Below are 64,461 nucleotides of genomic sequence, written 5' to 3' on the forward strand. Positions count from 1 at the left end.
CCAACAATATCAATCATAGTTGAGGGCAAAGAAATATTTCAGGCATACAGAGATGTTAAAATTCTACCTCCTCTTCGTTATGACTTTGAAATTTAATATAAAAATGTGTTCCAGAAAAAGGGGATATGAAAATGAAAAATAAAAAAAGGGGATCCCAAACAGGAGAATAGGATAAGCATTTATATGGAAGCTCTGGGCACATGAAAAAGAACCAATTCAGACTGGAGCAATGGAATTGAGGCCACTGTGAAGGAGGTCTTTTGAGAAAAATAAATAAATAAATAAATCTGTATCTGTTGAGATAGTTTACATTTTAAGTTTCTGAAAAGATAATCCCAACTGTCTTCGTCATTAAAAAGAATTTATTGTTTTTTGTAATTGAGCTCCAGTTTCAAAGCATTGTGATCTGAGAATATGCAGGGAATAATCTCAGTTTTTTGGTATCAGTTGAGTCCTGATTTGTGACCCAGTATGTGGTCTATTTCGGAGAAGGTTCCGTGTGCACTTGAGAAGAAGCCAGCATTACCCTGATCCCCAAACCAGGCAAGGACCCTACCAAAAAGGAGAATTTCAGACCAATATCACTGATGAATATGGATGCTAAGATTCTCAACAAGTTCCTAGCCAACAGGATCCAACAGCACATTAAAAAGATTATCCACCATGATCAGGTGGGTTTCATCCCTGGGCTACAAGGATGGTTCAACATTCGCAAATCAATCAATGTGATACAACAAATTAATATGAGAAGAGAGAAGAACCACATGGTCCTCTCAATTGATGCAGAAAAAGCATTTGACAAAATCCAGCATCCGTTCCTGATTAAAAGGCTTCAAAGTATAGGGATAGAGGGAACATTCCTGAACCTCATCAAATCTATCTATGAAAGACCCACAGCAAATATCATCCTCAATGGGAAAAAGCTTGCAGCCTTCCCATTGAGATCAGGAACAAGACAAGGATGTCCACTTTCACCACTCTTGTTCAACATAGTATTAGAAGTCCTAGCAACAGTAATCAGACAACAGAGAGAAATAAAAGGTATCCAAATTGGTAATGAAGAAGTCAAACTCTCTCTCTTTTCAGATGACATGATTCTTTATATGGAAAACCCAAAAGACTCCACCCCCAAACTACTAGAACTCATACAGCAATTCAGCAACATGGCAGGATACGAAGTCAATGTGCAGAAATCAGTGGCTTTCTTATACACTAACAATGAAAATACAGAAAGGGAAATTAGAGAATCGATTCCATTTACTATAGCACCAAGAACCATAAGATACCTGGGAATAAACCTAACTAAAGAGGTAAAGGATATGTACTTGAGGAACTACAGAACACTCATGAAAGAAATTGAAGAAGACACAAATAGATGGAAGACCATTCCATGCTCTTGGATCAGAAGAATAAACATTGTTAAAATGTCTCTACTGCCTAGAGCAATCTATACTTTTAATGCCATTCCGATCAAAATTCCACCGGCATTCTTCAAAGAGCTGGAGCAAATAATCCTAAAATTTGTATGGAATCAGAAGAGACCCCGAATCGCTAAGGAAATGTTGAAAAACAAAAATAAAGGTGGTGGCATCACCTTACCTGATTTCAAGCTTTACTACAAAGCTGTGATCACCAATACAGCATGGTACTGGCATAAAAACAGACATATAGACCAGTGGAACAGAGTAGAGAGCCCAGATATGGACCCTCAACTCTATGGTCAATTAATTTTTGAAAAAACAGGAAAAAATATACAGTGGAAAAAAGTCTCTTCAATAAATGGTTCTGGGAAAACTGGAAAGCTGTATGTAGAAGAATGAAACTCAACTATTCTCTTACACCGTACACAAAGATAAACTCAAAATGGATAAAAGACCTCAACGTGAGACAGGAATCCATCAGAATCCTGGAGGAGAACATAGGCAGTAATCTCTTTGATATCAGCCACAGCAACTTCTTTCAAGATATGTCTCCAAAGGCAAAGGAAACAAAAGTGAAAATAAACTTCTGGGACTTCATCAAAATCAAAAGCTTCTGCACAGCAAAGGAAACAGTCAAAAAAACAAAGAGGCAACCCACGGAATGGGAGAAGATATTTGCAAATGACATTACAGACAAAAGGTTGATATCCAGGATCTGTAATGAACTCCTCAAACTCAACACACACGAAACAGGCAAACACATCAAAAAATGGGCAGAAGATATGAACAGACACTTCTCCAATCAAGACATACAAATGGCTATCAGACACATGAAAAGATGTTCATCATCATTAGCCCTCAGGGAGATTCAAATTAAAACCACATTGAGATATCACCTTACACCAGTTAGAATGGCCAAAATTAACAAAACAGGAAACAACATGTGTTGGAGAGGATGTGGAGAAAGGGAAACCCTTTCCACTGTTGGTGCAAATGCAAGTTGGTGCAGCCTCTTTGGAGAACAGTGTGGAGATTCCTCAAGAAATTAAAAATAGAGCTTCCCTATGACCCCGCAATTGCACTCCTGGGTATTTACCCCAAAGACACAGATGTCATGAAAAGAAGGGCCATCTGTACCCCAATGTTTATAGCAGCAATGGCCACAATCGCCAAACTATGGAAAGAACCAAGATGCCCTTCAACGATGAATGGATAAGGAAGATGTGGTCCATATACACTATGGAGTATTATGCCTCCATCAGAAAGGATGAATACCCAACTTTTGTAGCAACATGGACGGGACTGGAAGAGATTATGCTGAGTGAAATAAGTCAAGCAGAGAGAGTCAATTATCATATGGTTTCACTTATTTGTGGAGCATAACCAATAGCATGGAGGACAAGGGGCATTAGAGAGGAGTAGGGAATTTGGGTAAATTGGAAGGGGAGGTGAACCATGAGAGACTATGGACTCTGAAAAATAATCTGAGGCATTTGAAGTGGCGGGGGGGTGGGAGGTTGTGGTACCAGGTGGTGGGTATTATAGAGGGCACGGCTTGCATGGAGCACTGGGTGTGGTGAAAAAATAATGAATAATGGTTTTCTGAAAATAAATAAGTTGAAAAATGTGAAAAAAATAATTTATTGTTTTTTACAACAATAAAGATTCTGGTCTGATTTTATATAACAGTTATTTGAAGAAATAAACTGTGTCAGTGGGGACCAAGTTTGTTTTAAAATTTGCTGTTGAGAATCTGTGTCTCATCTTGATCTTAAAATTAGCTGCCTTTATGGATCCTAGATATCTCTTAGCATCTCTCAAGATTTGATGTGTCCTACCTCACACTCAAGAAGGAAGAAATGTACCATAAAGCAAATGTCTTAAAATTGATTTTGATTATGTGTAAAGACCTTATTGGATCCAAGAGAATATTTCATTGTATATGTACAGGCAAACAAAAGCTATAAATTTTCAGGAAATAGCTTGAATGTTTGTAGAGAATGATGGAGAAGATTGGCATGGTCAAATGAAAGAAAGATATTACTTCTCATGCTTTGTAGTCAGTGTTTTATTTCATAAGCTTAAGTGTTATTTTAGGAAGTTCCCAGAAACTTCAGTTGAGTGATAAAGGGATATAATTTTTTCAATCCAAAAAGATCACATTCTAATATAATCTACATGATATATGCAAGATTGATTCTAATATTTGAAAAGAAAAATTTTTAAAAGATTTTATTTATTTATTTGAGAAAGAGAAAGAAAGCCTGAGCCGATTGGGGGGAGGGGTAGAGAGGGAGGGAGAAGAAGACTTCAGGCTCAGCAGGGAACCTGATTGCTTGATCCCAGGACCCTGGGATCAGGACCTCAGCTTAAGGCAGATGCTTAACAGACTGAGCCACCCAGGTGCTCCTGAAAAGAAAATATTTAATGTTATTAGAAATTTCAGAAGAAAAATGGCTACAGAGTTGTTAGTGATTGGTGATTCCTAAACTTGCTCTGCCTGAATAATATCTATGCAGCTATTCTTGTGAGCTGAAATTGAAGAAGAAGAAGAAGAAGAAGAAGAAGAAGAAGAAGAAGAAGAAGAAGAAAGTTATGATTGACCACATACTATGTATGTATACAACACTGATCTAAATGCCTCAGAGAAATTAAATTTGTATCAAATGTACCCAGTGAAAAAGACATTATTTTGATCCCCATTTTATAGTTAAGGAAACAGGCACAGAAATGATACATAAGTCATCCAAAGTCAAGCAGCTAATGTGGCAGAGCCAGAACTTGAATCAGCACTCTGGTCCCAGGATTGAAATTTTGACAATAATCAATAGGACTTCTGAAATTTGTGCAGGTGAAATTGTGGTTGTGATAGGGAATTCATGCCCAGAAAATAGTGTGGAAAAATGATCATGGATCTCTGTCCTTAGTGCTACTTGGGGAAACTCAAAGCAGCTTTATGAGAGGAGGATGGAAAAAACTTAGTGAAAAGAAATAGTAAAATGAAAAAAAAGACTTCTATACTAGTTCCAATATTTGAATTTAAATTACCTAGTTCTAAAAAAAAAAACCTAGTTCTATTAAAAAATAAACTAAAAAATGGACAAATAAATAAATAAGCCAGTTTCTTCTCTATGTAGGTTAGTAAGCCCTCGAATTGGACCACAGAGCCACATTCACACGGAGAGACAGTCTGTTTTCACAGGTGTCAAGTATAGATGACAAAAACCATGTGCTTTATCCCTACTTTTCAACTTTTGCTTCCATATCCTTCAGTTTGCTTTTATGTTCCTTGGGATTTTTGGTCTGGGGAATAGAATCTGGAGGTCTGTGCGCAGTCTCCAAGGACTCAATCCCAGAGCTTCACAAAAAGCTGGGATTAAAATGGGTTGTTTTCTTAGAAATATCCCTTAGGTGCTAGGAGCCTAACTTAAAGACACTCCCCATGAAGTCCTCAGAGAGAGGTATAAGGCCCTCCCTGCTCGATGCTGTGGGGAAGTCTCGATTCCTATGGAAGGAAAATGTGAATTAGCGGCTAGTGTCTGGTAAACAGGTATGGTGGGAAATGCAGAGATCCATGGGTAGAGCAGCCTGAGAGCTGGACCAAGCAGCCAACTGAACCAGGCAGGAAAAAAACCAAAATTGTATCTTTAAATGGGGATGAGGTTATCTTTAAATGGGGATGATATTATGTTTAAAAGTCTCTGAAGGATGCAATGCCCTTAATATCATCCTGTCAGTTGCATTGGGTGAAATCAATTTCCATGTCAGTAGGAAGGGATGAGGCTAGTGGAGAGCTGTTGTTGTGAGTGGGCTCCTAGTGTTGTGCCATATTAAACAACAGGGACTCTCCAACTTGGCTTTGGCCATTACCCTTCTAGGCAATGGTTTCTTACTTGGCCAGGGTGTTGAAGTTTTTACAGACAAAGACAAGTCTGTGTACTTTGAAGCACTGTTCTTTCTTCATTGGACTGAACTCAGAAATGATAGGGTTTTTTTTTTTTTTTTTACCTTGATATGCTTTCTACATTGAATAAATATAAAGATGATAAAGTGAAGCTATTACAAGGACAAAAATGAATATGTTTTTTTAAAAAAATTATTTATTTATTAAGAGTGAGAGAGCATGTGTCTGTGGGGGAGGGGCACTGGCAGAGGGAGAGAGAGAACTTCAAGCAGACTCCATGCTGAGCTTGGAGCCCAATGAGGGATTCAATCTCTTGATGCTGAGGTCATGGCCTGAGCTGAAATCAAGAGTTGGACACTTAACTGAGCCACCCAGGTGCTTCTATCTTAGCTTTATTTTTTATTACAACTGCTGAACCATACATTCCAGGGCAAGTTCCTTTACCTCATTCTGAGCAGTTTGATGCATTCTGTAGTATTTTGAAGGCATTACTTAAGTGTCTTTCTCTGTACTGTGGGCAGAACAGCCTGAGAGCTGTACCAAGTGGCCAACTGCACCAGGCAGGAAAAAGCCAAAATTGTATCTTTAAATGGGGTTGAGATTATCTTTAAATGGGGATGAAATTATCTTTAAATGAGGATTATATTATGTTTAAAAGTCTCTGGAAGATACAATGCCCTTAATATCATCCTGTCAGTTGCATTAGATGAAATTAATTTCCATGTCAGTAGGAAGGAATGAGGCCAGTGGAGAGCTGCTGTTGTGAGTGGGCTCCTAGTTTTGCTCCATATTAAACAACAGGGACTCTCCAGCTTGACCTTGTGCATCACCCTTCTAGGCAATAGTTTCTTACTTGACCAGAGTGTTTATGTTTTTGCAGAGAAAGAAGAGTTTGTGCACTTTGAAGCACTGTTCTTTCTTCATTGGACTGAACTCACAAGTGAAGGTTTATTTATTTTTTTTACCTTGATATGTTTTCTATATTGAAAAAATAAAAACAATAAAGTAAAAGTATGACAAAGACAAAAATGAATATCTCTGCTTTTTAATAATTTTATTTATTTATTGAGAGTGAGAGGGCATGCGTGAACAGGAGAGGGGCAGAGGCAGAAGGAGAGAGAGAGACCTCAAGCAGACTCCATGCTGAGCGTGGAGCCCACTGCAGGACTCATTCTCTTGATGCTGAGGTCATGACCTGAGCTGAAATCAGCTTAACCGAGCCACCCAGGTGCTCCTATCTCTGCTTTATTTTTGATTACAACTGCTGAACCATACATTCCAGGGCAAGTTCCTTTACCTCATTCTGAGCGGTTTGATGCATTCTGTAATATTTTGAAAGCATTACTTAAGTGTCTTTCTCCATACCCTTTAGATCATTGCAGAACTAGATTCTTCTCTATTAAGACATGATTGTCCCAGAAAACTGCAAAAAATATCTTTTTTAGTACCAAAATCATTTGAGGCTTTTTACCCAACTCATTTCTCTTCCCAGGGTCTTGGACTGGTAAGGGAAGTGTTGGCTTTGAGTGTTGGCTCCGTAGCAGTGGTAAAGTGAACACCGATAAGATAACAGGTGCTCTGAGAATACTGGGTATGTTGTGAGAGTGAACAGGTGTGACATGGCATTAAAAAACCCTCCTTTTCCATTTCCCACCTGATACTCCATGCTGCCTGTAAATCCTAATAGTTTCTGTTTCTACTCCTGGCCAGGCATCCCAAGGGGTCGCCCTTATTATCTGATCTGGTGTGTATAAGAGGCTGCTGGGCCAAGGTCAGAGTCTTTACAGATCAGTCAGAAGAATTCAGATTTTAATTGTATGAATACCTAGACTCCTGGATCTAGAATTTGTTTTCTTTATGAATTTTTAAAGGTTCTTTCTTTCTTTCTTTCTTTCTTTCTTTCTTTCTTTCTTTCTTTCTTTCTTTCTTTCTTTCTTTCTTTTTTCATGTCTCTGTCTATTTCTACTTAAAAGACATTTTTGACTGCCTCTGTAGTATAATAACTTGACCTCATCTGTAGTCTTGGTGTTGCCAATGTCACTCATCAGAGTGATATTTCTCAGAGTGGAATCACATCCTTTCTCCTTCAAAGTGGATGATAAGCTCTAATTATTAGAAATCTTCACTGAGCTTGCTGCAAGCCTCCATATTTGGGATTAGAACTCAATCTTCAGGCAGGGTGGAAACTCTGAATATGACCTCGACCTGCCTTATCAAATGGCTGTGAGGTATCTCATATATGTCCTTCATTGGCACACTTACTATGCATTAAGCTTGACATCAACTCTATCCTGAAACACTGAGCCAGCAAGTGACATGACATCCCCTTCAGACTTTGATCTTTCTTCTGATATCTTCAACTTGATCTCTCTCATTTTTACCCTAGATGAGGAGAGTTTCACCTCCTTTGACCAGTGACAGCATGACATACCAGAACAGGAGTATTTTTCACCCAACAACATTCTTCCTCGTTGGAATCCCGGGTCTGGAAGGGGCCCATGCTTGGATCTCCCTGCCTTTCTGCTCAGTTTACCTTGTGGCTTTACTGGGCAATGCCACAATTTTGCTGGTCATCAAGACAGAGCAGAGCCTTCAGAGGGAGCCCATGTTCTACTTCCTGGCCCTCCTTTCAACTATCGATTTGGCCCTTTCCACAACCTCTGTGCCCCGCATGCTGGGTATCTTCTGGTTTGATGCTCATGAGATTAACTTTGGGGCTTGTGTGGCCCAGATGTTTTTGATCCATACTTTTACTGGCATGGAAGCTGAGATCTTGCTGGCCATGGCCTTTGACCGCTATGTGGCCATCTGTGCTCCACTCCACTATACGACCATCTTGACATCCCGGGTGCTTGTGGGCATCAGCATGTGCATTGTGGTTCGTCCAGTTGTGCTTACACTTCCCATGGTGTATCTCATTTACCGCCTGCCCTACTGTCAAGCTCGTGTAATACCTCATTCCTACTGTGAGCACATGGGCATCGCAAAATTGTCCTGTGGAAACATCCGTATCAATGCCATCTATGGGCTCTTCGTGGTTTCCTTCTTTGTCTTGAACCTGATCCTTATTTGCATCTCCTATGTCTACATTCTGCGAGCTGTCTTCCGCCTCCCATCACAGGATGCTCGGCTAAAAGCACTCAGCACGTGTGGCTCTCACGTTGGGGTCATCTGTGTTTTCTATATCCCCTCAGTGTTCTCCTTCCTCACTCACCGATTTGGACACAACATACCACGCTACATTCACATTCTTGTTGCCAACCTCTATTTGGTTATCCCACCTTCACTCAACCCCATCATTTATGGTGTAAGGACCAAACAGATTCGAGAGCGAGTACTCCATGTCTTTATCAAAAAATAAGACTCATGACATGTTCTTTCACTAAGGATTTTGATGCATCTAGAAAAACATGTGTGTTCTTGCTTTAAAAACATCTCCTAGTTCTAATATGTCGCTTCCAGGTTGAGATACAGTTTGATTTATTCCTAGCTGCTGACTAATGGATTCTAAGACTTGTGGAAATGTCACTGGAGCTCAAGTTCAAAGGCTAATGGAGTGTCTTGGATGGAGATGTGTGGCCTCTGTCCGCATGTCTTCATGCAGAGTCCTTCATAGGAGAAAGATTCTCTTTTTCTGGGTAAAGAACATATTATACTGTTATTTATTTATTTATTTATTTATTTGCATTCTGTAATTAGAGAAATGTGGCACTGGAAGTTTGACCCTGTATCCTACTTCATGGGTTGTTTGGTTTGTCCATTCATTCATGCATTCCTTCACTTTATTATTCCTTTCATTTTCATTCATTTTGTGTTTGTTGTATGTCTTGGATAATTCTAATTGTTAAGAATATATCCATGAACCAAATAACACAAAATTTCTGGCTTGTGGAGCTTGAATTGTGTTATGTTCTTTAAAAAGAGCAAACTTCATAGGTTCAAAAAAAATTCTTTGCCAATCTGTGGCTTGGAAGTGGAATGATCTGCCAAACATGTAAGATTCAGGAGAATGATAGCCAAAATAAACATGCAATTTTGAAAGTATTTCTTTTTTGTTATTTTTTAGGTTTATTTAGTTATTTGAGAGAGAGAGTGGGGAGGAAGGGCAGATGGAGAGAGAGTGAATCACAGATTACCCACACTGTGCACAGAGCCCGATACAGGACTCAGTCTCAGGAGCCTAGGATCATGACCTCTGATGAAATCAAGCATTGACACTTAACCAACTGAGCCAACTAAGTGCCCCTCGAAACTATTTCTTACATATCAACAGTACCACATCACTGACTGTCTCCCTCTAGTTAGGTCCATAAATACAAGTGTAGTTTTATATTTCAATCATGTATTGTATTTTCTCTATTTATGTGATGCATGCTGGTCTTTGCCTATCTTTTTATTCACTTTTTTCCTCTCAAACTGCATTTGACTATGAAATACTCCCTTCCAAAATGCAAGGGCTCTCATTCTAGGCCCATGATCTATCTCTCATTCCCCCACTGACTTTGATGTATAAGTTTTCAAACCAATCTATGAATAGTCACCTTTTTTTGATCCTACTGATGGCTTTCAGTTAATTCAATAGTAATATTTCCCAAAGATCAAGCAATGACCTGTTGCATCATCAAACTTGGCATATTGCTTTACATTAATTTTTTTTTCTTTTTCAGATTATTTATGAAAAAAACTGAAGTAAATGTATAATGCAGACCTTTGTACCTACAACTCATGAATTAACGACCTTCAAACATTGAACTCATCTCAAATATGTTGCTCAATAAAAATATACACAGAATAAAGGTGGAAATTACTTTCAACACTGCTCCAATACAAATTTTGTCCTATTTTTCCAGAGACAAAATGTATCATTTGTTTATCTGACACACAGTACAGAAATTTTAAATTTTATAACCATTGCAATTGTTTTTAGAGATTTTTATTTATTTATTTGACAGACAGAGAGATCACAAGTAGGCAGAGAGGCAGGCAGAGAAAGAGAGAGACTGCAGGAAGCAGGCTCCCTGCTGAACAGAGAGCCTGATATGGGGCTCTATCCCAGGACCCTGAGATCAGGACCTGAGCCAAAGGCAGAGGCTTAACCCAGTCACCCCAGTCACAATGTTTTAATTAGGTCATTTGTTATTTATTTATATGGCTTAAAATATTTCATGTTTTATTTTTTAACATTTGGTTTTATTTATGCAGTCATCTCTTAATTAGTAGATATTCACATTATTATTATTTTTTAATTAGAAAGTATCCTGCATTTCCTTGCATTTATTTCTTGGTGAATTTTAAGAAGTTTATGCATGTTTTTATAATTTGCAGTAAAATTATTGAGTAGCAGAATTGTCAATAAGAACATATTTCTGATTTCTTCATCATTGTTTTTGATCACTTCTTAAAAATTTCACATGTATTACATGGAGCACTGGGTGCAGTGCATAAACAAGAAATTTTGAAACACACAAAAAATAAAATTAAAAAAAAATTCATATATTTCAATACTTTCCTTTTTTCTAACTTTCTTGCTTCCTTAATTTAACTTTGTTCCCTAGCATTAGTCAAATATTAGTTTTCTAATTATAGTAATTTGTAGCTACCCTACTCTGAACAAAACAAAAATTCTAGCCCTCTTTTGCTTTGTCCTGTTCTTGTACATCTGTATCTCTCATTTTGGAATTACCTGGAACTGTGATTGAAGGCTTATAAAACCTTCTTTAATGGCCATTTTATTTGATCATATATATTTTTAATTATTCCTTTCTGCAATAAATCTTTATGAATATTTTCTTGCTCTGGGATTCACAGTGTTTGTGAAGAATATCTATTTTTTCCACTGCCACAACCCCACCTCGTTGGTGTTATTTAATTGCATTTTCATGGCTAAATATGTCCTCATCTGCTCTCATATTTGAAAAATAAATTAAAAATTAATAGAATTTTGGAACCAAGTTCTAGTCCACAATCTTTCTGAATTCATTGTTCAACTTTTTGTTTTCCTGCAACTAAAGTTGTTAGTGGAAAATATGCCAGTTATTTTTCTACTCTTTTGAAAGATTTTTTCTTTTCTTTCTTTTTTTTTTTTTGGAATCATCTTTATTTCAGTGTTCTGAAATTTCATTATGAGACTAGATTTAAAAATTTTTTTAAAAAGGCATGTTCAGCATTCAACCAGCCCTTCTTTTCTTACATGATATATACCAGATATCTATTACTTCTAGATATTTTTCTATCTATTACTTTTCAAACTTTATTTCTTTAAATAGTTCCTTCCTCACTTACCACCATATTCTTTTGTAAATATGTAAAAATAAGGTTGGGACACCTTATCTTTATTCCATGTATTTTAACTTTTCTTTCCTTCCATTATTTATTTATTTTATTATAATCCTAAAAATATATCTGTCTGTTCTTAAAACCTCCAATTTTTATTTTCAGCAGTTTCCATCCTATTCTTTAGTCCCCTAATGTAAATATTTCAACACTTAAATTTTCTGTTTGATCCTTTTCTTAAAATTCAAATTCAATTATCCAACGCATAGCACATCATTAGTTTCCGATGTAGTGTTCAACCATTCATCAGTTGCATATAACACCCAAGCTCATCACATCCTGTGCCCTCCTTAGTGCCCATCACCCAGTTACCTCATTCCCCCATCTACCTCCCCATCAGCAACCTTTAATTTGTTTCCCATAGTTCAGAGTCTCTCGTGGCTCGTCTCCCTCTCTGAAGACTTCCCATTCAGTTTTCTCTCCCCAACCTTACAGTCCTGTATTGTTTGTTATACTCCACATATGAGATCCTTTTAATAAAAAAAATCCCTTTCTTCATGATTGAAATTCTCTCTCTCTCTCCTGTCTTTAAGGCTGCTAACTACATGTATTTTAAAACTCTGATGGGTTGGGGCGCCTGGGTGGCTCAGTGGGTTAAGCCTCTGCCTTTGGCTCAGGTCATGGTCTCAGGGTCCTGGAATCGAGCCCCGCATCGGGCTCTGTGCTCAGCGGGGAGCCTGCCTCCCTCCACCCCCCTTTCTGCCTGCCTCTCTGCCTACTTGTGTTCTCTCTCTGTCTCTCTCTCTGTCAAATATAAATAAAATATTAAAAAAAAAAACTCTGAAGGGTTTACTTTTAGTTTGATTTTATACAGTTTCTTATTATATTGTTAGTTCTTTTTTATTTTGTTAATAATCTTTGGACATTTGGTGACTATTTACTGTGAGTTTTTCTTTGCCATTGTGATTTCTTGGTAGGCTCTTCAAACAGCCTGGCTAAGCAATGTTTTCAGGTTGGGTTTCTTAGAAAGCACATTCTGAGATGGAGATTTGCCTGGAGGCAGAATAATGTCCCTTTAAAGAGGCCCTCATCTTAATCTTCAGAATTTGTGAATATGTTCAGTTTCATGGCAAAGAAGAACTAAATTTGCACATGGGATTAAGGTTGATCATGATAGGGAGAGTGTCTTGAACTATTGAAGCAGAGCCAATGTGGTCATGAGTCCTTGGAAGTGGAAGATAATAGAAACAGAAAACAGAGCCAGAGAAAGATGTGATGACTCAATTGTGTAATTATTTACACATTCATTTTTTTTACAAGTTTTTATGTAAATTCCAGTGGACACACAGTGTGATATCAGCTTCAGCAGTGGGAATCAGTGATTCAACACTTCCATACATCACCCGTGTTCATCACAAGTGCCCTAACTCCAATCACCCATTTAATTCATCCTTCCCCAACTCTGCTCCAGCAACCCTCAGTTTGTTTTCTATAGTTAATAGTCTGCTTTATGGTTCACCTATTTCTTTTTTTCCCCCTGCTCTGTTCATCTGTTATGTTTCTTAAATTCCACAAATGAGTGAAATCATATGATGTTTTTCTTTTTCAGACTGACATATTTCGCTTAGCATTCTACACTCTAGCTTCATCCAGGTCATTGTGAATGGCAAAAATCCCATTCTTTTTGATGGCTGAGTAATATTCCATTGCATTCATATACCACTATTCCTTTATCCATTTATCAGCTGATGGGCATTTGGGTTCTTTCCATAACTTGGCTATGGTTGATAAAATTTCTATGAACACTGGGGTGCCTTTACATGTTTGAAGCAAAGTCAGAGCTATATCATATGTGTAGGACTTAAAACTTCATTCCTGGCTCTGAAAATGGAGAAGAGAGCCATGAGTTAAGGAATGTAGGTAGCCTATAGAAGCTGTAAAAAGGTAAAACAAACAAACAAACAAAAAAACGTTCTCCTCTAGTGTCTCCAGAAACAGATGCAGATCTACTGAAAACTCGATTTTAGCTCAGTGAGATACGCATCAGCTTTCTAACAAACTCATCTGCAAGATAATAAATTTACATTGATTTAAGGCACTATATTCCTGGTAATTTATCACAGTGGCATTAGAAAACGAATAATGGTTTTGTTCTCAAGATCAGCACTGGGGAGAGGTGAATGAAGAAAGAGGGAGAAAATGATTTGTAATGAAATATGAACAAAAGTGTCAGCCAGACGTTTACACAGGAGTGCTGGAGGAGGAGTGTCCCTTCATTGTTGTCCTCATTGTGGTGAATCCAGTAAGCTCTATACTCCTTCATCAACCAGGCATTATGGGGGTTCTCTGGGAGAGGGATTTGACCTCAGCTGAGGAAGGTCCATTAGACCATAGAAACAAAGAGGGCCATATTCTCAGTAGTTAGATGATTGAGAAATTCAGATCTGAAAAATATGTAGATGACACATTGTATCATCCAGGGTAGGAGTTTTGTGTGGCAGAGACACTACTATGAAACTCCACCTAATTCTTTAGGAATTTGCCTTTTGGTGCTTTTTGCCTCTGGCTTTTCTGAAAACCTCAAGACAGAAACCTTCACATTCCTTCCCTGTCTTTGAAATCTAACTACCCCTTGTGTTTGCAAGTTTATGCTAGACTGCTCACTCTTGTCCTTTAATGACTGCTTCTATTGATTTTGAAGATACATATATCTTTAATTAATTATAGTAACATTAATTTAATTAATGTTAATATACATATATCACCTCATTTTAACTTATATATCATTTAGTTTTAACATCAGTTTTAATATATCTGAAGCTTTCTGGGGGAATGACAATAGTTACATAGACTGCCATCTTGACAGCAGAAACATTTTTTAAAAGCTTGGGAAACCAACTTTTTTTAAGATATCGCATTTGATAATAGGTCTGATCTGAGTGGAGTAATTTTTTCAGTTAGTATTCATTTATGATAGTTTTTGTTGTCAGATTGTTGTATGGTCTCATTACTTAAACACTTCAAAATCCATAAATTAGAATGAGAAGCAATAATATTGTCTGTATTCCAACCCCCCCACACATATTATGACATTGTTATGCTGTTTCAAAATATGTTGTTTCGTATCTTTGACTTGTTCATTGAAATTATATCATATATTATTTTATATAGTTCATGTATACCTATAAATGAAAGTGTATACATTATGTGTAGATGCCTAATATACTTTGATCTTAGTAAAAATGTAATATCTTTGAGTGAATAAAATCTTCTGTGCATTTAAGTGCTTATTTTTTTGCAATAATTCAAAGTAGTATAATAACAATTTTTGTGCACAAAGCTCATTTGATATTTGAAGTAGATAACATGATTATTCGACATTTCCAATGATCCTCCTTTCTTCATTAAAAAGCTTTGGACATTTAAAAGCTTTGGACATTTTCCATCAGCTGGTAGTAATACTTTAGCATTTCTTATTGTGCCAATTGGCTGGCAAAGGAGTTCGTTAGTTTTTATTTATCTCAAAATGTCTTTATAGGTAACTGAAGATGAAAAATAGAATTTGAGTAGACATTTGTAGTTGAATTTAGTAATCAAATATTTCCTATAATGAAAATCTTAGGCCCACGTATGTTCCCTGGTGAACTCTATCCTATGTGTAAAGAGTAATTAATATCTCATAATAGTACAAACTCTTTGAAATCGTATGAGTGGGAAATCCAGTATTTGAACTGAATCAGATCAACTCTAGGATAGGATATATTCACCACTTCTCTCTGTGGCTTCTGTGACATAGATATAAACTATTAAGGAGGAAGATTGAGAAGATCAATCATGGACAAAGGATAGTGGGACCAAAAACTCACAGATATCATTCCATAGTCAAACATTCAATGAACCTAGGTCACATGGTCAGGACAGTGCAGGGAGATAGCGAGTACTCATGTTGAAAATGGGATCTCCTATACCAGGCTATTATTTTTGAAATTAGAACATGGATTAAGTACACTTTGATCTAAGAAACAACAATCTCAAACTAAACATAGAATTACGCTGCAAAATATTACTTAGAGGGAGAGAGGATGTATCTATCTTTATATCATATAGTAATGATAATATTTGTGTGTTTTTGCCCCACATTTGTAGCTTTCTCTCTATAAATTCCTATTCATTCCACTTTTTCATAGGCTTCTGTTTATCTAAATCATAGTCTAGGAGTTTTTCCCACAATCTCAGAGGATTCAATCCCAGGGCACAATTTATACTAGAAAACTGAGTTCTAATTTTATAAGCAGCTAAAACCTCAGTATAAAATGACTCTCCTTGGACTGTATTTTTTTTTTTTAAGCACACAGAGCTGTGCTACTTGAGATTTTCCTTGTTGTCTCTATTCCTGTGGAGGAATGGATCATCAAAATCAAAAATGAAATTTATTTTGATTTCAGTATGTACTGCAGTCAAATGAAAGAGAGATGGTCACAGGTAGCTGAGAAGAGCTACTGGCTTGTTGTGATATGATATTCTATGCATCATGTGGTCCAATTTTTGAATCTAATTGGGGAAGAAACTATATATATATTTTTTTTTCCCAAAAACTTTTTCTCATAGTAGTTTTTTTTTTTACTGTTTTAAGTTTAACCTTGTAACTTTTCAAATTTTAAATGGAGATTGGTGTTTTCAAAAATTTCAATATTTTCTAGATATTGAAAATATCTAGAAGATCCAAGGCATTATGATTATATAATATATAATAAAGTATCATTTCTGTTTCTCCTATGGGTTATAGGGAATGAATGAGATGGACCTCCAAAACACAGTGGAAATCTGAGGTGAGCAGTGCCATGTTACTGAGAGTTTATTTTCAGAGAGAAACCAAAGGCAGACATCTGGGTTTTAGAAGGCCTGTTCCTGGGTAGCATCCACTACTGGACAGCGCCTGTTACATGGAGTTCCAGTTCTCGGGAAAAAAACAAAACAAAACAAAACAAAAAAACACATAAATAAGGGAGGATTTGCAAAATACAGCTCTTCTCTCCCCTCCACGAAAACACATAGTCTAATCTTAGAATGCATATAATATTTATTTTTACCTTATTATGCTTCCCAGAGAAATATGAATCTATATAACACATAAAAACTGGAGCCTGTGCTATTATTTCTGACCTCAAACCACTCTGTCTCGAGGTGGAGACCTAGACAATGTCCATTTATTTCATTATTTGAGCTTATGAGTGACTAGGTGCTTCATCATTTTGAAGGCATTGCAAAAGCCACCTTCTCTGTGCCCTTTAAACAACTACAGAGAGCAGTTCTGTACAGATTGTTTTCCAGACAGTTTTGTGCTGCTCAAAATGCCTTCTTCAGGTTCCTGCACCTTGAAGTCTTCTAGGCAGTCTTTTACCCACATTCCTAGTTCATCAGGCAGAAGAAGTGAACGCAGTACATGCTCATTCTGTAGCAGTTGTAAACTTGGCAGGTTTTCCCAGATGAACTGATATGGCATGGAGAATAAATAAAGAAGCTTTCAAATACTGCTAGAAATCACCATTCCCTTAACACTCTGTAAGGCAATAGCTATGCAAGGGTTGGTCTTGGGAACATAGAGACATGAACAAAAACAGACATACAATTTATCACTATCTTTCTTTCTGGGATGTTTCAAGTATAGAGGTGTATGACCTAGTGTGTACTTTTGATGGTGGCAATGTACTTCTAATATTCTGCTTATCTTTGATAGAATGTTTGGCCAGATTGTGGCATTTTCTCTATGTCAATAAGTGATGAATGAATCATTAGATAATTTCTGCATTTCCTAATTAAGGAAGTGTCTTGTACATCTGTGCCTGTCATGTTGCTTCTAGCTGATCTGTCGCCTCTTGGATTATGTCTGCATTTCCATGTGGACATCCGTGATTTTTTGCATATCTTTTTTCAGACAGGAGCTTTACAAAAGGTACAGAGCATACAAGATTATTCCATATTTGATAGCACTTTTTGTGTCTTATAATTTTGCCATTGGCTTGCTGATAGGCCGTGTAGGTTAAAAGAAAGAGGATTGAATTCTTTGATAGTGGCCCATTCAAAATGAGTATTCCTTGGCTTATAAAAACAAAATACATTAACAAAACCTTTCAAATAGCAACCTCTTTCATTTCCACTATATATCGGATCATTAAGCTAGTCATTTTCATGACCACCTTCAAACTTTTCCCCCTCTTTCTAGGAATGACCTCTCCTTCTCTGTCATTTGGAAGGATGTTTTATCCCAACAGGAGCACTTTTCATCCAACCACATTCTTCCTCACTGGAATCCCGGGTCTGGAAGGGGCTCATGCCTGGATCTCCCTGCCTTTCTGCTCAGTTTACCTTTTGGCTTTACTGGGCAATGCCACAATTCTGCTGGTCATCAAGACAGAGCAGAGCCTGCGGAAGGAGCCCATGTTCTACTTCCTGGCCCTCCTTTCAACTATCGATTTGGTCCTTTCTACAACCTCTGTGCCCCGCATTCTGGGTATCTTCTGGTTTGATGCTCATGAGATTAGCTTTGGGGCTTGTGTGACCCAGATGTTTTTGATCCATGCCTTCACTGGCATGGAGGCTGAGGTCCTGGTGGCCATGGCCTTTGACCGCTATGTGGCCATCTGTGCTCCACTCCACTATAGAACCATCTTGACAACCCAAGTGTTGGTGGGTATCAGTGTATGCATTGTGTTTCGTCCAATTCTATTTACACTTCCCATGGTGTATCTCATCTACCGTCTGCCATTTTGTCAGACTCATGTAATAGCTCATTCCTACTGTGAGCACATGGGCATTGCAAAACTGTCCTGTGGAAACATCCGTATAAATATAATTTATGGGCTCTTTGTGGTCTCTCTCTTTCTGCTGAACCTGGTCCTTATTTGCATCTCCTATGTCTACATTCTGCGAGCTGTCTTCCGCCTCCCATCACAGGATGCTCGGCTAAAAGCACTCAGCACGTGTGGCTCTCACGTTGGGGTCATCTGTGTTTTCTATATCCCCTCAGTGTTCTCCTTCCTCACTCACCGATTTGGACACAACATACCACGCTATATTCACATTCTTGTTGCCAACCTCTACTTGGTTATCCCACCTTCACTCAACCCCATCATTTATGGTGTAAGGACCAAACAGATTCGAGAGCGAGTGCTCTTTTTCTTTGCTAAAAAGTAGGTACTCTTACATTTGTTTACCAAGAGTTTCGATCAGCAAGGAAAATGTGGTTCTTTTCAGAGATTTTTCTCTGCCTTAATTTATTGCTGCCATATTATATTTCAGAGCATTTGATCTTGGCCATTGTTGATTCTATGGTTTGAATAATCTTCAAAATATTTCAATTCAAGGACTAATTCCTTGGAAGGAAGAACTGTTTGTATTACTTCACTCTGTGTGAGAGTGAACAGTCCAAGAATTGACCCTTCCCATCATTAATTTGCACTGCTTTTTTTTCTCCCCCCATTTTTAAATCTTACTTTTCTCTCCATTCAACAGAATAAGACAAGGAAACATACAACAAATATCTTTATTGTCACAACATGGAATTAAAAATTATTCTTGCTGTGGCTTATTTATCTTGAATGTTAATCAAATATATGAGACATTTAATTTGAAATGACTTGTGAGTCTTATCCCACCTAGTTCCAGTTTTGTCTCATCCTCAGAGATGGGAATGACCACTGCATCCTTTTCATCTTTCTTAGAATCTAAATTGATATTTTTAAATTTAATAATTTCTATGTGGTTTGGGATTAAAATTTTTCATTTCATGTAAATGCAGTGTGAACCATTTCACAGAAAGTTGTTTCACTATTAAATTTAGAGATCAATGTTGATACATAGGGGATATAATGTTCCTTTTTAAATATACTAGAGTCTTTAATATGCGTTTTTATCTTTTCATATTTGAATATATATATTTTATGTATTTTTAATTCAGAATCAATATCATGACATCTTTAAGAATCATTTTTGTTTATATTTGAAAAAATTTTGAAGGTTCTATACTTAAAAGAAGTAGGATCATCAGATAGTAGGTTTCTTTTTTTTTTCCAATTTATTTATTTTCAGAAAAACATTATTCATTATTTTTTCACCACACCCAGTGCTCCATGCAAGCCGTGCCCTCTATAATACCCACCACCTGGTACCCCTACCTCCCACCCCCCCCGCCACTTCAAACCCCTCAGACTGTTTTTCAGAGTCCATAGTCTCTCATGGTTCACCTCCCCTTCCAATTTACCCAAATTCCCTACTCCTCTCTAATAGTAGGTTTCTGATTGAATAGGTCATGCTCTTCTTTATTTTTATGGTGTTTATTTACTGATTTCCTTGCCTCCTCTTCAAGTTTCTGCCTAGCTTCTTAAAAGTCTCATAGCAAGAATTTTTTATTACACTTGACAGAGTAATACTTTCTTATAAGTCCCTCATCTTTAATACCTCATTTTCATATGGTAGATTAAATTTTTAAATGAAATAAATACTGATTATATTACCTGTAACACATGAATTTATCACTTTCAAACTTATGGCTTCTGCATAGATTTAATATATATATCAATATCCCAACACCTGTTGTGAATGGGGTGTGTGTATGTTAAGTTTTACTTTTAATTCCAATCTAACTACAATTTATTTTGAGGTGAGATGTAAGAAAATGAAATGCCTTTCTGTTTCTTTTCTAACCTGTTTATTAACATAAATGACTTAATAACTTATTACTTCAAAATTGATTTTTACTTATTCTTTCTTCATATTTCAATTTTTACAAGGGTCTGCTCTTCATTTATATAGTTGGTTTATCTGTTCTTGAACCGGTATTACAAGGTTTTTCATCACTACAAAATTTTAATATATTTTAATAACTTTTAAAGCTGATTATCCTCCTACACTTTTCTCACTCTCCCTTTGTTCTTCAAACTAATTTGTAGAAAAATAAAATAACAGGCTGAGATTTTTTGTACATAAAAATACCCTGATGGAATTTTGAGTTCATTTACTATTTGGTTCATTTACTATCAATTAATTAAACAATGTGTCTTTAATTCCTTAAAGTATTAACTGTGAATTAATTGTGCTCCTCATTTGGTCAAGCACAGATGATAAAGTGTGCCTTGGTGAGTGACTGCACTGTGACCTTGCTAGCACTCTGTTTCCCACAATTCTCTTCTTTATAAGTTTCCAGTTTAGAGTTGGTCACATCAGAAATGCATATGCTCTGGGAGCAAATGTGAAACAGCAACCACTGTTTTCTGTAGTTCAATATTTGCCGTCAGAGACAGAGAGACACAGTGATACTAGAGAATTCTCATTTCTCCCCATGTCCTTCAGCAACACACAGCTCCCCACAGCTACTGATCTGTTTATTAACAGTGATCACAAATGCACCACCAGATATTTTACTGCAAACACAGAAGCAGTAACCAGGAATAACAAACCATCTTCTTAAATTTCTACACTCACTCCCTTTATGATCCTGTCTCAGAAGCTGAGAGTACCTGGTTTTCCTTCAACACCAACTCATTCATGCAGGCCTGATCTGGCTAGAAATTTGTTTTCGGATCTTTCTTTTTCCCTATGTCCTCCCACAATTGTATCTAATTTCTTATAATAAATTCTTTATTCCTTAATACTCCTGGTAGTTCTGAACTCTAAATGACGAAAATATAGATACCAGAAGAGCTTCCCAGGTAACAAATTCTTAAGAAAGAAAATTGGCATTAGCTCCTCACCTAATTAGCCTTAGGAAAGTAGGGCCTATGCTGCTGTTGGCAAAGGGGACATTGGTGGTATGTAGAATATGGTGACAAACATATATTTTTACTTTCTATAAGCAAGTGCTTAAAGAAGGCAAAGCTTTGAGTGTCCAAGTATTTCTGCCAAATATTTTAGTAAGAATGAGAAAAGTATAGATTTTCTCTTTCTGGGATAAACAGGCTGGAAAAGGAGCATAAAGGAAATAATGAGTCAATGACGTCAGGGCTTTAAATATCTAGCCTAAGGCTCAGGCAAGGATACAAAGTATGTTAGACTATATTAAACAAACAAACAAACAAAATGAAACAAAACAAAACAAAACAAAAAAACCCTCCTAATGTTCTGCTAGGTCATTTTTTTAGAAAGAAATAGAACTCTAAAATTGGAATGGCATTATGTGAGTAGACTTCAGTGAAGCAAATCCTAAGTTCTGCCAACCCCACTTTACTATTTAAAGCAGCTTTTCTTCTCTTGTATGAGGTACATAGTCTCCCCCTATTCAGAGAAAATATAATATCTTCCCCTGAGGTAAGTGGCTTAAAGTGGACTGATGATCTATGCGCTAAAAATTCCCACCACTCTTATGGTTTCTGAGAATAGTGGTGTCTAATAGGAATAAAATGTGGGTCACTTATATTATTAAAATTTTCTCTTGACCATGTTATGAAAGCTAAAAATAAGTAAAATTAATTCAATAGAATACTTAATCTAAGTTAATATTATCCAAGTGTATTTAAATATAAAATCAATCATATATCACAATTAAATGTTTGAAATCATTTAAATGATAAAAGTAGGTCTTCTTAATTCAGTATTTAACACAAAAAAGCTTATTTCGTACACTAAATTTTCAATAGCTAAAATAAAATGGAAAAAAAACATTATGTTGAACTGAAAAAACATTTTATATGGCTTCAGACTTTAAACTTTAATTAAAATGAATAAAGATTAAAAATTCATTCCTTCAGTTGAATTTGCCACTTTTCAGATGTTCAATAATCAGAAATGGCTAATGTCTGGTGTGTGGGGAAGTACAATTCTAGATCTACGACTGGACACAATTGCTAGAAGGATCCAGAGATAAAATATATTAATCAAAGAACTGTAAAGTTTTGTCAGTTTATACAGATAAAACCTGAGGAACACGTGGGATACAAAATTCTGAGTACTAGATCTGAGTAAAAGAAATATGATGTAACATGAGGCTGAATTGTATCTAATATGAGGACCTTAAGAGAGATTCTGGGCCCACTGTATTTAAGAATGTTTATATAGCTGACTGATACCTGTACTCAAAGATGGTCTTCAGTAAATGAACTGAAATGGCAGAATCTTCCTGAGGAAAACCAGAAAAGAAAGTTTCCAAAGACTCAGGGAACATAGAATGTTAGAGTGGATTTAGCATACCTAATCAACTAGCCTTTAACCATGTCCTAGAGTCCTTAAAAACATTGTCCACATCATGAGTGTGAGAAATATATTCCTGAGGACAACCTAGCAAACCAGGAGAAGTTCAGTTTGGGCTACTTTCAGCAGGTCAGGAATGATGTCAGGAATTTTTGCTGTCAGGCTGTGTTTCCTGAATTCAATCTTGAGACCACTCTGAAACCTGGAACCCATTGAACTGAACCCTGAATTCAATCTTGAGACCACTCTGAAACCTGGAACCCATCTGAACTTCCACTGAAGAAGGATCCTACTGAACAGCCAAATATACACTGGTCTTCTTGAAAGGGACATGCAATCATTTATCTTCAAGACAATGCATTGAAAAAGAAAAGCAAAGCTGGAGGCATCATAATTCTGAACTTCAAGCTCTATTACAAAGCTGTAGTCATCAAGACAGTATGGTACTGGCACAGAAACAGACATATAGATAAATGGAACAGAGTAGAGAACCCAGAAATGGACCCATAACTGTATGGTCAACTAATATTCAACAAAGCAGGAAAAAATATCCAGTGAAAAAAAGACAGTCTCTTCAAAAATGGTTTTGGGAAAATTGGATAATGACAAGCTAAGAATGGCACTTTCTGGCCCCTACACATTAATGAATTCAAAATAGATGAAAGAACTAAAAGTGAGACAGGAAACCATTAAATCTTAGAGGAGAACACAGGCAGCAATGTCTTTGACCTAAGCTGCAGCAGCTTCTTACTAGTCAAGTCTCTGGAGGGACAGGAAACCAAAGTAAAAATGAGCTATTGGGATTTCATCAAGGTAAAAATCTTTTGCACAACTAAAGAAACATTCCACAAATTTAAAGGCAACTTTGGAATGGGAGAAGATATTTGCAAATAACATGAATAAAAAAGGCTTTGTATCCAAAATGTATAAAGAACCTGTCAAACTCAACACCCTAAACACAAATAATACAGTTAAGAAATGGGCAGAAGACATGAACAGATATTTTTTCAAAGAAGACTTTCAGATGACTAACAGACACATGAAAAGATGCTCACCATCGCTTATCATCAGAGAAATACAACTCAAAACCATGATGAGATACCACCTCACAATGACCAGAATGGCTAAAATTGACAACCCAGGAAGTAACAGATGTTGATGAGGATGAAGAAAAAGGAGAACTACCCTACAACGCAGAAATTACATTACTTGGTATTTACACAAAGGATACAAAAATACCGATTCTGAAAGAGTACATGCCTCCCGATGTTTACAGAAGCACTATCAACAATAGCCAAATTATGGAAAGAGTACAAATGTCCCTTGACTGATGAATGAAGAAGAGGTGATACACACACACACACACACACAGGAATATTATTTAGCCATCAAAAATTTTGAAATCTTGAAATGAAATCTTGTCATTTGTAGATTGAGCTAGAGTGTATTATGCTAAGCTAAATAAGCCAGTCAGAAAAAGACCAGTATCACATGTTCCACTTATATGTGGAATTTAAGAAACAAAACAGAGGAACATATGGGAAGGGGAAAAAAATGAGAGGGAAACAAACCATAAAGGACTCTCAATGATTGGGGAGCAAACTGAGGGTTAAAAATACAGATGACAACTTTCTAGTTATGAGAATAAATAAAAATATTTACATCAGAAGTTTGAAATAGTTACCAGCCTACAATATAAAATTATGTCACACCAGATGCATTAAAATTTCAATTGATCAAAGATAAAGGGAAAATAAGAGGAGATATAAATATGAAAATTCATAAACGAAAAAAGGAAAGACAACCTGGTCAGATACAATATTCTTAAAGACAACATAAATGGCATTCAAGAATTAAATACTTTTTTTTCCAATTTATTTATTTTCAGAAAAAATAGTATTCATTATTTTTTCACCACACCCAGTGCTCCATGCAAACCGTGCCCTCTATAATACCCACCACCTGGTGCCCCAACTTCCCACTTGTCCCGCCACTTCAAACCCCTCGGATTGTTTTTCAGAGTCCATAGTCTCTCATGATTCACCTCCCCTTCCAATTTCCCCCAACTCCCTTCTCCTCTCTAACTCCCCATGTCCTCCATGCTATTTGTTATGCTCCACAAATAAGTGAATACTTTTTTAACATTACTATTTTTTTTCTATTTTTACTATTCTGAAAAGAAAAAAAAACAGACTTGATGTCTTTACTAGAATAGCTTGGTACAGACATGATAGAGAAAAGTATGAAGTTTCTTCAAAAAAAGAAAAAATAACACTACTATATGATCATGCAGCTCCACGTTTTGATAAATACCTTAAGGAGTAACATCAGTAGCTCAAAGAAATATGTGCATTCCTGAGTTCACTAGATTATTGGTCATGGTAGCCAGATAAGGAGTATCCATTGACAAATGTATCCATTGACAAATGAATAGCCTAAGTATCCATTGACAAATGAATAGATAAAGAAATCGTTGTACATGCAAACAATGGAATACTACTTAGTCTTAAAAAGAAAGAAAACTTTCCAAGAGGGTTTATGCTAAGTGAAATAAGCCAGACACAAAAACAAATATTACATGGTCTAATTTTTATATAGAATCTAAAAAAGTCAATCTCATTGATGGGTGGCTAGGGAGGAGAAATATTCAGAACGGGTACAATCTTTCAATTATAAGATGAATAGATGCTGGGGATCTAATGTCCAACATGGCAACTGTAGTTAAGAATACTGTATTGTATTCTTAAAATTTGCTAGAGTAAATCTTAAGTTTTCTCACTACAGAAACAAAAGGTAACTATGTGAGGTGTTGGATGAGCCAATAAAATTTATTGTGCGGTCCTTTCATAACATATATATAAAATCATAATGTGTACACCTTTAAAAATCACATTGTACAAGCTAAATGTAGATCGCTTTTATCAGTCATATTTCTATAAATCTGGGAGATCCCTGTTAATTTATAATACCATATCCTCTAAATAACCTTAAAATGAAGATGAAAACAAATGCTTTTTTTAAGCAAAGAAAACTCACTACCAGAAAAAGTGTATCAGGTAATATTTAAGTTTATTTCTTTCAGACATGAGTAAAATCATTACAGATGAAATTTTAAAGATGCAAAATGAATGAATAACAACAGACATAGTAAGCATTTGAAAACATTTAAATGAATGTTGACTTTCCAAAATAATAACCTTATGTGTATAAGTTTCAAAGTTTATGAGAAGTAAATTAAGCCAACAGTAGTATATAAGTCAGAATGTAGAAAAATGACTAATTTTTTTAATCCTTTATGAATAGAAAACACTAAGGCTGCTAGTTTATACTAAAATTTGATGAGTTTCAGGGCATCTGTAGGACAATGGGAAAAGTAACTGTAAAATTATGTATAAAATCAAAGCAAAGCAAGTGAGACTTAACCAATCATGATTAAAAAATTCTGCCACCATCAGAAAGGATGAATACCCAACTTTTGTAGCAACATGGATGGGACTGGAAGAGATTATGCTGAGTGAAATAAGTCAAGCAGAGAGAGTCAATTATCATATGATTTCACTTATTTGTGGAGCATAAAAAATAACATGGAGGACATGGGGAGATGGAGAGAGGAAGGGATTTGGGGGAAATTGGAGGGGAAAATGAATCATGAGAGACTATGGACTCTGAAAAACAATCTGAGGGTTTTGGAATGGCAGGGGGTGGGAGGTTGGGTGAGCCTGGTGGTGGGTATTAAGGAGGGCACATATTGCATGGAACACTGGGTGTGGTACATAAACAATGAATTCTGGTATACTGAATAGAAATTAAAAAATAAATAAAAATTTAAAAAAATCCTAAAGAAGAAAATCTTTGTTGTGAAATATCTGTATCTCGGGTTGAAGTAAAAGATAGTAAATGTGAGATTTAATTAAGAAAAAGAATAATTTTGTTAAATGTGCATGACATTTGTAGTGTATTTAAAATATGAGAGTTGTCAGACTGGTATAAATATATAAATTCTTTTATTGAAGAGTGTCTTTTTTTCATTGGATGTTCTTTCCTGCTTTGTTGAAGATTAGTTGACCATAGAATGGAGGGTCCATTGCTGGGATTTCTACTCTGTTGCATTGATCTGTGTTACTGTTTTTCTTCCAAAACCATGTTTTCTTGATGATCACAGCTTTGAAGTCAGGCATTGTGATTCCACCGGCTTTGATTTTCTTTTTCAACATTCACCCGGTGATTCAGGGTCTTTTCTGGTTCCATACTAATTTGTTGCAGCTCTGTGAAAAACATCAATGGTATTTTGAAAGGGATTGCACTGAAAGTGTAAGTTGTTCTGGGCAGCAAAGACATTTTGATAACATTTATTCTTTCAGTCCATGGACATGGGATTTTTTCCATCTCTTTGTGTCTTCTTCCATTTCTATCATAAGTGGTCTGTAATTTCTAGAGTATGGATCCTGCACATCTTTGGTTAGGTTTATTCCTAGGTATCTTATGAGTTTTGGTGCTACTGTAGATGGAATTGATTCCTTAATTTCTTTCTTCAGTTACATTGTGAGTATATAAGAAAGCAACTGATTTCTGTGCCTTCCACCATTACTTCCTTACCTGCCACCACTAACAGGAAGGGTGTCAACAGCACTTTTAAGGGCTAATATGGGGGTCATCTTTAGGAAGAAGCAATCTGCATCAAAAAAGCAAGACTAGGGGCACCTACGTGTCTCTGTTGGTTAAGCATCTGCCTTCATTTGCTCGATCCTGAGATTGAGTGAGCCCTGCGTTGGGTTCCTTACTCAGTAGGGACCCTGCTTCTCCCTTTACCTGTTTCTCCCCCTCCTTGAGATTTCTTGCTTTCTGTCATATAAACAAATAAAATATTTTTTAAAAAGGCAAAAAAAATAGTCTTTGATACCTGTAAATGGAGACAAGTTTACTTATCAAAATATGAAAAGGCTGAAAAAAAGAGGATAGATGTTTGTAAGTTGAGTTTGCTGACTAATTTTAAACTCTATAAATTCCATATAGTCAGGGAAAGTGGAATCATCATCATGTTATCCCCAGCAGCTTGAAGTTATGAAATACACACTCAGAAAGTGATTATATTCAGAGAAAAATGAAGCTGCATGAAATATCAACTAATTTAGTGGCAATGGATGCATTCAAAATTGTTGGTATGTAAATATCAATCAGATATTTAGATGAATAGAGCAAAATGACATGACCTATTACATCGAAATTTTAAGGGGCAAAGAGGATGCGACAATGCATGTGGTAAATGGTCTGAAAAGCACATGGAAATTAAACACATTTGAATACTTACAGAATAGAGCCAATATAGATACATATTTTGACATACTTTCTTGGAGAAGGCATCTTTCTGATTTAAGTTTCATGAAATTTAAGATTGAACTGAACACATATTAGATGTCATTCTGTTTCCTTTCCTTGTTTCTGTAATAATATTTTCTTCACACGGTCATAGATCTGCTTGGTCCTGACTCCGTATATGATAGGGTTGAGCATTGGTGGCACGACAACATAAAGATTGGCCAAGAGTATGTGGATATAGCGGGGGACATTTCGGCCAAAACGATGTGTCATGAAGGAAAAGAGGGACGGTGTATAGAAGGCAAGGATGACACAAACATGAGAACCACACGTGTTGAGGGACTTGAGTCGGGCTTCATGCGAAGGAAGACGGAAAACAGCACGGAGTATCTGAACATACGACAGGGCAATGGCTATGATGTCAAAGACTAGGTTACAAATTGCACATAAGCCATAGATGATGTTGATCTTGATGCTGGCACAAGAGAGGCGAGCAAGACCCATGTGTTCACAGTAGGTATGGGGAATGACATGATTCCCACAGAAGGGCAACCGTAAGATAAGAAATACAAATGGGATCACAAAAATAAATGCTCTCACTAACACACCCACACCAATCACAGAAACAACCTGGTTGGTGAGGGTAGTGCTATATCGGAGTGGATTGCAGATGGCCACATAGCGGTCATAAGCCATTGCCAACAGGACTGCTGACTCCATAAGTGTGAAGCTGTGAATGAAAAACATCTGCACAAGGCAGGCTTCAAAGATGATCTCTCTGAGGTTGAACCAGAAGATCCCAAGCATCTTGGGGATGGTAGCTGTGGACAGACCCAAATCAATAGCAGCCAGCATGGCCAGGAAGTAGAACATAGGCTGGTGTAGGCTGCTCTCAGCCTGGATCACAAACAGAATCGTGAAGTTCCCGATGAGTGCAATCACATACACAGCACAAAAGGGAAAGCCGATCCAGATGTGCAGTGTTTCCATTCCTGGGATCCCCAGCAACAAGAAGGAGAAGAGGTGGAATTGGGTGTCATTGGGAAGGAGCATTCTATTTTGTAAGGCATAAATCTTCAGAAATGTATGTTGACCTAAAGTACAGGTTACCAGAGAGTCTCTGTCCTGTAGGAGACCTAAAGATAATAGAGGACACTTAATTAGCTACCTTTTCTCATTATCACAATCATCACCAACAGAACCTCCCCCTTCAGTTCTGACCAACTTAGGATTCTCCTAGCTTCTAAATATAACGATGGAAATTAATTCCAGTTGATTGACAACACTCTGGGATTAGCACACGGGACGAATAATAACATAAAATAAAATAAAAGCAGCAGTTGCTCACGTGAACATAGAGATTATGCCACAGATTCTTACAGTCACTTTATCCCTGGCCTTCAGTCAGCAAGTTTTCCTACTCCCTCCTATCCTATCATCTACCACTCTTTTTCTTGTGCTCAGTTGGCCACAGATAAAATCCATACTTCCAAAGCATTGCTTACCAACAAGGACTCCTGGAGTAGTTAGAAAATCTCCTCTAGCAACCTTCTGATCTCCTTTTGTTTTGGTGGGAGGATTTTTTTATACTGTGGCCAAGCCTCTAGAGTGGGAACTTGGTCTTTGTTGGGATTCCCTAGGGAGAGTGGGGGCGAGAAAGCTCTGAGATCTGGATTAACTCCTTTACTAGTGGAATAGAATATACCAAACTCCAATAGACCATGTCCTGATTCTGGACCTTGGCTCCCAAATATACAATTAGCATATTACAGGAAAATGATGATGATGATTACATATTATTATTGTTTTGGTCTTGTAAATTTTTTAAAACATTTTTTTTCCAATAGGGTTCCTGGAATCAATTTTAGGCTATTATTTTTTTTTCCTCTATTGGTTTTCTTTTTTTTTTTTTTAATTTTTTCAATTTATTTATTTTCAGAAAAACATTATTCATTATTTTTTCACCACACCCAGTGCTCCATGCAATCCGTGCCCTCTATAATACCCACCACCTGGTACCCCAACCTCCCATTACCCCCACCACTTCAAACCCCTCAGATTGTTTTTCAAAGTCCATAGTCTCTCATGATTCACCTCACCTTCCAATTTACCCCAACCCCCTTCTCCTCTCTAACACCTCTTGTCCTCCATGATATTTGTTATGCTCCAGAAATAAGTGAAACCATATGATAATTGACTCTCTCTGCTTGACTTATTTCACTCAGCATAATCTCTTCCAGTCCCATCCATGTTGCTCAAAAGTTGGGTATTCATCCTTTCTGATGCAGGCATAATACTCCATAGTGTATCTTCCTTATTCATTTGTCCATTGAAGAGCATCTTGATTCTTTCCATAGTTTGGCGACTGTGGCCATTGCTGTTATAAACATTGGGGTACAGATGGCCCTTCTTTTCACGACATCTGTATCCTTGGGGTAAATACGCAGGAGTGCAATTGCAGGGCCAAAGGGATGCTCTATTTTTAATTTCTTGAGGAATCTCCAAACTGTTCTCCAAAGAGGCTGCACCAACTTGCATTTGCACCAACAGTGGAAGAGGGTTCCCCTTTCTCCACATCCTCTCCAATACATGTTGTTTCCTGTTTTGTTAATTTTGGCCATTCTAACTGGTGTAAGGTGATATCTCAATGTGGTTTTAATTTGAATCTCACTGAGGGCTAATGATGATGAGCATTTTTTCATGAGTCTGATAGCCATTTGTATTTCTTGATTGGAGAAGTGTCTGTTCATATCTTCTGCCCATTTTTTGATATGTTTGCCTGTTTCGTGTGTGTTGAGTATGAGGAGTTCATTATAGATCCTGGATATCAACCTTTTGTCTGTATTGTCATTAGCAAATATCTTCTCCCATTCCGTGGGTTGCCTCTTTGTTTTTTTGACTGTTTCCTTTGCTGTGCAGAAGCTTTTGATTTTGATGAAGTCCCAAATGTTTATTTTCACTTTTGTTTCCTTTGCCTTTGGAGACATATCTTGAAAGAAGTTGCTGTGGCTGATATCGAAGAGGTTACTGCCTATGTTCTCCTCTAGGATTCTGATGGATTCCTGTCTCACATTGAGGTCTTTTATCAATTTTGAGTTTATCTTTGTGTACGGTGAAAGAGAATGGTCGAGTTTCATTTTCTACATATAGCTGTCCAGTTTTCCCAGCACCATTTATTGAAGAGACTGTCTTTTTTCCACTGTATATTTTTTCCTGTTTTGTCGAAGATTAATTGACCATAGAGTTGAGGGTCCATATCTGGGCTCTCTACTCTGTTCCACTGGTCTATGTGTCTTTTTTTATGCCAGTACAATGCTGTCTTGGTTATCACAGTTTTGTAATAAAGCTTGAAATCAGGTAACGTGGTGCCACCAGTTTTATTTTTGTTTCAACATTTCCTTAGCGATTCAGTGTCTCTTCTGGTTCCATACAAATTTTTGGATTATTTGCTCCAGCTCTTTGAAGAATACCAGTGGAATTTTGATTGGAATGGCATTAAAAGTATAGATTGCTCTAAGAAGTATAGACATTTTAACAATTTTTATTCTTCTGATCGAAGAGCATGGAATGGTCCTCCATCTTTTTGTGTCTTCTTCAATTTCTTTCATGAGTGTTCTGTAGTTCCTCGAGTACAGATCCTTTACCTCTATGGTTAGGTTTATTCCCAGGTGTCTTATGGTTCTTGGTGCAATAGTAAATGGAATTGATTCTCTAATTTCTCTTTCTGTATTTTCACTGTTAGTGTATAAGAAAGCCACTGATTTCTGCACATTGACTTTGTATCCTGACAGGTTGCTGATTTGCTGTATGAGTTCTAGTAGTTTGGGGGTGGAGTCTTTTGGGTTTTCCATATAAAGAATCATGTCATCTGCGAAGAGAGAGAGTTTGACTTCTTCATTACCAATTTGGATACCTTTTATTTCTATTTTTTTTTCTTAAGATTTTATTTATTTGACAGAGAGAGAGAGAAATCACAAGTAGGCAGATAGGCAGGCAGAGAAAGGAGGAAGAAGGCTCCCCACGGAGCAGAGACCCCAACATGGGGCTCGATCCCAGGACCCTGGGATCATTCCTTGAGCCGAAGGCAGAGGCTTTAACCCACTGAGCCACCCAGGTGCCCCTTTTATTTCTCTTTGTTGTCTGATTGCTGTTGCTAGACTTCTAATACTATGTTGAACAAGAGTGGTGAAAGTGGGCATCCTTATCTTGTTCCTGATCTCAACGGGAAGGCTACAAGCTTTTTCCCATTGAGGATGATATTTGCTGTGGGTCTTTCATAGATAGATTTGATGAGGTTCAGGAATGTTCCCTCTATCCCTACACTTTGAAGCCTTTTAATCAGGAACGGATGCTGGATTTTGTCAAATGCTTTTTCTGCATCAATTGAGAGGACCATGTGGTTCTTCTCTCTTCTCATATTAATTTGTTGTATCACATTGATTGATTTGCGAATGTTGAACCATCCTTGTAGCCCAGGGATGATCCCACCTGATCATGGTGGATAATCTTTTTAATGTGCTGTTGGATCCTGTTGGCTAAGATCTTGTTGAGAATCTTAGCATCCATATTCATGAGTGATATTGGTCTAAAATTCTCCTTTTTGGTAGGGTCTTTGCCTGGTTTGGGGATCAGGGTAATGCTGGCTTCATAGAAAGAGTCTGGAAGATTTTCTTCTGCTTCAATTTTTTTTGAAACAGCTTCAGGAGAATAGGTGTTATTTCTTCTTTGAAGGTTTGGTAGAATTCCCCAGGGAATCCGTCAGGTCCTGGGCTCTTGTTTTTTGGGAGGTTTTTGATCACTGCTTCAATCTCATTATTAGATATCGGTCTATTCAGGTTGTCGATTTCTTCCTGGTTCAATTTTGGTAGTTTATATTTTTCCAGGAATGCATCCATTTCATCTAGTTTGCTAAGCTTATTGGCATATAACTGTTGATAATAACTTCTGATTGTTGTTTCTACTTCCTTGGTGTTAGTTGTGATCTCTCCCTTTTCATTCATAATTTTATGAATTTGGGCTTTCTCTCTTTTCTTTTGGATTAGTGTGGCCAATGATTTATCGATCTTATTGATTCTTTCAAAAAACCAGCTTCTAGTTTCATTGATATGTTCTACTGTATCTCTGGTTTCTCCCTCATTGATCTCAGCTCTAATCTTGATGATTTCCCTTCTTATGTGTGGAGTTGGTTTGTTTTGTTGTTGATTCTCCAGTTCTTTAAGGTGTAGAGACAGCTGGTGTGTTCTGGATTTTTCAGTTTTTTTGAGGGAGGCTTGGATGACTATGTATTTTCCCCTTAGGACAGCCTTTGCTGTATCCCATATGTTTTGGACCGAAGTGTCTTCATTCTCATTGGTTTCCTTGAATTGTTTCAGTTCTTCTTTGATCTCCTGGTTGATCCAAGCATTCTTAAGCAAGGTGGTCTTTAGCTTCCAGGTGTTTTAGTTCCTTCTGAACTTTTCCTTGTGATTGAGCTCCAGTTTCAAAGCATTGTGATCTGAGAATATGCAGGGAATAATCTCAGTCTTTTGGTATCGGTTGAGTTCTGATTTGTGACCCAGTATGTGGTCTATTCTGGAGAAGGTTCCGTGTGCACTTGAGAACTATGAGTATTCTTTTGTTTTAGGGTGGAATGTTCTGTATATATCTATGAGGTCCATCTGGTCCAATGTGTCATTCAATGCTCTTGTTTCTTTATTGATTTTCTGCTTCGATGATCTGTCTATTTCTGAGAGAGTCGTGTTAAGATCTCCTACAATTAGTGTATTCATATCAATATGACTCTTTATCTTGATTAACAGTTTTCTTAAGTAATTGGCTGCTCCCATATTGGGAGCATATATATTTACAATTGTTAGATCATCTTGGTGGATAGTCCCTTTAAGGATTATGTAGTGTCCTTCTGTATCTCTGACTACAGTCTTTAGTTTGAAGTCTAATTTATCTGATATGAGAATTGCTACCCCAGCCTTCTTTTGAGGCCCATTGGCATGAAAGATGCTTCTCCATCCCTTCACTTTCAGTCTGTGTGTATCTTTAGGGTCAAAATGGGTGTCTTGTAGACAACATATGGATGGGTCCTGTCATTTTATCCAATCTGCAACCCTGTGCCATTTTATGGGTGCATTTAGGCCATTCACATTGAGAGTGATTATTGATAGATACGTTTTTATTGACATCGAGTTACCTTTGAAGTCTTTCTTTCTGTAGACTGTCTCTATATTCCTGTTCAATGCTATTCTTGGGATTTTTCCTCTTTTTTAGAACCCCCCTTAATATTTCCTGCAGTGTCGGCTTGGTGGTTGCATAGTCTTTTAAGCCTTGCCGGTCTTGAAAACTCTTTATCTCTCCATCCATTTTGAATGTCAGTCTTGCTGGATAAAGTATTCTTGGCTGCATGTTCTTCTCATTTAGTTCCCTGAATATATCTTGCCAGCCTCTTCTCGCTTGCCAGGTCTCTGTGGACAGGTCTGACGTTATTCTGATGGGCTTCCCTCTGTAAGTAAGGAGCCTCTTTGCCCTGGCGGCTTTCAAGAGATTATACCTACAATTATAATTCCTCAATTTGACTATCAGGTGTTGTGATGTTTTTTTGGAATGTATAATCTTGGGTGGAGACCGTTCAGCCTCTAGTACATGAACGCTGGTTCCATTCGCGAGATTGGGAAAATTTTCATGAAGGACTTGTTCCACTATATCTTCTAGACTTCTTTCTTTCTCCTCCCCTTCAGGGATTCCAATAATTCTGACGTTGGAACACTTCATGGCATCATTTATTTTCCTTATTCTGTTTTCATGGTTTCTAAGCTGTTTGTTCCAGGCTTCCTCCTGATCCTTTCTCTCTATCTGTCTTCCAGATCACTAATTCTATCTTCTGTCTCAGTTACCCTAGCTTTGAGTGAGTTTAGATTAGATTGCAACTCATTGAGAGCATTGTGAAGCTCATCCCTGGTAGCTTTCAGCTCTTCCCTAATATTGAAAACATGATCTCTGGTCGTTTTCAGTTCAGCCCTAATCAATTCTGTTTGGTCACCCATGGCTTTCTCCAACCTAGCTATTGCCTGGATAATTGTTAGCCTGAATTCTCTTTCCGACATATTGCCTATGTTGATAGCCATTAGCTCTGTTGCAGAAGGTCCATCCTCTGTATTTTTCTTCTGTTGGGCATTCCTCGTCCTAGCCATTTTGGTGGGAGATGACTGAACAGATGTAGCTGGATGTATCAATTGTGGTGCAGTCAAGGTGCACCCTGGAACACTTCTGAGCAATCAGGATTCCCCACCCAAACGAGAGACAAAAGAAAAGAAAAAGAAAAAAAAAGAAAAGAAGAAAAAAAGAGAGAGAGAGAGAGAGGAAAGAAAGGGAAGATGAAAAAGAAGGTTCAGCCCAGATGGGCCCCAAGGTAAGATTTATGAAGTAGACAAACAAAAAGTGATAAAAAGACTGATACAAGTATATGACAAGAGAAAAAAATATATATATATGCAAATAAAGAAAGAACCTCGTCAAAAAGAACCACAAGTGTAAAATTTATATGCTATCAGGACAAACACAAAAAACACAGAAACACCGGTGGAAGAAGATGGGAGAGTTCTTATAAATTCTCAGTGTGTGCGAGGAAGGTTGTTTTGATTCTTCCTGGATGTATCTTGATATCTTTGTTAAAGGACTCCACTTTCCTAAGATAAAGGGGATTAAAAATTGGTTTACCTATAGGGGTAGTATTGATTGGGGAAAGGGGATTACTTTGAAGTTTAACCCTATATGAATATTAGAGGATAAAAATAAAAAGGAATAAACTAGACTAAACTAAACTAAAATTTAAAAAAAGGAATTAAAAAAATAAAAATGCAAAAGAAAAACAGTTGTATGTATCAAAAAGTTCAGGTTAGAAAGGTATTATGGAATTTGATGTACTGTACAACTCACTGTGATGGTAACTAGGTTAAAAAAATTACCTATGTGTAAAAAAAAAAAAAAAAAAGAATCAGAATAGTGGGAACGAGTGAACAATACAAGTTTTCCTATGAAGTAGTGGTTGTTCTCTTGTAGTCCTTTTTTTTTTCCTCTTTTTTTTCCTTTCTTGGTTTGTTTTCTGGGGGAGGGGCCTGCCACGTGGGTTGTCAGTCAATGATGTTTCCTGAGTTAAGTCCTCCCGCCCCCCTCAAGGGGGTGGGCTCTGAGGAAACTGGTTTTTTTCAGGCTTTTGTTCTCTGGTGGTTTTTATGCTTGTTCACTTTTTTCTTCTCTCACCTTGACCACCTTTGATGGTTTTTGTAGTTTTAGAGGAAAACAAACCGCACCCTGATCTCCTTCTCAGAGAGAAGCCTCAGTCTGGGTGCAGAGCCTAAATAAGTTCCCCCTAGGCCGCTGGCAGAGCAGATTCCAAGTTGCAGACCCTGGGGGGTGCAGGATCTTTTGCTTGTACCCAAAGCCAAGGCAGTGGCGGCTGTCTGGGAGCTCCCGACCGCCAGAGAGGTTCTAAGCAGCAGTCGCACACTGAGATTTTGCCTCTGGCCTGGGCTGGGAGTGCCCGGCTTGCGCATACCTCTTTCAGAGGTGGCTATGGGTCGGGTGTGCATCTCAGGCACTGAGAACGGGGCACTGGTCTGTAAGCACCAGGCTGGGCTTTTGCGCACCTCTGTCAGGGGAGAGTTTGGGGCACGAGGCTTAGGCTTTGAAACAATGGCGCGGGTCAAAGAGCGCCCGCCAGGCCTTTGTAACGCAGGGGAGCATGAGGGACGTGCGCGCGTATCTCAAGCTTTGTGGTAGGGCTTGCACGTTCTGCCCACTGGCGTGGCTCCCATCCCCTCACAGGAACTAGAACCCACACATTCTTGGGCACGCTGGCGGCTTAGGGACCAAGAGCTGGTTTCTCTTCCAAACTCTCTCTGCCTCAGCGCTGGGGAGGCTGTCCTGGGACCAGGGACTTAAGCCCCTGTCCCTAGCCGCCCCGATTCCCACAATTTCCCCCCACAATCCTTTGCTCTTTTGGAGTGCTTTCAACCAGTCTCCAAGTTAATGCTGGTCCCCAGACGGAGGGCACTCTCGCTCATATTGGGGTATTATATTCCAACCCGTCGCCTCTGGTGGCTCCCTCCCCTTTTTGTTTATCTTCCGATATCAGTCCGCCATTCCCCTTCCGCTTTACCTGCCCACTGGCGTCTTCTGCCCCTGAAGAGATCCAGACGTGTATAATTCTGATCTCAGGCTGATTTCATGGGTGATCGGAGTTCTTTGGTAGGTAATCAGCTCACTTTGGGGTACCGGCTGAAAAGGCGCCTCCTCCTACTCCCAGGCTATTACTTTTGAACCTCTTCAAGGGAGGGGGTGGCTTGTCCAAAGCTCCAAATATATATAAGCTAAAGGTTATATTAAGTCTGGATATATCTTCTTAGTATCATGCAACTACCACATTGAGTCAATATTTATTAAAAGTGAAGTGCTAAAAAGTAAAGAAGTACACTAAAATTGCATCATAATGACTCAATATTTAGCATAATTGCACTATCCTGAAGTGAGGAAATGCATACAGTTTTGAATCATACAGAAACCTATCATGTCATCCCAGTGGAGGTTTCCCATCAGTAGTGGAAAGCAGGAATAAAAACCCAGAAGGCAGAGGCTAATCTTTTTAATCACTCTTTTCCTGACTAGTTATTTAAAGCCATGTATGAATTGACGGATCCTTTCAATCTCCATTTTGAAACCTGAAAAATGGGGACATTTGTCAAACGAGTTTCAGTGTCCTATAGTCCTAACATCACATGAGGATATCAACCCTTTTTACTGATGAAGAGACAGAAACAGAAAAGGAAGAGTAGTTCACATGGAGAGGTAGAGTTGTGTTTAAGCTTCCATTCTATTCTAGAGGGTTTTCCATGAGTAACAGGAGCTGACCTTGGACATTCAGATGGATACATCAGTTTTATCATTCACTCACTGATGAATTGAAACAACTGTGCACCGACCATCTACTATGTGTCAGGTGCCATTTTAGGCACTGCCTATAGAGTAGTAAACAGCACGGACAGTGAAAGACAAGAAACAGAATAAAAAATTACATAGATGTCAAAAATGAACTGTGTTGAAATGTAAGGCTGGGAAGTTGGCGAGGATGCTGATGGTGAGAGTTAGTCACTCTAAGTAACATTGTCAGGAATGTGACTTTAAGGTAAGGGTAAGGGAAGGTGGAGCAAGTCATGTGGAATCTGGAATGGGGTGATGGCTGCAGGAAAGCTTTCCAGGCAGAGGGCACAGCAAATGCAAAGACACTGAAGCTGAAGCATGTTGGGTGTCATCAAGGAAAATGCAACTTTCACAGAATCCGAGTCTCAGAGATGTGGACAACACAAGCCCCCTCAGACTTCCACACTCTTACAAGTCAGAAGGTCATCATTCAACAGAATAAATAACAAAGGAGATCTCCATACAGTGGCTGGTATTTAGGATAGTTCATGGCTACTCTTTCAGTCAAGAAGCCAAATTTAAATCAACTCAATTACTTGTTTGTTTTGTTTGGTTTTATATAGCAAAACATGGCAACAGAAAAATAGAAAAAAAAATAACATGTTACCAGAGTATCAACAGTGAACTTTTCTTTTAATTGACTGATAATACATAAATATATTTGCATGCCTTCTCATTATTTCTTCTACCAAATTACAGTAAGCACTATGGGATATTTAAAGATCTCAAATACACAAAGAAACAGATTTTACCAACCTTGGTAATAGGCAGAAAATGGCCCATCTCCCCAAAATGTATTCACATTTGTGTCCTAGGAGACTGTGGGTAGGTTAACTTGCAGAATAAAGGTAAATTTAGATCACTATTAATCAGGCCTTAAATTTGAGACTTTATTCTAGGTTATCTCGATACATTCAAGGTAATCACAATAGTCCTTAAAGGTGGAAATGAGAGGCAGCAGAAATCTAACATCTAAAGGTAAGATGTGAGAAACCCTTGGGGTGCCTGGGTGGCTCAGTTGATTAAGCATCTGTCCATTGCCTCACTTCATGATCTCAGAGTTCTGGGATCAAGCCACAAATCAGGCTGCCTGCTCAGTGGGGAGTCTGCCTCTCTCCTTCCTTCTGCCCCTCCCCTGCTGCCTGTGTTTTATCTTTCTTGTGATCTCTCAAATAAATGAAATTAAACAAAAAATAAAGATGAGAGAAACTCTTGACTAGCTCTTATAGACAATGTGTCTCCCTCCAAATTCATATTCTGAAATCTAATCCCCAATGTGATGGTATTTGTAGGCATGACCTCTCAGAGGGGATAAGGTCATGAAGATGGAGCTTAATTATGGAACGGAGGGGAATTAATATCCTTTTGGAAGATACCCCAAAGGGTTCCCTCCTCCCTTCTGTCATATGAGGACATAGCAACCATCTTGGAACCAGGAAGCTTCTCACTACAGACTGAATCTGCCTGCACCTTGATCTTGGGCTTTAAGTTTCTGTTGTATATAGGCCACCCAATCTATGGTATTTTGTTACAACAACCCAAATGGGCTGACATCAGCCATTGCCAGTCCTGAAGACTGAAGGAGACACATGGTCAAGGAATGTGGGCATCCTCTGGAAGCTGGAAAAGTCAAGACAAAGTATTTACCTCTAAAGCTTCCAGAAAAGAAAGCTATCCTGCTGACTTCCTGATTTTAGTGATATGTTTTGAATTTCTAACCTACAGAAATTTATAACTTTAAGGTAATAAGTCTGTGTTGTTTTAAGCCACTAAACTTGTGATAATTTATTATGGCAGCAGGAGGAAACAAATCCAACCAACTTCAGATCTGAAAGGAGGATGTGGATGACACACTATAGCATCCAGAGTAGGAGTTTTGTGTGGCAGAGACACTACTATGAAACTCCACCTAATTCTTTAGGAATTTGCCTTTTGGTGCTTTTTGCCTCTGGCTTTTCTGAAAACCTCAAGACAGAAACCTTCACATCCCTTCCCTGTCTTTGAAATATAACTACTCCTTATGTTTGCAAGTATATACAAGACCGCTCACTCTTGCCCTTTAATGACTCTTTCAATTGATTTTGAAGATCGATCGATCGACCTATCTATCACTTAGTTTTAACTTATGTGTCACTTAGTTTTAACATCAATTTTAATATATATGAAGCTTTCTGGGGAATGATAGTAGTTATATAGACTGCCATCTTGACAGCGGAAACTGTAACATTTTTTAAAATCTTGGGAAATCAATTTTTTTAAAGATATCCTTTTTGACAATATGTCTGATCTGAGTGGAGTAATTTTTTCAGTTAATATTCATTTATGATAGCTTTCATTGTTAAATTGTGTATGGTCATTACTTAAAAATTTTAAACTCCATAAATTAGAATGAGAGACAATAATATTGTCTGTATTGCAGTGACCCACAAACATTTTGACATTGTTTTGCTGTTTCTATATATGTTGTTTCGTATTTTTGACTTGCTCATTGAAATTATATCATATATTATTTTATATAGTTCATGTACACTTATAAATGAAAGTGTATACATTACGTGTAGATTCCTCATGTAGTTTAATTTTAATGGAAGTATAATATCTTTGAGTGAATACAGTCTTCTGTCCATTTAAGTACTTATTTTTTTGCAATAATTCAAAAATTTTGGGGCACAAGGCTCAGTTGATAGTAGTTAACATGATTATTCAGCATTTCCAATGATCCTCATTTCTTCATTTACGGCCATTTAAAAAGCTTTGGACATTTTCTATCATTTCTTATTGTGTAAGCATTTCTTATTGTGTCAGTTGGCTGGCAAAGAAGTCTGTTAGTTTTTGTTTATCTCAAAATGTCTTTATAAGTAACTGAAGATGAAAAATAAAATTTGAGTAGACATTTGTAGTTGAATTAGTAATCAAATACTTCCTATAATGAAATCCTAGGCTCACATATGTTCCCTGGTGAACTCTATTCTATGTGTAAGGAGTAATTAATATCTCATAACAGTACAAATTCTTCCAAATCATATGAGTGGGAAATCCAGTATCTGAACTGAATCAGACCATCTCTAGGATAGGATGTATTCACCACTTCTCTCTGTGGCTTCTGTGATACAGATATTAAAACTTGTCAAGGAGGAAGACTGAGAAGATCAATTATGGACAAAGGACAGTAGGACCAAAAACTCACAGATGTCAATCCCCATAGTCAAGTGTTCAATGAACCTAGAGCACATGGTCAGGTCCATGCAGGGAGATAGTGAGAAAATGGGTCTCCCAGGGCACCCGGGTAGCTCAGTGGGTTAAGTCTCTGCCTTCGGCTCAGGTCATGATCTCAGAGTCTTGGGATCAAGCCCTGTATTGGGCTCTCTGCTCAGCAGGGACCCTGCTTCCCCCCCCCCACCTCTCTGCCTGCCTCTCTGCCTATTTGTGATCTCTCTGCTTGTCAAATAAATAAATAAAACCTTAAAAAGGAAAGAAAATGGGTCTCCTAGGCCAGGTTATTATTATTATTATTATCATTATTATTAAACATTTTATTTATTTACTTGACAGATAGAGATCAGAAGTAGGTAGAGAGGCAGGCAGAGAGAGCAGGCAGAGAGAGAGAGGGAAGCAGGCTCCCTGCCAAGAAGATGTGGGACTCGATCCCAGGACCCTGAGATCATGACCTGAGCTGAAGGCAGAGGCTTAACCCACTGAGCCACCCAGGCACCCCAGGTTATTTATTATTTTTTAATGTAGAATATGGATTAAGTATCTTTTTTTAATATAAGAAACAACAATCCATAGAATTAGGCTGCAAAATATTACTTAAGGGGAGATAGGAGGTATCTATCTTTATATTATATAGTAATGATAATATTTGTGTGTTTTTGCCCCACATTTGTAGTTTTCTCTATATATATTCTTATTCATGTCACTTTTTCTTAGGCTTCTCTTTCTCTAAGTCATAGTCAAGACTTTTGCTGGTAATCTCAGAGGATTCGGTCCCAGGGCACAATTTATACTAGAAAACTGAGCTCTAATTTTATAAGCAATTAAAACCTCAGTATAAAATGATTCTCCTTGAGCTGTTTTTTAAAAGGAAAAAAAAAGCACATAGAGCTGTGCTACTTGAGATATTCCTTGTGTCTCTCTTCCTGTGGAGGAATTCATCATCAAAGATGGATTTTATATTAGAAAATTGAGTTCTAATTTTATAAGCAACTAAAACCTCAGTATAAAACGATTCTCCTTGAAATTTTTTTTGTTGTTTTTATTGTTGTTTTGTCTTGTTTTTAAGAAAAGCACACAAAGCTATGCTACTTGAGATTTTCCTTGTGTCTCTCTTCCTGTGGAGGAATGCATCATCAAAGATGAATGTGGTTTTGATTTCAGTATGTACTGTAGTCAAATGAAAGGGAGATAGTTAAAGGTGGCTGAGAAGAGCTACTGGCTTGTTATGATATGATATGATATGCATCATGTGGTCCAATTTCTGAATCTAATGGGGGAAGAAACTTGCAACATATTTTTTTTCCTGAAAAAATTTTTTTTTCATTATAGTGTTTTGTTTTGTTTTTTACTGTTTTAAGTTTAACCTTGCAACTTTTAAATGGAGATTGGGTAGCCTTAAAACCAGGTGGTGAGTATTATAGAGAGCACGGATTGCATGGAGCACTGGGTGTGGTGCAAAAATAATGAATACTATTATGCTGAAAATAAAAAATAAAAAATTCTAGACGATTCAAGGCATTTAAAAATGCATCTGAAGAATGATTATATAGTTGGTCAATAAAGCATCATTTCTGTTTCTGCTGTGGGTTATAGGGAATGAATGAGATGGACCTCCGAAGCACAGTGAAAACCTGAGGTGAGCAGTGCCATGTTATTGAGAGTTTATTTTCACAGAGAAACCCAAGGCAGGTGTTTGGGGGTTAGAAGGCTTGTTCATGGCTAGCATCCCACTACGAGACAGTGGCTGATACCTGGAGTTTTCAGTTCTTAAAAAAGCACAAATAAGGGAGGCATTGCAAAATTCAGCTCTTCTATCTCCCCTCCACAAACACACACGTCTAATCTTAGAATGTATATAACATTTTTTTACCTTGTTATTCTTCCCAGAGAAATATGAAGCTGTATAACACATAAAAACTGGAGCCTGTGCTACTATTTCTGATCTCAAACCACTCTGTCTCAAGGTGGAGACCTAGAGAATGTCCATTTATTTCATTATTTGAGCTTATGAGTGACTAGGTGCTTCATCATTTTGAAGGCATTGCAAAAGCCACCTTCTCTGTGCCCTTTAAACAACTACAGAGAGCAGTTCTGTACAGACTGTTTTCTAGAGTTTTGTGCTGCTCAAAATGCCTTCTTCAGGTCCCTGCACCCTGAAGCCTTTTAGGTAGTCTTTTACCCACATTCCTAGTTCATCAGGCAGAAGGAGTGAACGCAGTACATGCTCATTCTGTAGCAGTTGTAAACTTGGCAGGTTTTCCCAGATGAACTGATATGGCATGGAGAATAAATGAAGAAGCTCTCAAATACTGCTAGAAATCACCATTCCCTTAACACTCTGTAATACAATAACTATGCAATGTGTTGGTCTTGGGAACCTAGAGACATGAACAAAAATAGACATACGGTTTATCATCTTTCTTCCTGGGATGTTTCAAGTATAGAGGTGTATGACCTAGAGTGTGCTTTTGATGGTGGCAATGTACTTCTAATATTCTGCTTATCTTTGATAGACTGTTTGGCCAGATTGTGGCATTTTCTCTATGTCAATAAGTGATGAATGAATCATTAGATAATTTCTGCATTTCCTAATTAAGGAAGTGTCTTGTACATCTGTGCCTGTCATGTTGCTTGTAGCTGGTCTGTCGCCTCTTGGACTATATCTGCATTTCCATGTGTGCATCCTTGATTTTTTGCATATCTTTTCAGATAGGAGCTTTACAAAAGGTGTAGAGCACTTGAAATTATTCCATATTTGATAGCACTTTTTGTGTCTTATAATTTTGCCATTGGCTTGCTGATAAGCCTTGTAGGTTAAAAGAAAGAGGATTGAATTATTTGGGAGTGGCCTATTTAAATGAGTATGGCTTGGCTTATAATAACAAAATATATTAACAAGCCCTTTCAAATAGCAACCCTTTTCATTTTCACTATATATTGAAGGAAAAGCTAGTCATTTTCATGATCACCTTCAAACTTTTTTCCCCCTCTTTGTAGGAATGACATCTCCTTCTCTGTCATTTGGAAGGATGTTTTATCCCAACAGGAGTATTTTTCACCCAACCACATTCTTCCTTGTTGGAATCCCCGGTCTGGAAGGGGCTCATGCCTGGATCTCCCTGCCTTTCTGCTCAGTTTACCTTTTGGCTTTACTGGGCAATGCCACAATTCTGCTGGTCATCAAGATGGAGCAGAGCCTGCGGAAGGAGCCCATGTTCTACTTCCTGGCCCTCCTTTCAACTATCGACTTGGCCCTTTCCACAACCTCTGTGCCCCGCATGCTGGGTATCTTCTGGCTTGATGCTCATGAGATTAGCTTTGGGGCTTGTGTGACCCAGATGTTTTTGATCCATGCCTTCACTGGCATGGAGGCCGAGGTCCTGGTGGCCATGGCCTTTGACCGCTATGTGGCCATCTGTGCTCCACTCCACTATACGACCATTTTGACGTCCCGGGTGCTGGTGGGCATCAGCGTGTGCATCGTGTTTCGTCCAGTTTTGTTTACACTTCCCATAGTCTATCTCATCTACCGTCTGCCCTTCTGTCAGGCTCGTGTAATAGCTCATTCCTACTGTGAGCACATGGGCATCGCAAAATTGTCCTGTGGAAACATCCGTATCAATGCCATCTATGGGCTCTTTGTGGTCTCTCTCTTTCTGCTGAACCTGGTCCTTATTTGCATCTCCTATGTCTACATTCTGCGAGCTGTCTTCCGCCTCCCATCACAGGATGCTCGGCTAAAAGCGCTCAGCACGTGTGGCTCTCACGTTGGGGTCATCTGTGTTTTCTATATCCCCTCAGTGTTCTCCTTCCTCACTCACCGATTTGGACACAACATACCACGCTACATTCACATTCTTGTTGCCAACCTCTACTTGGTTATCCCACCTTCACTCAACCCCATCATTTATGGTGTAAGGACCAAACAGATTCGAGAGCGAGTGCTCCGTGTCTTTGCTAAAAAGTAGGTACTCTTGCCTCTGTTTACCAAGAATTTTGACTTAGCAGGGAAAATGTGGGCTCTTTTTTGAGATTTTTTTTCTCTGTCTAAATTCATTGCTGCCATATTATATTTCAGAGCATTTGATCTTGGCCCATTGTTGATTCTGTGATTTGAATAATCTTTAAAATATTTCAAGTTCAAGGACCTATTCCTTGGAAGGAAGTAGTGTTTGTATTACTTCACGCAGTGTGAGAGTGATTAGTCCAAACAATGACCCTTTCCATCATTACATTTGCAGTGCTTTTTTTCTCCCCCCATTTTTACGTCCTACTTTTCCCTCCCTTCAACAAAAATAAGACAAAGAAACATCCAACAAATGTCCTCACAGCATGGAATTAAAAACCATTATTACTGAGACTTATTTATCTTGATTGTTATTCTTCATCAAATACATGAGACATTTAATTTAAAATGACCTGTGAATATTACCCCATCCATTTCCAGTTTTGTCTTCCTCAGAGACGGAATGACCACTACATGTTTTTCATCTCTCTTAGAGTCCAAAGTGATCTTTTCAAATTCAATAATTTCTAAGGGGTTTAGGAGTATAGATTTTTTTATTTCATGTAAATGGTACTGCATTGTGTTTCATTTCACAGACAATTGTTTCACTTACTATTAAATTTAGAGATATGTGTATATTAATACTTATGGGACATGGTATTTTTAAATGTCAAGAATCTTTCCTTTGCATTTGGCCTTTTCATAACTTGAACATACATAATATTTTAGTTATTTTAAATTCAGAATCAATATTGTGACATTTCTATGAATCAATTTTGTACATATTTGAAAAATTTCTAAAGGTTCTATGCTCTGAAAAAGTAGGATCATCAGATAGTACATTACTGATCGAATAGGTCATGTTCTTTATTTTTATAGTATTTACTGATTTCCTTGCCTCCTCTTCAAGTTTCTGCCTAGCTTCTTAAAAGTCTCATAGCATGAGTTTTTGATTACACTTGACATATTAACACTTTCCTATAAGCCCTTTGTATTTAATACCTTATTTTCATATGGCAGATTAAATTTTTAAATGAAATCAATACTGATTATATTACCTATGACACATGACTTTATCATTTCCCAACTTAGGGTTACTGCCTAGCTTTATTATATATCAACATCCCAACATCTATATTGTTACTAGGGTGTGTTTGCTAAGTTTTACTTTTAATTCCAGTCTAACTACAATTTATTTTAAGGTGAGAGGTAAGAAAATGAAATATCTTTATATTTCTATTTCTAACTTATTTAATAACATAAATGACTTAATAACCCATTACTTCAGAACTGATTTTCATATATTCTTTATTCATATTAAATTTCAATTTGTACAAGAGTCTCTTTTCATTTTTTACAGTTGGTTTGTCTGTTCTTGAACCAGTATCATAGGTTTTTCATCACTACAAAATTATAATATATTTTAATAACTTTTAGAGCTGATTATCCTTCTGTACGTTTTTTTACTCTCCCTTTGTTCTTTAAACTAATTTGTAGAAAAATAAAATAACAGGTTGTCATTTTGTTTTACTTAAAAAATAAAATACCCTGATGGAATTTTGAGTTAATTTATTATTTGGTTCATTTACTATCAATTAATTAAACAATGTGTCTTTAATTCCTTAAAGTATTAACTGAGAATTAATTGTGTTTCTCATTTGGACAAGTACAGGTGATAAAATGTGTCTTGAGATACTGAACTGTGACCTTGCTAGCACTCTGTTTCCCACAATTCTCTTCCTTATAAGTTTCTAGTTTAGAGTTGGTCACATCAGAAATGCATATGCTCTGGGAGCAAATGTGAAACAGCAACCACTGTTTTCTGTGGTTCGATATTGTTTGCAGGCAGAGACAGAAACACAGTGATACTAGAGAATTCTCATTTCTCCCCATGTCCTTCAGCAACACACAACTCCCCACAGCTACTGATCTGTTTATTAACAGTGATCACAAATACACCACCAGATATTTTACTGCAAACACAGAACAGTAGCCAGGAATAACAAACCATCTTCTTAAATTTCTACACTCACTCCCTTTATGATCCCGTCTCAGAAGCTGAGAGTACCTGGTTTTCCTTCAACACCAACTCATTCATGCAGGCCTGATCTGGCTAGAAATTTGTTTATGGATCCTTCTTTTTCCCGACATCCTCCCACAACTGTATCTAATTCTTGTAATAAATTCTTTATTCCTTAATACTCATAGTAGTTCTGAACACTAATTGATGAAAATATAGATACCAGAAGAGCTTCCCAGGTAACAAATTCTTTTTTTATATATATATTTTCCAATTTATTTATTTTCAGAAAAACATTATTCATTATTTTTTTCACCACACCCAGTGCTCCATGCAAGCCGTGCCCTCTATAATACCCACCACCTGGTACCCCAACCTCCCACCCCCCCGCCACTTCAAACCCCTCAGATTGTTTTTCAGAGTCCATAGTCTCTCATGGTTCACCTCCCCTTCCAATTCTTAAGAAAGAAAATTGGCATTAGCTCCTCACCTAATTAGCCTTAGGAAAATAGGGCCTATGCTGCTGTTGGCAAAGGAGACATTGGTGGTATGTAGAATATGGTGACAAATATATTTTTACTTTCTATAAGCAAGTGCTTAAAGAAAGCAAGGCTTTGAGTGTTCAAGAATTTTTGCCAAATATTTTAGTAAGAATGAGAAAAGTATAGATTTGCTCTTTCTAGGATAAACAAGCTGGAAAAGGAGGATAAAGGAAATAATGAGTCAATGACCTCAGGGCTTTAAATATCTAGCCTAAGGCCCAGGCAAGGATACAAAGTATGTTAGACTATATTAAACAAACAAACCAACCAACAAACTAAAAGAAAAAAAAAAACAAAACAAAAACCCTCTTAATGTTCTGCTAGGTCATTTGTTTAGAAAGAAATAGAACTCTAAAATTGGAATGGCATTTTGTGAGTAGACTTCAGTGAAGCAAATCCTAAGTTCTGCCAACCCCACTTTACTATTTAAAGCAGCTTTTCTTCTCTTGTATGAGGTACATAGTCTCCCCCTATTCAGAGAAAATATAGTATCTTCCCCTGAGGTAAGTGGTTTAAAATGGACTGGTGGGGGCACCTGGGTGGCTCAGTGGGTTAAAGCCTCTGCCTTCGGCTCAGGTCATGATCCCAGGGTCCTGGGATCGAGCCCCACATCAGGCTCTCTGCTCAGCGGGGAGCCTGCTTCCTTCTCTCTCTCTCTGCCTGCCTCTCTGTCTGCTTGTGATCTCTGTCTGTCAAATAAAAAAATAATAATAATTAAAAAATAAATAAATAAAAAATAAATGGACTGGTGATCTATACCCTAAAAATTCCCACCACTCTAATGGTTTCTGAGAATAGTGGTGTCTAATAGGAATAAAATGTGGGTCACTTATATTATTAAAATTTTCTCTTGACCATGTTATGAAAGCTAAAAATAAGTAAAATTAATTCAATAGAATACTTAATCTAAGTTAATATTATCCAAGTGTATTTAAACATAAAATCAATCATATACCTAACAAATGTTTGATATCATTTAAATGATAAAAGTAGGTCTTCTTAATCCGGTATTTAACACAAAACACAGCTTATTTTGTACACTAAATTTTCAATAGCTAAAATAAAATGGAAAACAAAACTTTATGTTGAACTGAAAAAATATTTTATATAGCTTCAGACTTTAAACTTTAATTAAAATGAATAAAGATTAAAAATTCATTCCTTCAGTTGAATTTGCCACATTTCAGACGTTCAATAATCAGATATGACTAGTGTCTAGGATGTGGGGACACTAGATCTATGATTGGACACAAATGCTAGAAGGATCCAGAGATAAAATATATTAATCAAAGAACTGTAAAGTTTTGTCAGTTTATACAGATAAAACCTGAGGAACATGTGGGATACAAAATTCTGAGTACTGGATCTGAGTAAAAGAAATATGACATAACATGAGACTGAATTGTATCTAATATGAGGACCTTAAAGAGAGATTCTGGACCCACTGAATTTAAGAATGTTTAGATAGTTGACTGATACCTGTACTCAAAGATGGTCTTCAGTAAATGAACTGAAATGGCAGAATCTTCCTGAGGAAAACCAGAAAAGAAAGTTTCCAAAGACTCAGGGAACATAGAATGTTAGAGTGGATTTATCATGCCTAATCAACCAGCCCTTAACCCTGCCCTAGAATCCCTAAAAATCATTGTCCATATCATGAGTGTGAGAAATATATTCCTGAGGAGAACCTAGCAAACCAGGAGAAGTTCAGTTTGGGCTACTTTCAGCAGGTCAGGAATGATGTCGGGAATTTTTGCTGTCAGGCTGTGTTTCCTGAATTCAATCTTGGGACCACTCTGAAACCTGGAACCCATTGAACTAGAGGCTGTCTTCCACTGATGAAAGATCCTACTGAACAGCCAAATATACACTGGTCTTCTTGAAAGGGACATGCAATCATTTATCTTCAAGACAATGCATTGAAAAAGAAAAGCAAAGCTGGAAGCATCATAATTCTGAACTTCAAGCTCTATTACAAATCTGTAGTCGCCAAGACAGTATGGTACTGGCACAGAAACAGACACATAGATCAATGGAACAGAGTAGAGAAACCAGAAATGGACCCATAACTGTACGGTCAACTTTCTTCAACAAAGCAGAAAAAAAAAAATCCAGTGAAAAAAAGACAGTCTCTTCAAAAATGGTTTTGGGAAAATTGGATAATGACAAGCTAAGAATGGCACTTTCTGGCCCCTACACATTAATGAATTCAAAATAGATGAAAGAACTAAAAGTGAGACAGGAAACCATTAAATCTTAGAGGAGAACACAGGCAGCAATGTCTTTGACCTCAGCTGTAGCAGCTTCTTACTAGTCAAGTCTCTGGAGGGACAGGAAACCAAAGTAAAAATGAGCTATTGGGATTTCATCAAGGTAAAAATCTTTTGCACAACTAAAGAAACATTCCACAAATTTAAAGGCAACTTTGGAATGGGAGAAGGTATTTGCAAATAACATGAATAAAAAAGGGTTAGTATCCCAAATCTATAAAGAACCTATCAAACTCAACACCCAAAACACAAATAATCTTGTTAAGAAATGGGCAGAAGACATGAACAGACATTTTTTTCAAAGAAGACATTCAGATCACTAACAGATACATGAAAAGATGCCCAACACTTATCATCAGAGAAATACAACGCAAAACCATGATGAGATACCACCTCACAATGACCAGAATGGCTAAAATTAACAACCCAGGAAATAACAGATGTTGGTGAGGATGCAGAAAACGGAGAACTACCCTACAACTCAGCAATTACATTACTTGGTATTTACACAAAGGATACAAAAATACTGATTCTGAAGGAGTGCATGCCTCTCAATGTTTATAGAAGCATTATCAATAATAGCCAAATTATGGAAAGAGTACAAATGTCCCTTGACTGATGAATTAATAAAGAAGAGGTGGTACACACACACACACACACACACACACACACACTGGAATATTATTTATCCATCAAAAATCTTGAAATCTTGAAATCTTGAAATCTTGAAATGAAATCTTGAAATCTTGAAATGAAATCTCGTCATTTGCAGATGGAACTGGACTGTATTATGCTAAGCTAAATAAGTTAGTCAGAGAAAGTCCAAAACCATATGTTCCACTCATATGTGGTGTGGAATTTAAGAAACAAAACAGAGGAACACATTGGTAGGGGGAAAGAGAGGGAAACAAACCATAAGAGACTCTTAATGATATGGAAAAAATTGAGGGTTAAATATATGGATGACAGCTTTCTAATTACAAAAATAAGTATAAATATTTACATCAGAAGTTTGAAGTAGTTATCAGCCTATAATATAATATTACATCACACCAGCTGCATTTAAATTTCAGTTGATCAAAGATAAAGGGAAAATAAAAGGAGATACAAATAAGAAAATTCGTAAACAAAGAAAGGAAAGAAAACCTGGTCAGATACAAAGTTCTTCAAGACAGTTAAGAATTAAATACTATTTTTAATATTCTGAAAAAATAGACTTAATATGTTTACTAGAATAGCTTTGGTACAGACATTATAGAGAAAAGTATGAAGTTTCTTCAAAAAAAGAAAAAAATAGAACTACTATACGATCCTGCAACTCCACTTCCTGGTAAATACCTTAAGGAATAAGATCAGTGGCTCAAAAATATGTATACTCCTGAGTTCCTTGGATCTTTAGTCATGGTAGCCAGATAAGGAGACAACCTAAGTATCCAGTAACAAATAAATAAAGAAACTGTTGTAGGGGCGCCTGGGTGGCTCAGTGGGTTGGGCCGCTGTCTTCGGCTCAGGTCATGATCTCAGGGTCCTGGGATGGAGTCCCGCATCGGGCTCTCTGCTCAGCAGGGAGCCTGCTTCCTCCTCTCTCTCTCTCTCTGCCTGCCTCTCTGCCTACTTGTGATCTCTCTGTCAAATAAATAAATAAAATCTTAAAAAAAAAAAAAGAAACCGTTGTATATGTGAACAATATAATACTATGTAATACTCCTTGGTCTTAAAAAGAAAGAAAACTTTCCAAGATGGTTTATGCTAAGTGAAATAAGCCAGACACAAAGACAAATACTACATGGTTTAATTTTTATATAGAATCTAAAAAAGTCAATCTCATAGAACCAGACAGTAGAAGGGTGGCTAGGGAGGAGAAATATACGTAACGGGTATAATCTTTCAATTATAAGATGAATAGGTGCTGAGGATCTGATGTCCAACATGGCAACTATAGTTAACAATACTGTATTGTATTCTTAAAATTTGCTAGAGTAAATCTTAAGTTTTCTCACTATAAAAAACAAAAGGTAACTATGTGAGGTGATAGAAGAGCTAATGAAATTGATTGTGTAATCATTTCATAACATATACATAAAATCATAATGTGTACACCTTTAAAAATCACATTGGACAAGCTAAGTAATGACCACTTTTATCAGTCATATTTCTGTAAATCTGGGAGAACCCCTGTTAATTTATAATACCATATCCTCTAAGTAGCCTTAAAATGAAGATGAAACAAAGGGTTCTTTTCTCTTTTTCTTTTTCTTTTTTTTTAAGTTTTTATTTATTTATTTGACAGACAGAGATCACAAGTAAGCAGAGAGGCAGGCAGAGAGAAGAAAAGAAGCAGGTTCCCTGCCGGACAGAGAGCCCGACACGGGGCTCCAACCCAGGACCCTGGTATCATGACCCCAGCCGAAGGCAGCGGCTTTAACCCACTGAGCCACCCAGGCTCCCCGCAAAGTGTTATTTTTTAAGCAAAGAAAACTCACTACCAGAAAAAGTTCATCAAGTAATATTTACATTTATTTCTTCAGACATGAGTAAAATCATTACAGATGAAATTTTAAAGATGCAAAGGAATGAATAACAACAGACATAGTAAGTATTTGGAAACATTTAAATGAATGTTGACTTTCCAAAACAATAAGCCTATGTGCATAAGTTTCAAAGTTTATGAGAAGTAAATTAAATCAAGAGTAATATATAAGTCAGAAAGTAGAAAAAGGGACTAATTTTTTTTTATCCTTTATGAATAGAAAAGAGTAAGACAGCTAGTTTATACTAAAATTTGATAAGTTGCAGGGACATCTGTAGGACAATGGGAAAAGTAACTGTAAAATTATGTATAAAATCAAAGCAAAGCAAATAAGACTTACTAATCCTGATTAAAAAATTCTAAAGAAGAAAATCTTTGTTGTGAAATATCTATATCTCAGGTTGAAGTTAAAGATGGTAAACATGAGATTTAATTAAGAAAAAGAGTAATTATGTTAAATGTGCATGACATTTGTAGTGTATTTAAAATATGAGAGTTGTCAGACTGGTTTAAATATATATTCTTTTATTGAAGAGTGTCTTTTTTCCATTGGATGTTCTTTCCTACTTTGTTGAAGATTAGTTGACCATAGAGTTGAGGGTCCATTGCTGGGATTTCTATTCTGTTCCATTGATCCGTGTGTCTGTTTTTGTGCCAAACCATGCTGTCTTGATGATCACAGCTTTGAAGTCAGGCATTGTGATGCCACCGGCTTTGGTTTTCTTTTTCAACATTCACCTGGTGATTCAGCATTTTTTATGGTTCCATACAGATTTTAGGATCATTTGTTGCAGCTCTGTGAAAAACACCAATGGTATTTTGATAGGGATTGCATTGAAAGAGTAGGTTGCTCTGGGCAGCAAAGACGTTTTGATAATGTTTATTCTTTCAGTCCATGGACATAGGATGTTTTTCCATCTCTTTGTGTCTTCCTCCATTTCTATCATAAGTGTTCTGTAGTTTCTAGAGTATGGACCATTCACCCCTTTGGTTAGGTTTATTCCTAGGTATCGTAGGGTTTTGATGCTATTGAAAATGGAATTGGTTCCTTAATTTCTTTCTTCAGTTACATTGTTAGTCTATAAGAAATCAACAATTTCTGTGACTTGTACCATCTTCCTTACCTGCCACCACTAACAGAAAGGGTGTCAAAGCACATTTAAGGGCTAATATGGGGGTCATCCTTAGGAAGAAGCAATCTGCCTCAAAAAAGCAAGACTAGGGGCACCTAGTGTCTCTGTTGGTTAAGCATCTGCCTTCATTTGCTCGATCCTGAGATCGAGCGAGCCCTGCATTTGATTCCTTACTCAGTAGGGAGCCTGCTTCTCCCTCTGTCTGTTGCTCCCCCTCCTTGAGCTTTCTGTCATATAAACAAATAAAATCTTTTTTATAAAGGCAAAAAAAATAATCTTTGATAATTGTAAATGGAGACAAGTTTACTTATCAAAATATGAAAAGGCTAAAAAAAAGGATGTTTATAAGTTTATAAGTTGAGGTTGCTAATTTTAAACTCTATAAATTCCACAAAGTCAGGGAAAGTGGAATCATCATCTTTTTTCCCCAGAAGCTTGCAGTTATGAAATACACACTTAGAAAGTGATTGTATTCAGAGAAGAAAGAAGCTGCATGAAATATCAACTAATTTAGTGTCAATGGAAGCATTCAAAACTGTTGGTATGTAAATATCAATCAGATATTTAGATGAATAGAGCAAAATGACATGACCTATTACATCGAAATTTAAGAGGCAAAGAGGATGTGACAATGCATGTGGGAAATGGTCTGAAAAGCACATGGAAATTAAATACATTTGAATACTTACAGAATAAACCAATATAGATACATATTTTAACATACTTTCTTGGAGAAGGCATCTTTCTGATTTGAGTTTCATAAAATTTCAGATTGAACTGAACACGTATTAGGTGTCATTCTTTTTCCTTTCCTTGTTTCTGTAATAATATTTTCTTCACACGGTCATAGATCTGCTTGGTCCTGACTGTATATGACAGGGTTGAGCATTGGTGGTACGACAACATAAAGATTGGCCAAGAGTATGTGGATATAGCGGGGGACATTTCGGCCAAAACGATGTGTCATGAAGGAAAAGAGGGACGGTGTATAGAAGGCAAGGATGACACAAACATGAGAACCACACGTGCTGAGGGACTTGAGTCGGGCTTCATGCGAAGGAAGACGGAAAACAGCACGGAGTATCTGAACATACGACAGGGCAATGGCTATGATGTCAAAGACTAGGTTACAAATTGCACATAAGCCATAGATGATGTTGATCTTGATGCTGGCACAAGAGAGGCGAGCAAGACCCATGTGTTCACAGTAGGTATGGGGAATGACATGATTCCCACAGAAGGGCAACCGTAAGATAAGAAATACAAATGGGATCACAAAAATAAATGCTCTCACTAACACACCCACACCAATCACAGAAACAACCTGGTTGGTGAGGGTAGTGCTATACCGGAGTGGATTGCAGATGGCCACATAGCGGTCATAAGCCATTGCCAACAGGACTGCTGACTCCATAAGTGTGAAGCTGTGAATGAAAAACATCTGCACAAGGCAGGCTTCAAAGATGATCTCTCTGAGGTTGAACCAGAAGATCCCAAGCATCTTGGGGATGGTAGCTGTGGACAGACCCAAATCAATAGCAGCCAGCATGGCCAGGAGGTAGAACATAGGCTGGTGTAGGCTGCTTTCAGCCTGGATCACAAACAGAATCATGAAGTTCCCAATGAGTGCAATCACATACACAGCACAAAAGGGAAAGCCGATCCAGATGTGCAGTGTTTCCATTCCTGGGATCCCCAGCAACAAGGAGAAGAGGCGGAATTGGGTGTCATTGGGAAGGAGCATTCTATTTTGTAAGGCATAAGTCTTCAGAAATGTATGTTGACCTAAAGTAGAGGTTACCAGAGAGTCTCTGTCCTGTAGGAGACCTAAAGATAATAGAGGACACTTAATTAGCTACCTTTTCTCATTATCACAATCATCACCAACAGAACCTCCCCCTTCAGTTCTGACCAACTTAGGATTCTCCTAGCTTCTAAATATAATGATGGGAATTAATTCCAGTTGATTGACAACACTCTGGGATTAGTACACGGGATGAAAATTAACTATACAATAAACACACATTCATCAAAATTTATGCCACAATATTAAAAATTATTTTAAATTGTTAAATTAGTCCATCTGTTTTTATTTAGTAATTTTTAAAAAAGATTTTATTTATTTATTTGACAGAGATCAAAAGTAGGCAGAGAAGCAGGCAGAGAGAGGGAGAGTGAGGAGGAAGCAGGCTCCCTGCTGAGCAGAAAGCCCGATGCAGGGCTCGATCCCAGGACCCTGGGATCATGACCTGAGCCAAAGGCAGAGGCTTTAACCCACTGAGCCACCCAGGCGCCCCTGTATTTAGTAATTATTATTACAAAATATGATTCGAATAATAGTGAAAACCACAACATCAAATAGCAATTATTGAGGGACTGCATATTATTTATAAGACTTTTTGTCAGACTCTGGGCAAAAACCATCTCCAATATTTAAATAATTAAAAAAAAACCTTCAGGAAGAACAGTAATTTTGCTTATTTTACATATAACTAATCTAATGTTCAAGAGCTTAAGTAGCTCACCAGAAGTTTAGCTATTTTTTTTTTTTTTAAGATTTTATTTGTTTGACAAAGAGAGAGAGAGAACACAAGCAGCAGGAGTGGAAGGCAGAGGGAGAGGGAGTAGGAGGCTCCCTGCTGAGCTAGGAGCTCCATGCAGGTCTCAATACCAGGATCCTTGGATCATGACCTGAGCTGAAAGCAGATGCTTAATTCATTGAGCCACCCAGGTACACCTTTAATAGTTACCTTTATAATGAAGAATCCTGAATCAAAGTCTCAAAGCCTCCAAATTGTATTAAATTCAGATTCTTAAACCAAATTCCTATTGCAATTGCTTTTAACTTTTCTTTTGCCAAAACATTACAAAAAAAAATTTCTAAAATTGAATCCTCAACCCTGCCTCTACCAAACTCCAGCTTTAACTTAATCTCACTTTTGCTATTGTCTAATCTCAATAAATGTCATTATCATGTAACCAGGGGGCTCATTCAGAAAGAGGAGCATCAACCTTTTCTCTTCTCTTTCTATTAAAAAAGTACTTTTGATTGTATTTCTAAAAATATCATGAAAATCAGTGCAATTTCTCCATGCTCATTGGGATAGTTCCAATGATCATTTCCTGAGCTGATTAAGGCACTTTGCTTTCTAGCGCTCAAGAGCATGAGCTCTGCATTCAGACTAATTGTGCTAAAACCCAGCTTCATGACTTGTTCACTCTAGAGTTGAAGGAAAGCAAGTATTATATGTTAGCTGTGTGAGCTTATAGAACTGTCACATCGCTATACCTCAGTTCCCTTGTCTAGAATACAGAAACAATAAGTGCAAATAAACCTTTAAAAATGAAATCCTTAATTATTTATTACTTATTTGTATATTTTTTAAGTAGGCTCCACACTGGGTATGAAGCCCAAAGTGGGGCCCGAACTCACAACCCTAAGATGAAGACTTGAGCTGAGATCAAGAGTTGGATGCTTAACTCCTGGGTATTTACCCCAAAGATACAGATGTAGTGAAAAGAAGGTATAAACATTGTACCCCAATGTTTATAGCAGCAATGGCCACAGTGGCCAAACTGTGGAAAGAACCAAGATGCCCTTCAACGGACGAATGGATATGGAAGATGTGGTCCATATACACTATGGAGTATTATGCCTCCATCAGAAAGGATGAATACCCAACTTCTGTAGCAACATGGATGGTACTGGAAGAGTTTATGCTGAGTGAAATAAGTCAAGCAGAGAGAGTCAATTATTGTATGGTTTCACTTATTTGTGGAGCATAACAAATAGCATGGAAGACATGGGGAGATAGAGAGGAGAAGGGAGCTAGGGGAAATTGGAAGGGGAGGTGAATCATGAGAGACTATGGACTCTGAAAAACAATCTGAGGGTTTTGAAGGGGTGTGAGGTGTGAAGCTGGGTTACCAGGTGGTGGGTATTATAGAGGGCACAGATTGCATGGAGCACTGGGTGTGGTGCAAAAATAATGAATACTGTTATGCTGAAAATAAAAATACATTAAAAAAAAAAGAGTTGGATGCTTAACTGACTGTGCCATCTAGGTGCCCCAAACCCTTAATTTTAGGTTAAGATAATTCTTTTAAAACACCTTGGACCATGTTTCAATGATACCAGTTGCCTCTCAATCTTTAGATATAGAGCAGACTGTTTTTTCTAAAATCCACTTTGAATAGATTCAGCCTAAAGACTATGTTGTTTTACAGAAATTATTTGGCCCTTTCTGACCATGATCCTACTATTCTCTAAGTTCTAACCTTAGTCTTCTTCCTGCCACACTTCTCCCATGTCTCTTCTTTTCCTATCCCTCCCTCTTCTTTCAGCCATCACTGTGAAGTAAGGATGACCTGTGAGCTGGGAGACTCACCAGACAGCACCAGGATGGAATCCTGTCTCTGTTCTGTCTCAACCTGCTCAGTCTTTATTGAGAGTGCTGCTCTTTGCCTGGTTGGAGCTTTCAACATAAAATCCCTTAGAGCCAGTTTTGTAAAAACAAACCAACAAACAAATAAAAAACCAAAACAAACAAAAAGAACAAGGTCTCTGAGGAGTCTAGTTTCTAATCTGGTCCCAAGTCATGACTACAAGTCCATGACTTGTAAGGAAATGAAGGCAGGGAAAAGTAAGGTTTCTTGGTCACTTTGCTGGTTTCCATTAACCTTTTAGTTCCTTGCTGTGTTAGGAATCCACGTGATGACTGACACAGCTCATTCTTTCACCATTCCAGATCATCACTTTGGGGGGCAGTATAGTTTGGTGTTCAAGAGCCAGGCTCTCAAGTCAGATCATTGCTGTTCTACTCGTAGTTTTATCAGTTTTCTTAGATAAGTGACATGGGTCAGATAATTTAACCTCAGAATCTTGTTTCCCATTTATTTTTCAGTTTCTCCCACTGTTTATTGCACCAACCTACTTCTCACACATAGATAATCTCAAATGTAATCAGGTACTCTCTGAGTTCTTTTTATTGATAACATTGTGATTAAATTTTGAGTTACATCCAAAAGGCAAAATTAACATAAAATTTTGTAATGTAACCCTTGTAAGCCTGTAATTCAATAACCTTAAGCAGATGCTAACATTGTGTCTTAGGTGTTTCACGTCGATCTACTTACTCTATGAAAAATAAAAACTTGACTGGTGCAAGTATGGTCCCTACAAGTCCTTTTGATTGCTTTCTTTCCCAGTAATGAACCAATAGTTAGGCCTGTAGAAGCTTAGTTAATGCCATTAATCTCTTCATGGGTGTGTGACCACTGCAGTACTCAGGACCCTGTCTTCAAAAGGGGACCCTACAGATGGGGTTTAATCTCTGTAGTTATTAGAGTTTAATGTTGTCTTGAATTTTTAAACAATTTTATCTTTGCATTTATGCCCTGTAATTAAAATCTTTCATGAAAATGGGACAGGTGTTGAAGCTTGGAGGCTGACTCGTACATTCTCATCTGCGGTACCCTCTGCATATATTTCCAGGATGATTGCTGGGTTACTTGCTACCCTACCCTTGCTCAGAGATTGCCTCTGCCTTTTGCCATTGGCATGGTCCTGACCCTGATCCTAGCCACACCTGTAACCAGTAGTCCAATTCTCAGGATAGCAATCCTATGCTCCTGTGTATGTTTGCGCTTACCTATAGGATATTCCCATGCTCCAAAGAGAGCAAGATAAAAGAGAAAATGGAAAACACCACTATTGGTTAAAAGAAAGACCATGGAAGAAAAAGAAAAGCCATGTTCTTCCCCATATTTATAATAAATGGTCAAGCACCTTCACTTTGCACTGGGTTTTTCAAGTTATGCAGCTTTCGCTAGTTAATGCACTGGCTCAGACACACCTGCACCTTCGGGTGCTGTTATGGACAGAATGCTTTTGCCTTCCCCCTGCCCCTCCAAATTCATACAAGTTGAAGTTGTAACCTCCAGTGTCATAGTACTTGAACATGGGTCTTTGGAGGCAATTAGAGTTAGATTAAGTTCTGAGTGTGGGGCCTTCATAATGGGAATAATGCCTTTATAAGAAGAGAGGCCAAGGGCACCTGGGTGGCTCAGTTGACTAAGTGACTGCCTTTGGCTCAGGTCATGATTCTGGAGTTGCAGGATCGAGTCCCGAATCGGGCTACCTGCTTGGCAGGGAGTCTGCTTCTCCCTCTGACCCTCCCCCTTCTTATGCTCTTTCTCTTTCATTATCTCTCAAATAAATAAATAAAATATTTAAAAAAGAAGAAGAAGAAGAAGAGAGCCCAAAGCAGATATCTGCAATCTAGGAAGAGAGCTCTCACCAGGAACCAAATGGGCTGACACCTTGATCTTGCACTTCCCAGGTTTAGAAATGTCACTGAGAAAATGAAAGAAAGGTTATGATTAGAATCCAATCCCTGCTTCTAAACCACTTCCACTGAAATATTTTAACTCTGTGTTCAAAAACTGGCCACACCTCTGCACTGTGGGGACCTCCATCACATGCTAGAAATGGAGTGGTGGATACACTTCATCAGTTCCTCCACGTTTTACCTGAACATGTGGTATCTTTTCACTCTTCATGGGCATTTTTCCAAAGTAATAGGTTTAGAAGGAAACTGAGGGGGCAGGTCTCAAAAGGAAAAGCTTTTGGTGGGCACAGAGGGAAGTGAATGAGGAGAGCTGGGAGACTCTCAGTGGCCAGATTGCTATCTTGGGCAGCTCTTGGAACACAGTTATTAGGGGAGAAAAGGGAGCTGATCAGATAATCAGGTACATTTTGGCACTTTGACACAGAGGGACATTATTCTAACTTTATGGCAGCTAACCAACTGCACTGGCAGACTGAGATATTCCTGCCAAGAGAACTTGAGCACCAGATAAAGTAGAAGTTAATAGCAGACGTGTCCATGGTCAGACACTGAGCCCAGGATCCTACAACAAAGTGAGACAAAAGTGGAAATTCTGACAGTGAGAGTTGAAATCCTAGAACTCAGATCTAGGAATGTGTACAAGTTTCTGGAGCAACAGCCTCTTGACTTGAGGCTTTTAGTGCCCATAGTTATCTGCCAGAAGTAAATATGAAATCTCTAGACTGAAATAACTTTAATGTAGCATTATCCTGGGCTTCAGATTATTTCTACATTATTTTTACACAAAATGTTTGGCATTAACATAACAAAGTTCAGAAAGAAGCAAAAGGATGTGACATAAAACAAAAACATTAGTAATAAAACAAGAAGAAATATTGGAGAGTCAGTAATACAGTTTCCAGACAAATTTTATGAAACAACCTTGGTAATAGGCAGAGAAATGGCCCATCTCCCCCAAAGGTATTCACATCCTCATTTTAGGAAACTGTGGATAGGTTACCTTGCAGAATAAATGTAAATTTAGATTGCTATTAATCAGATCTTAAATCTGAGACTTTATTCTAGGTTATCTAGATAGGGTCAAGGTAGTCACAATGGTCTTTAAAGGTGGAAATGAGAGGCAGCAGAAATCTAACATCTAAAGGTAAGATGCGAGAAACCCTTGGGGTGCCTGGGTGGCTCAGTTGGTTAAGCATCTGTCTTTGCCACAGTTCATGATCTCAGGGTTCTGGGATCAAGCAACACATCAGGCTCCATGCTCAGTGGGGAGTCTGCTTCTCTCCTTCCCTTTGCCCCTCCCCTGCGACTTGTGCTCTATCTTTCTTGTGATCTCTCAAATAAATGAAATTAAACAAAAAAATAAAGATATGAGAAACCCTTGACTAGCTGATATAGACAATGTGTATCCCTCCAAATTCATATTCTAAAATCTAATCCCCAATGTGATGGTATTTGGAGGCAGGACTTCTCAGGGGGATAAGGTCATGAAGATGGAGCTTAATTATGGAATGGAGGGGAATCAATATCCTTTTGGAAGATACCCCAAAGGGCTTCCTCCTCCCTTCTGTCATGTGAGGACATGACAACCATCTGGGAACCAGGAAGCTTCTCACCACAGACTGAATCTGCCTGCACCTTGATCTTGGACTTCAAGTTTCTGCTGTATATAAGGCCACCCAATCTATGGTATTCTGTTACAACATCCCAAATGGGCTGACATCAGTCTTTGCCAGCCTTGAAGACTGAAGGAGGCACATGGTCAAGGAATGTGGGCATTCTCTGGAAGCTGGAAAAGTCAAGACAAAGGATTCACCTCTAAAGCTTCCAGAAAAGAAAGCTACTCTGCTGACATCCTGATTTTAGCTGACATCCTGATTTTAGTGATATGTTTTGAATTTTTAACCTACAGAATTGTAAAGTAATAAATCTGTGTTGTTTTAAGCCACTAAACTTGTGACAATTTATTATGGCAGCAGGAGGAAACAAATCCAACCTCCAGAGGATTAAAATCCATATATATATATGAGTAAGTGGAGATGCAACAGGGGGGGATTAAGGGGGTAGGAGAAGAATGAATGAAACAAGATGGGATTGGGAGGGAAACAAACCATAAGTGACTCTTAATCTCACATAACAAACTGAGGGTTGCTGGGGGGAGGGGGTTTGGGAGAGGTGGGTAGGGTTATGGACATTGGGGAGGGTATGTGCTATGGTGAGTGCTGTGAAGTGTGTAAACCTGGCGATTCACAGACCTGTACTCCTGGGGATGAAAATACATTATATGTTTATAAAAAATTTTAAAAAAATTTAAAAAATCCTATATATACTATTTGGAGAAAAAAAAAGACATTTTAATATAGTAGATCTAACCAATATGCATGAACCTGCACATAAGATTACTGAATATCATTTATGACACACACAGCCACACACATATAAAAACTGTACATAAGAGGTCATAAAGCAATAATGAAATTATCACTAATGAATGTAAGAAAATGAAAAAAAAATTGGTATTTTGGAAGATTAATGTAGAATTGCCAAAAACATACATAATGAATTTTAGAAGCAAGGAAATAATAAATGAAGAGGTGAAATATTTGAAAAAAATGATGATAATTTCAAAAATTAAAGAAACATAAAACTTCATATTTATGGGACATCTGGTATGTTGAATAGATTTTTTAAATTATAATCTTACAGAAATAATTAATCACTATCAAATTACTATCAAAGTCAAGGTACACATTCCAAAAATTTCAAAGAGTAAAAATGTACCACTTACACAGTGATACTAATCGTATTGGAATTAGTATGGCCACAAAGGCACTGGATCTAGGGGAACACTAAAGCAATATTTACAAATTTGTGCAGGTAACTCTCACTCCCTACAAACTGCTAGATTTTCTTAATGTATACAAATAGTGAGTTGACATAAAAAGATCCCTACCCCCACTTTTTTGTGTGCCTGTGTTGCTATTCTTTTTTTCATCTAATCTGACTGATGACTGGTTGAAGGAATAAAACACTCATTTTCTGTTTTCTTTGTGTATTTGAGATCTTTAAATATCCTGTAGTGATTACTGTAATTTGGTAGAAGAAATAATGAAAAGGCATGCAAATATATTTATGTATTATCAGTCAATTAAAAGAAAAGTTCACTATTGATAACATGTTTTTTTTTCTATTTTTGGTAGAAAACATGTTTTTTTTCTATTTTTCTGTTGTCATGTTTTGCTATATAAAGCCAAACAAAACAAACAAGTAATTGAGTTGATTTAAATTTGGCTTCTTGACTGAAAGAGTAGCCATGAACTATCCTAAATACCAGCCACTGTATGGAGATCTCCTTTGTTATTTATTCTGTTGAATGATGACCTTCTGACTTGTAAGAGTGTGGAAGTCTGAGGGGGCTTGTGTTGTCCACATCTCTGAGACTCGGATTCTGTGAAAGTTGCATTTTCCTTGATGACACCCAACATGCTTCAGCTTCAGTGTCTTTGCATTTGCTGTGCCCTCTGCCTGGAAAGCTTTCCTGCAGCCATCACCCCATTCCAGATTCCACATGACTTGCTCCACCTTCCCTTACCCTTACCTTAAAGTCACATTCCTGACAATGTTACTTAGAGTGACTAACTCTCACCATCAGCATCCTCGCCAACTTCCCAGCCTTACATTTCAACACAGTTCATTTTTGACATCTATGTAATTTTTTATTCTGTTTCTTGTCTTTCACTGTCCGTGCTGTTTACTACTCTATAGGCAGTGCCTAAAATGGCACCTGACACATAGTAGATGGTCGGTGCACAGTTGTTTCAATTCATCAGTGAGTGAATGATAAAACTGATGTATCCATCTGAATGTCCAAGGTCAGCTCCTGTTACTCATGGAAAACCCTCTAGAATAGAATGGAAGCTTAAACACAACTCTACCTCTCCATGTGAACTACTCTTCCTTTTCTGTTTCTGTCTCTTCATCAGTAAAAAGGGTTGATATCCTCATGTGATGTTAGGACTATAGGACACTGAAACTCGTTTGACAAATGTCCCCATTTTTCAGGTTTCAAAATGGAGATTGAAAGGATCCGTCAATTCATACATGGCTTTAAATAACTAGTCAGGAAAAGAGTGATTAAAAAGATTAGCCTCTGCCTTCTGGGTTTTTATTCCTGCTTTCCACTACTGATGGGAAACCTCCACTGGGATGACATGATAGGTTTCTGTATGATTCAAAACTGTATGCATTTCCTCACTTCAGGATAGTGCAATTATGCTAAATATTGAGTCATTATGATGCAATTTTAGTGTACTTCTTTATTTTTTAGCACTTCACT

The 64,461-nt window shown here is 37.5% G+C and overlaps 5 protein-coding genes across 5 annotated transcripts; 3 read left to right on the forward strand and 2 right to left on the reverse strand.

The window, feature by feature from the left end:
- Nucleotides 1-7,747: 7,747 nt before the first annotated feature.
- Nucleotides 7,748-8,686, forward strand: LOC122914132 (olfactory receptor 52J3). Its single transcript, XM_044260768.1, has one exon. It carries the CDS (start codon nucleotides 7,748-7,750, stop codon nucleotides 8,684-8,686), a length of 939 nt encoding a protein of 312 aa, XP_044116703.1.
- Nucleotides 8,687-17,853: 9,167 nt separating this feature from the next.
- Nucleotides 17,854-18,792, forward strand: LOC122914133 (olfactory receptor 52J3-like). The gene has a single exon (XM_044260770.1). It carries the CDS (start codon nucleotides 17,854-17,856, stop codon nucleotides 18,790-18,792), a length of 939 nt encoding a protein of 312 aa, XP_044116705.1.
- Nucleotides 18,793-28,194: 9,402 nt separating this feature from the next.
- On the reverse strand, nucleotides 28,195-29,148 carry LOC122914134 (olfactory receptor 52E2). The gene has a single exon (XM_044260771.1). It carries the CDS (start codon nucleotides 29,146-29,148, stop codon nucleotides 28,195-28,197), a length of 954 nt encoding a protein of 317 aa, XP_044116706.1.
- A 15,158-nt stretch (nucleotides 29,149-44,306) lies between these two features.
- Nucleotides 44,307-45,245, forward strand: LOC122914135 (olfactory receptor 52J3-like). Its single transcript, XM_044260772.1, has one exon. It carries the CDS (start codon nucleotides 44,307-44,309, stop codon nucleotides 45,243-45,245), a length of 939 nt encoding a protein of 312 aa, XP_044116707.1.
- Nucleotides 45,246-54,622: 9,377 nt separating this feature from the next.
- On the reverse strand, nucleotides 54,623-55,522 carry LOC122914136 (olfactory receptor 52E2-like). Its single transcript, XM_044260773.1, has one exon. It carries the CDS (start codon nucleotides 55,520-55,522, stop codon nucleotides 54,623-54,625), a length of 900 nt encoding a protein of 299 aa, XP_044116708.1.
- Between the last annotated feature and the right edge of the window lie 8,939 nt (nucleotides 55,523-64,461).

This window comes from Neovison vison, chromosome 7, assembly GCF_020171115.1.
Source record: "Neovison vison isolate M4711 chromosome 7, ASM_NN_V1, whole genome shotgun sequence".
Lineage (NCBI taxonomy): Eukaryota > Metazoa > Chordata > Mammalia > Carnivora > Mustelidae > Neogale > Neogale vison.

Coding starts and splice junctions, on each gene's coding strand:
- LOC122914132 (XM_044260768.1), top strand. CDS start 7,748: ATGACATACCAGAACAGGAGTATTTTTCACCCAACAACATTCTTCCTC.
- LOC122914133 (XM_044260770.1), top strand. CDS start 17,854: ATGTTTTATCCCAACAGGAGCACTTTTCATCCAACCACATTCTTCCTC.
- LOC122914134 (XM_044260771.1), bottom strand. CDS start 29,148: ATGCTCCTTCCCAATGACACCCAATTCCACCTCTTCTCCTTCTTGTTG.
- LOC122914135 (XM_044260772.1), top strand. CDS start 44,307: ATGTTTTATCCCAACAGGAGTATTTTTCACCCAACCACATTCTTCCTT.
- LOC122914136 (XM_044260773.1), bottom strand. CDS start 55,522: ATGCTCCTTCCCAATGACACCCAATTCCGCCTCTTCTCCTTGTTGCTG.